This window comes from Malus domestica, chromosome 09 (assembly GCF_042453785.1).
Source record: "Malus domestica chromosome 09, GDT2T_hap1".
NCBI classification, from domain to species: domain Eukaryota; kingdom Viridiplantae; phylum Streptophyta; class Magnoliopsida; order Rosales; family Rosaceae; genus Malus; species Malus domestica.
In genome coordinates, this window is record NC_091669.1 from 5,610,061 (window position 1) to 5,663,518 (window position 53,458).

Below are 53,458 nucleotides of genomic sequence, written 5' to 3' on the forward strand. Positions count from 1 at the left end.
ACCCATTCCTTAAAAATCAGAGGGAATGGAATCAAAACCCCAGAAAACACAAGAAAACCAGTGGGAATTTGAGATCGGAAAATCCCTCCAAAAGGGGAAAATTTGGCTGGGTCTACGTTGCCCGAGAGGTAAAGTTGAATTTCTCCTCAATCGAAATAGAAAATCTTCACATTCGAAACGATCGATAAGTTTTTGTGAAAAAATTGGATCTTTAAAGTTGGGTCGTCGTCAATCGGGCTAGAATCTCCGTTGCGGCATCAGATTTCCTTCAGAAATGGCCTTCGTGGCCTCCATGAGTGACTGCTTGGAAACGTGGAGGTAGCAGCAGATTCCACGAAGGACGATGAAGACGACGACGAAGACGAGGAAATGGGCTCCTGGCTCTTACTCGGGGCCGCCGGAGAAACAAATGTGAAATGTTGGAGACAAAAGAAGAGGAGAGAGAGGGAAGAAGAAGGAAGAGGAACATGAAAGTACTTTCACAGCGTGGTGGATCTGGATTCTTGGCGAAGCAAGAGCGACAAGCCGGCCGGCCTGCGAAGAGGGCTGCTTGACGAGAAGGCAAGGCAGCCTTCAGAAATTTTCGTTTTTGGTTTTTTTTTTTGAAGTTTTAACCGTGCCTTTTCAATTAATAAAATATTATTTTCAAAATCTCTACTAATTAATAAAACACTCATTGTCAACAAAAAATTCTATAAATTTACTAATTTAACTCTCTAATTAAAACAAAACATGAATAAGAAATATGTGGTAGAAATGTAATTTCACACAACCAAATTTTGCTGTTTTTTTTTTCAAAACCTCACCTACATATAATCTTAACATATCTCTAATTATTATAAAAATAAAAAATAAAAAAAACTTCTCACTCCCGCGTTTTCTATCACTCCCTCCCTCTCTCCTTCAATTTCAAAAATAAAAAAAAAAAATTTCTCAAGAAGTGTGTGGTCATATGCTACTAACTAATTAAAATACTTGTTTACTTTTTAATTGTTAAATAAAAATTATTAATTAATTATTTTTTTATTTCAGTTGGAGAATGAGTGGCCCCACTCCTGCTACGTCATCATTTAACAGCCAAATTAACAGAAAATATAACAAAGGTCTAACATTGCAACGAATTCATAAGTTAAGATATGACATTGCAAGGTTTTAAGTTTAAAACATAAGTTGCGAGATTGTAATTCGACCAATAGATAAGGTAGTTTTATGTAATTTACCCAAGAAACAAAATAAGTCAATTCCCACTCATTGCACAAAAGTCAATACCATTTTAGGCCCAATAATTTCATCCAACTTGTCTACTTCCAACACTACTACAAAATTAGCAACCATTTCTGTTGGATTTTACATATATCCGACTAGAATTTATTTTTCCTGTCATTTTTAGGAACGCCAAGAATGGCTTGCTATGTAGTAGTGCAATATCTAGTAGTGGCTCGCTCACACAATCAATCATCTAACCTACTTCCAAGTCTAAGGCGATTTTAGTGGTAAACAAATAAATATTTTTTTTATATAACTGAAGCTTGTTAAATATAGTTAACAATGTACAATATTAATTAATCATCAAATATTTTTATATATACAAGCAATGGTGGGGAGGGAGGAATCAATCACAAGAGTCAATGATATTAACCGTTCTATTTAAACAAAAGATTTACAGGGCAATCAAAAAAATTTGACACCTAGCTACTAATCTATTTAAGCTGGGAGAATTCATCAAGTTTCTTGTAATTCCTCTAAATGAAGATAAACAAAGCAACAGTAATATGTGCATTTTCAATTTCCATATGCATGCACAGTTAAAAAATAAAAAATAAAAAAAAGTGGCAACACCAAGCGACGTAGGGAGATTGAACCGCATGGTTATACGAAAACAACATGCCGAGAATCATTTTCAGGTTCATTTGAGTGCAGGGTTTGGTAAAGGTGTCTTGTTGAAATTTGAGGATCAGGTGGGGTAAGTGTGGACGTTTGGATATTGTTATTGGAGTAGTAGTCAGAGCTAGTTATGTGTTGACCAAGGGGTGGATTCATTTTGTGAAGGAGAAGAAACTGAAAGTTGGTGATGTTGTGAGGTTTGAGAGATCGGTAGGGGAGAATAAGAACCTAGAAACCTCGACATTTCGGGGATCGGAGAGATGCATGGTAGGGTCGGTGACCCTCTAAGGACGGTTCAAGATGATGGAGTGGTGAGGCTGTTCGGAGTTAACATATCACGGAAACCTGTGCATTGTAGAGAATAGCAGGTATTGGAGGCTTTGTAGAATGTTCATTAAGTTTTAATGAAAAAGCACTTTTTTCTTTTTCTTTCTTGTTCATTTTAGGATTTTAGTTGACTAGTTACAATGTCCGATTTTTTGTAGTTACGAATTAAAACTCCGTAAACTTTTTGTGGTCAATATTAGTATTTTCGATAGAGTTCGATCACATAAATGCGTAGCCAAAGGCTATTTGTGAAACAGAGTTGTAAAAAAAGATAAATAAGCAAGCAAAGGTAAGGGCAAATTGATCTTTGGACCTTCTACATATAGCAGCTCCAGCAAAGCTGAAGCAGCCTTACCATTTCTGTAAAGGCCGACCCGCGAAGCCGACCTGACGAACCGGTTTCCTGTCTCTCGACCTGATTTTCTGCAGATTTTTCAGGTGCATTTTCCGGCGGATCCGATCTCGGCCCCACCTCCTTAGACTTGTCTTACTCTCTTGAACCAGAACCCACCAACGCTTGCCCAATTTGACCACCGTTCACGACGGGGTGAAGCTCGACTTTTTTGAGTTCCCTAATGGCGAACTTGCCGTCTCCGTTCATTCAGACATTTTGTCGAACACTTGGTGCAGCTTCAAAGGTTAGGATTCCTCACTCTTCATGGGAGTTTCTGATTACCTAAGGTGCGGCCGCACCTCCTTCCGTAGTTGTGGCTACACCACCGATATGTATGTCTAAATAGAATTATTGTATTTGTTCTCATCTCACACCACTTGCTTTCTTTTTTACTTTACAAAAATAAAAATACTAATTTGAGCAAAAACGAAAAACAACAATTCTAACTTCAGTCTTGACAAGCCACCTACTACGATCTATATAGTAATATTCTTCTCTCATTTGTTAGTGGGAGATTTTTTGTTCAACTCGTAAATGGCGAGTTCGATACCAAATTATTATATGATTGGTCTATTGTGTGGTTTAATTCAAATTATCATCCTTTACTATAAATATATTGTTTTAATCGAAAACTTTAGCTTTAACATAGGGTAATATTTTAAGGAGGCTTTTCTTTTTCAATATAGACTTGACCTCATTTTATTGTGCAAACATCATAATTTGAACCATACATTTTCTTTAGCTTACTGAAAGATCATCTCCATAAAAACTTATTAGATTTGAAGGCCATTTAATCATTTATATATGTCAAATAAATCAACAGTTATGATAACAAGTAACATCCTTAAATAAGTCGCTAATTACCATATGGATGACTAAACGTAGTACAAGAAAAAGGTGAAGATGTGACCAAATAATATGTGAGACCCACCCATAAGCACCAGATATTCCTATAATATGTGACGAATTTGTGCAGCCGCCACTTTTAACTCGACACAGAGAAAATGAAGTTTTGGGATATAGAACAATGTCGACACCTATTCTAACCCGAGAGATGTGGTTTTGTGCGAGGGTTTGTTCGTCACATATAGGTTTTGACATCGTTACATATACGAAAAGTGGGATCTCATACCAAATAAAAAAGAAAATTGTAGCAATGGTCCCTCAACTTTAACTCATGACTATCAAAATGACTTATGTTGGAAGGATCGTTGCTACAATTAGGTTGAAGTTGAGGGGCCATTGCTACAATTGGGTTAAATTTGAGGGATCATTTCTTCAATTGTGTTAAAGTTGAGGGACTACTGCTACAATTTTTTCAAAATCGCCAAAATGGTCCCTGAGATTTGCATAACTCATAACTTTGGTCCCTGAGATTCCAAATCGATAAAAGTGATCCCTGAGATTGTCCACCATCCATCATTTTGGTCATTCCATTAAAAACTCCGTTAAGTGTCCCGGAGCTCTTGGCCGAAAGTTTTGGCAATTTTCAAAGCTTCGTAACTCAATCGTTTCTTAACCAAATTCGACCCATAATATATCAAAATGAAGATAGGAAAGTGTAGAATAAGATTATACCTATTTCAAAGTCCAATGGTTGCCAGAGATGGCCGGAAAATAGCCTCAAAGTTGACTGATCTGAGTGAAAACTTGAAAACTCGAAAACTCGACGGAAATTGGGTAAACTTTAAACGTTCATAACTTCTTCAATACTCAACGAAATCAAGTGATTCAAAAACGAAAATCATACTTCTTGATGAGACGAAGAGAATGGTACCTTTGTTTACTGCTAACTCTCCTTAGTTTGGCCGAAAAATGGTTCGAAAGTGACTAACTCGAGACCAAGACAGCCACTTTTGAGCCTTTTTCTGCCAAATCACAGCGAGTTAGCCGTCATAAAAGGTACCATTCTCTTTTTCTCGTTGAGAAGTATGATTTTCATTTTTGAATCACTTGATTTCGTTGAGTATTGAAAAAGTTATGAACGTTTAAAGTTTACACAGTTTCTAGCGAGTTTTTAAGTTTTCACTCGGACCAGTCAACTTTGAGGCTATTTTTCGGCAATCTCCGGCAACCATTGAGCTTTGAAATAGGTATAATCTTATTCTACACTTTCCTATCTTCATTTTGATATATTATGGGTCGAATTTGATTAAGAAACGATTGAGTTATGAAGCTTTAAAAATTGCCCAAACTTCCGGCCAAGAGCTCCGGGACACTTAACGGAGTTTTTAACGGAATGACCAAAATGATGGATGTTGGACAATCTCAGGGACCACTTTTATCAATTTGGAATCTCAGGGACCAAAGTGACGAGTTATGCAAATCTCAGGGACCATTTTGGTGATTTAACCTTTAGTTTTCCATATTTGCCCTTTTGATTCAACCTTATGTACGTGACACGTGACTTATTTTGACAGAAGTTTTATTGGAGTTGACGAAAATGACCATAGATGCACGTTTTGATGAGTTAAAGGACCACTAGTCATGAATTTTTAGTTGAGAGACTATTGCTCCAATTGAGTTAAAATTGGCGTTTTTATCGTTTTTAGCCAAAATTTAGTCTCTACTTTCAAAAATATCAATTTTTACAATTTCTTTCAAATAACACAGAAAACCAGCTTGAACATACCTAAATACCCTTATAATAGAACCAATTTACAAAAGCTAAAACATGTTTGAACTTCTGCGTTTGTTCAAAGAAGGAGACTGGAGTTAAACAAAATGAAAATAGACGGAGACTGTAGAGGCTTTGCCTCTACAAGTTCTGCGGGTAAATACTTGAGTTAATTAGATAGCAATTAAAAGAGGATTAACGTCTGTAATTTTTTCGGTTCCATACAGCTATGAGTTCGTATATTTGGCTCAGTTTCTTGCAATTAGGTTTTAACTTTTAAGATATACTACGTCCTTTTTTGAGTAAAAATTCGTCTTTTCAATTTGATTGGTATATTTCAGCTTGGTTTCCTTAGTTTTATGTTCTAATTTCTTTTCTTTTATTACTATTTTGTTATTGAATTTCAATTTTTGGTAAGGGAATTACAGTGGTTGTTTGGCCTTAGGATCTACAGTATAATAAAGTATTATTATTTTGTAAAATCGTTTAACCCAAAAGGATGGAAGTTCCCATCAGCCTACCTGCAAATTAGGAAGAAACCGAATTAGGTTTTGGTGTGTATGTCTAAAGTTGTTGAAATAGGGCTTGGCTTGAAGACTTGGTTTATTGCACCGAGGAAGAAGATGAAGAAGGGATGGCGACGGAGGATCCCAATAACACGAGTTTTAATTTTCAGGGTATTTAGGTCAATTCAATCATATTTTTGGCTATATTTGAAATAATTTGTAAAAACTGGTATTTGTGAATTTAGAGGGTAAATTTTGGTTAGAATTGATAAATACTCTCACTATTACAATTTCTTCCAAATAAAAAAAGGAAATCACATCCAGCGGGAAGTTGCCGCTTAAACAATAAAAGAAATATTTTATTATTTTTTTTGAATTGGGAATTATGTTTCTATTATTAATTTGGATTAATATCCCCAAAACCAAGCTTCAGAGTTCTCTTCCCAAACTTCAACCCAGTCAGTTCCTGTTCGACATTGATCTGCTCTTTCCCTCTCTATCTCTTTCTCTTGCCCTCCACTACACCTCTTTCCCTCCCCAATTTCTAGACGTCATTACCACCCTCACGAGTCATGACCTCTCTCTCCGTCTCACAGGTTTCTACGTTTTATTTTCGGCTTTAATTTTACTTGACAATTTTGTTTCAGTTTTGTTGATTTACGCGAGCAGATCCCTCCTTTGTTCCTATTTAAAAAGAATTTTTGTTTATTATTTTACATGTTAACTCCATAGAACCTAATTAAATTTTTGGTTAGCAGGCCTAATGTGATATTGATTTGGAAAAATCGTGTTAATTCTTTATCTTTTTGTCCACATTTCATTATTTATCCAGGTAATATTCAGCCTGCGTTGATTTATTCATTAGGAATTCTTATTAAATCTATTGTTGTTTGTTGTCTTATCATTTAGGGTTGTTGATTGGATAGCAAGGGTTCATCCAAACTAGTCCTGAACAAGGTAAAAGTCCTTTAAAAACTGATTTGGTGCTTTGGCTTCAATTAAAATTTATTGGATTCAGTTTGAAGCTAAATTTTCTGGAGAACGTATGCAACTATTTAACCTATTTTAAAACATTATTTCATCTTATTTATAGCTCTTTTCTTGACTCTATTAATATGATTGTAAACTAGACATCCCAGCGATTAAAACCCCTATGATTTGGAGGATTCTGATTTATTATATGGGCTAGAATTTGGTTTGAAACCACATTTCGCAACTGTCAAAATAGGGGGTTGAAATTTTTAGGTTTTCAATTTCGGGACTGAGCTCAATTATATTGTAATGTAGAGTTTCATTGTTGACATAGTTTATATTATAACTTACACCTGAAGAACTTGAAAACCCATCTTAGTTTGCAAATATGGGTTGAGTTTTGAATGGCTAAATCAAGCCTGCAATTCATGAAACTGGTAAATGTGGGTTTCTGCAATATCTTTTATGTTTTTATTTTTTGTATTGGAATGACCTTGTAGTGATGGTCGCCAAGTTAAACGAAATTTTATGAAGACGATCATTAGATGGCGATAAAAAGAATAAATTATTCTCATTTGGTATAAAGTTTATGGAGCACATTAATGTTAAAAAAAATAAAAAAATCATGTTCTTTCACATAACTAAAATCATTAGTGCTTTAACGTATTATTTGTGCTTTGTTATCCTATCACTTTCTTTAGGTACGCTAGAGAATGACGTTTTTAGGGGAAGGGATTCCTATTTTTTAATAAAAATGGAAATTAGTTGTGGAGTTCACACCACATTGAACTTTAACGATTCGAACCCTTTATTTTTCAAGTTACACCTCATGGATCATCCTTGCACAATATTAGCCAAATCAGAAATATTTAAGACATCTAATTGGGTTCAAAAAAATTAACGAATACTTTGTTATATAATAAACAATAAAATTTTATCTTAATAATTAAATAGGCAAATAATTTCGGATTGATTGAATTTTTGCAAGAATGATCTATGAATCGAGACTTACAAAATAGACAGTTCATATCGTTGAAGTTCGATATAGAATGAACCCCACACATAATCCCTATTTTTAGAAAATAAAAATAAAAATCTCTTGCATGAAGGGACTGTGCTAGAGAATATTTACCATCATTGCATAAATGCTTTAAGGAACACATTACCTCGCGGAAAACAAAATCAGATTGCATCATAACCAACTTTCCTTATTCAGTGTTCTTTTAATCTCCTAGAATCTTCAAAGTTATTGTTACTTGATATGGTATTAGCTAGAGTCCAAAATTCGTTGCAAACTGCTTATAAAATGTCATCTAATAGAATTTCTTTTTGAGTTGATGGGACGCATACTTCCACTTAGTGTCGTCAATACAGAGATGGATTGTCTGCCCTTCCCTTCCCATACCCTTCATATACCCTCTTGTTTTGTACGGTCACAGTTAAATCACGTCAACATTTTATATTAATTTTTTTTATAAAAATAATAAGACAAAAAGCAAATGTTGACGTGGCTTAACCGTGACCGCATAAAACAGGAGAGTATGAGAAGGGTATTGTGGATGCAAATTTCTTCCTCCTTGATCTTGGACAATTTTGCACCTACAAAACAATGAACACCTTAGGTTAAGGCCAAGAGCCTCACGCGCCCATGATGAATGGGGGGGCTTTGGCCGAAGAACCTCCGATGCCAAAGTTAGAATTTAGAGAGAAAGAGTGTTTAGAGAATTTTGGAATTTTTGCCAAAGTGTTGGAATTGGCTTTTTTGGTGAGAATGAGAGTATATTTATAGGGATAGGAGGTGGCTAGGGTTTTTTGGGTTTAATTTAGGTTTAATTAGGAGTTACAAAATTGATTATTTGTATAAATGGGATAATAAAATGGAGAAAAGTGAAAAAGGTTAGGAAAAGGGAAGTGGATTAGGTTTTGAATGGGGATAGTCGGCCATGTGGTGTTTTTGGGTTGAATTGGATGTGTTTTGTGGTTATTTGGATATAATGGATGGTTTAATTGACAATTAATGGGTTAATTAGGCAATAAACCCATTAATTAGCCAATTAACATAATTGAAAAGGAATGTGTTTGGGAATTACCTTGTAGAAAGGATTTGATGAGATGGACTTTGAATTGTTACCTATTTTGGGCACTTCTGTCTTGGTTGAAAGAGGGTTGCCCACTGCTTGCGCGTAGGAACCTCGTTGTACTGCAAGGGTATTTTTGTCATTTTTGTCCAAAAATCCACGTGTCGCCTTGAGAATATTTTTGGCTCCACAAATGCCCCCACACCTGTTGGGCTGCTCGCAGAAAAGGACAGCAGGTGTAGAGATCTTCTTGCTTTAGGAAACTTAGGACTGCTTCCTATTTTGATGTAGATTCTCTCTTTAATAGGAAATTAGATCCTTCTAGGAAAGGGAAATAAATTTCTCTCAAAGCCTATTTAAGTCCACCTTAAGTGGGTTATTAAATTAACTTTGGAGAGCGATTTATTCTACCCTACAAGAGAGAGATAGCTTAGAGGATATTTGTTCCCCCTCCTCTAGCAATCTTTTACATCTTGCCCACGCGAAGGACCGTCTTTCGTTGCTTTCTTCGTCTTCTTCTTGCCACACTAAGGTAAAAAATTAATTTTCCTTGTCTTCTTCTTGGATGGTGCTACCGCGGGGCAGCCGTCTGGGTGGTGCGGCACGTCGGCTGGCATGGGCCAGGAGTCGGCTCGGCATGGGCCGAGGAGGTATTGTGGTACAGACCACTGCTTTAAGCTGCTTGACTTGGCTAGAACCAAGGGCAACTTGTGAGGTTGGGGCAGCGGATTGTGGCGCTGGGGCGCAGTACTAGGCGAGTCACATGGCTCATGTCCTTTAGGCTTTTGGACACGACGCGAGCTAGGCCGGTGATTGAGAGAAATGAAGAGGTTACGGGCCTCATGAGCTGCTGGAATGTTGGGTTGAACTCCCCTGCTAGGTACCACGAATGACGTTGGCTACTTTAACTCTCTTCGTCAGGAGAAACATAGGCTGCTCCCAAAAGAGGAGGTGAATAGGATCAAGGCGGATGCATTGGCTCGTCCAATAACTGTTGTGGATCCTGCTGCAAGTGAAGGTGGAAAAAAGGATATTCCCTGCCTGCTCAAGAGAAGCCAGCTGAGAAACACCAATGACTTCTTTCGCTCGCGCGGGTTCGTCGACTGCCTCCAGGCTTGTGATTGACTTGACTTTTTCCAAGGGGACGAAAAATAAGGCTGCTAGATTTGAGCATGTGGCGCCTGCCATGTCAAGAATGGCTAGTACGATTGCTAATAGGATTGTTCGGCATAAAGGTCCTGTCATGCCCCTAGTATCGAATTTTGTACCAAGACGTCTGTTGGGAGCTAAGTCTGGTTCACCTTTGGAGAGACTTGCTATTATGAAGAGCAATAAGGTGGACTCTGCTGCTAAAGTGGCGCCAAGGCCCATTCCTTATGCTGCTGAGACTGATTCGCCTGCTGGGAATGAGGAGACTGCTCGCGTAGGCAGCTGTGAGAAATCCACTAAGCCTGCTTCTGGGGAGGCTGCTGAGATTTATGTGCTTTTGAAACCAAATCTCTTGAAAACATGGACGCTTGTGCCAAGTTTGTTGATGGCGTCAGAAAGGTGTTTGCCCAAGCTCGTTTACGAAGCATACGACCCATTATAGAAGAACTGCTTTGCTTGCTATGATGCAGATATAGCAAGGCTGCTAAGGAGATGGCAAATACTATGGCAGATTTTGAGCTCATTACTTTGAAGGGGTCTAATATTTCTGCCCCCACTTCTTTGCAACTTGAGACCCCTCGCCAAGAGATCGTTGACTTGAAAACTAGGCTTGACGCGATCCAAGTTAAGCATGAAAGTGCAGAGAAGAAGATCGGATGTCACATACCTTAGATTCAAGATCTTAAGAATGTCGTTTCTGAGCTTCGTTATGCTACAAAGGATGAAGAGTTGATTGCTGCTTATAACTAAGTGATCCACTTCAAGAGAATCATCGATAGGCTTGAAGCCCAAGTGTTGGAACTTCAAGGCATACTGAAGATCAACGAAAGTCTGAAGAAGGAAGTTGATGAGCTGCAGAGCATCCATGTTGGTCTGCTCGAGGAGGATGAGCAGCTGAAAGGTGAAAAGGCTGGGCTCGGGGTTTTGAGACCTTCTTTATTTCTCTGGAAGACTTGCTTGATTTTACTTTTGAGGCTTCCATTGGTGAAGTAGTTGGATAAGTTAGTGCCCAGGCTGGGGCAGCCAGGGGTGAAGCGCCGGATGATACCGCTGGTAAGAGCGTCGTGGCTGCTAAAGGTGTGGCGACCGAGTAGTCGTGGGATGTCCAAGTTGCTATAGTCTTTTAGATAGCCTTTAGGATTTTATTTGTTTTTTCTTGTAGCTCTTGTTTTGCTTGAACTCCTTCGGCCTTTGCTAGTTGTTTATAAATATGTTTTCCTTCACTTTCCTTCATCTTCACTTCTTTTGTTCATGCCCTAACCTTTAGACTTGATAGACCAGTGGCAGACATGCTACTTTTTTATAAGCAGACAAGCCCGCGTAGCCTATGTAGCCGTAGGTGTTGGTGTAGAACTTTGCAAAGTTATTAGCCATAGGGTTGGCAGCCGGATGCCTTACTTATAGAAGCAGACAAGTCCGCGTAACCACTAGGTTGTTAACTTGACTTTCTCCAATTCCGTAGGTTGCGTAACAAGTATCACAACACTTTAGGACTTGGTGTAGGTTGTTCCGCGCTTGGCAGAGGTGAAGCTTATCGACTACGTAGCATTTCGGCAGTGGATAAAACTTCGTATATGCGTGCTAGCTTGTTTAACCTTTCACAAGAATGTGCGGTTGTAAAAGTCTAGTGCGGCTTTACTGCTTGAAGGGCAAGCCGTAGGCAGTCTTCCGGAATCCGTAGGCTACCTTAGTGCACTCGGTAGCAGCTTTAGGGTTCCAGGGCAGTCGTCTATAGGGCGTACTGCATAATGTGCCCCCTCCGTATGTAGGGCCCGGTTTCTCACGGATTAGGCCAAGAGACCCAAAATCCTTCAGTTAGCTAAGCCTTGAAAAATACCATTGTGGTTACTTCTAGGAATCCCGGCGCAAGCCATCGTGCATCTAGTTATACTAGGGCAGCCAGGCTCATCCACGTCTGGATATTCGGAGTGTAAAGTTTATCCTCCCATCTTGGAGAGCTAACCCATATGGGTGTCGGGGAATTGGTTTACCCTCTCGTATTGGAGAGCATGGTTGGTCCATCGGGGGGCGCAATTCCTGCGATGAGTCCCTAAGAAGGGCGCAGTCTTCTTTTGAAGTGCAGGGGTGATTAGTTGTTGTAAGCATGCAGCCAAGCCAAGTTGTGATTACTTCTAAATCCCTCATTTAAAAACGAGTGAAACGAACGAGAACTTTAGTTATAAGGTAGGACCTGCATAACAACTGGATAGTCCTCAGCTTGTGAGGTGGTGCCCGTCGAGCTTCTTGAGTCTTCGGGTTTTGATGTAGTGGGAGGTCACACATGGTACTTCTTCAGATTGTAGGCCATCCACTGCTTTTCGATCTTTTTGCCGTTTCATGGTGGTGAAGGTGTAATTACTCTTGCCGCCTACTCTGTTGATCTTGTACAGACCTTCCCAGATGAGATTCGTCTTTTTGGATCCTTCTCTACAAGCAGTGATGAGGGCTTTTCTGCGCCGTCGACATGTAAATGCCAGAAGTCTCCATCGGGTGGAGTAGGCACAGCTAGAGTGTGCTCGGCTACTTCTGAAGCATTGTTGGGCCGCTCTGTTGTGTCACCTAGGCTCGGCGTGAAGACGCAATAGGGAGCTGTGGAGATGGGGCCATGTCATACGCAGTAGGAGATGTTTAACTGCCGGTATTGGGCCACTCTAGAGTTGAATCATTGAGCAAGGGTCGGCTAGGGTCGTGTGGTGCGCAGCAAGAAGTGGTACTCAACTGCCGGTACATGTTGCTCCTATGTAGAATCTTTTAGGGTGACGAGGACAAAACTTGCTTCTGAGTGTGTCATTCCAGTGTTGCGTTCATCAGAAAACTTTACATCCGCCGGGGTCTATGCCTTTATCGTCGCACGTCTGGATTGGGCAGAATAGTACGTCATGAGGATGACTGCATACGTTTGAAAGTAAAACTTGTGCTTCCAAGTTGCAACAACTATCGCCAAAGTTAGCTTTTGAATTTTTAATAGCATCGATGAGAGCTTTTGAACTGTAGAATACATGTAACTGTATAATACAGGTAGTCGGGCCCCCATCTCTTCTCGCATGATAGTAGAGCTTATTGCTACTTTAGATACCGTCAAACATGTGAATAAGTCCTCCGCTGCTTTTATAGAGGTGATGTCGGGTACTTCTTCAAGTCCTTGAATGTGCATTGGCGAGCCTCATCCCAAAGTGCATGCTTCTCTGCCAAAGCAAAAGAGTCTGCCAGAGTTAGATCTTCTTTCATGATCAATTTTCCGAATAACGGGTGGTCTGCTGGAAGTCATTTTTGGAAGGCTGCTCTAGCTATCGAGTCGTTGCATTCGACTATTTTTGCCTTCTCTACTTTGAATCTCCTCACATAGTCGCGAAGCGACTCCTTTGGGTTCTTCTTGACGTCGAACAAATGGTCAGACTTCTTTTTGATCGAGCGATAGGATGAATATTCTTTGGTGAAAACCAAAGAAAGTTCGTAGAAATTCCGGATGGATTGTGGCGGCAGGGTGTAGAACCAATCTTGCGCCTCGCCTTGTAGAGTGGTGGTGAATATCTTGCATATGAGATCATCGTTGTTTTGATAAAGGATCATTGCACTTCGGTAGCGCTTTATGTGTCTCTCCAGGTCTTTATCCCCTTTGAAAGATGTGAATTGTGGCATGCTGAACTCGCGTGGAGGCTCTGCCTGCTCGATCTCATCCGTGAAGGGTGACCTGCTTATGTTGGTCATGTTCCGTCGAAGTGCCTCGTCGGTGACCTCGTTGCGTTGGAAATCATGCAATCGATTGGTCAAGAATCTCTCTACTTCTTCTTGAATTTACCTTTGTTGGGGTAGCTGAGCTCTCGGCTTCCCCCAGCCATGACTTGCTGGTCTAGGCTGCTCTTCCAAGTGTTTAGCTCGTCTATGCCGCGGATGCAGTGCATGTGGTGCGTTCCTAGCAGGCGAGCGAGTTCTTCGCAGGCTGCTGGTTAAACTTGAGCTGGATTGAGTGACTACTTCTCTTCGTCCGTCGTGTTGCCTACTCTGATGTGAGGTGGATGATGCTCCTTGTGAGCTTAGCTGCGAACGGACACTTTGCCCGGAAGGTTGCTCATGTTGACTATCAGAGTATGACCCCAACCGTGAATGTATGCTCATCCGTGGGCCTAGTCGAGAGTGCATGCTCCTCCGCGCGCTAAGACGGGAATGTACACTTCCCAAATGTTTGGCTCGTGGCTGGTCGAGTGGCCGCTTGCTGGGACGCTACTGGAAAGGTTTGTCTGCCCTTGTCCTACTTCAGGATACCTCGTCCGGGGCATGTTGGATCCCGATGCGTTGCAAAAGTTGATTCACCAAGGCTGTCTGTTGTACAAGGGCGTTCGTCAACTCTATGACTTGTCGAGACAAGTGTTGTTCGCCATTTGGATTAGAAGAGCTTGGAAGGAATGCGCCTCCTTGGGCAGTGGAAGGGTGGTAGACTCCAGGCGCAAGATTTGAGTTGGGAAATGTCAAATCCGCGAAAAAAATATGGTGAGAATGCCCCCGGCTCGATGGTAGGTCCGGATGGTTGAGATAGTCTTGGGCCGACTTGGGCTGCTTGGAAAGCCACGGAAGCAGGCTGGGCCGTGAGAGTGGGCTGCTCGACTGGAGCTGGCTGGGCCACGGGAGTGGGCTGCTTGTCGGGAGCAGGCTGCTTGTCGGGAGCAGGCTGGGTCACGAGAGCAAGCTACTCGGTAGGAACAGGTTGGGCCGTGAGAGTGGGCTGCTCGACGGGAGTGGGCTACTCGTCGGGAGCAGGCTGCTTGGTAAGAGCAGGCTGGGCCACGGGAGTGGGCTGCTCGACGGAAGCAGGCTGGGCCAAGGGAATGGGTTGCTCAACGGAAACAGGCTGGACCACGGGAGTGGGCTGCTCGTCGGGAGCAGGCTGGGTCACGAGAGCAGGCTGCTTGGCAGGAGCAGGCTGGGCCACGGGAGTGGGCTGCTCGACGGAAGCAGGCTGGACCACGGGAGTGGGCTGCTCGTCGGGAGCAGGCTGGGTCACGAGAGCATGCTGCTTGGTAGGAGCAGGCTGGGTCACGAGAGCAGGTTGCTTGGCGGGAGCAGGCTAGGCCGCGAAAGCAGGTTGCTTGGCGGGAGCAGGCTGCTTAGTATGTGATGCATGCGAATGCGAGGCTTGGGCCTGGGCCCGTGCAAACTTGGATGGCACAACTTGGATAATGGCCTTGGTGCTGTGAGCCTTAGATGGCACATCTCGAGCCGTGGTGAAGGCATCATGGACCTCGCCACCATGGTGGTTCCCATGGTGGAAACTCGTGGTGGTGGTACTGCTCCACTTATTGTCGCATTTAGCCTCACGGATCTCCGCAATCCCATTTCTTGAACATTAGAATTTTCACTTGTGGAATTTTCTAAATTTCTAGCCATTATATTTTGCTTATACGTTTTATCAAAGAACCTTTGCAAGTAAAAAAATTCTAATAATAAGAACGTATGAAAAATATTCAAATGGACTAGAAAATAAAGAAAAAACCTTTTTGTGCGAGAGTCTTCTACGAGTATGGATTTCAACTCTCAATGAAAGCACCAATTTATGGATGCAAATTTCTTCCTCCTTGATCTTGGACAATTTTGCACCTACAAAACAATTAACACCTTAGGTTAAGGCCAAGAGCCTCACGCGCCCACGATGAATGGGGGGGGCTTTGGCCGAAGAACCTCCGATGCCAAAGTTAGAATTTAGAGAGAAAGAGTGTTTAGAGAATTTTGGAATTTTTGCCAAAGTGTTGGAATTTGCTTTTTTGGTGAGAATGAGAGTATATTTATAGGGATAGGAGGTGGCTAGGGTTTTTTGGGTTTAATTTAGGTTTAATTAGGAGTTACAAAATTGATTATTTGTATAAATGGGATAATAAAATGGAGAAAAGTGAAAAAGGTTAGGAAAAGGGAAGTGGATTAGGTTTTGAATGGGGATAGCCGGCCATGTGGTGTTTTTGGGTTGAATTGGATGTGTTTTGTGGTTATTTGGATATAATGGATGGTTTAATTGACAATTAATGGGTTAATTAGGCAATAAACCAATTAATTAGCCAATTAACATAATTTAAAAGGAATGTGTTTGGGAATTACCTTTGTTTGTACCATACTTGACCAATCCCGAAACTACAGAGCACCGGCCAACGCTATACTGTCAAGGACCCAGAAGAGTTCCCCTCCGACCAGGAGGCCAATCACTACTCGACACGTGTCAAGATTAGAAGCCAATCAGAACGCAGCACGTGTCAACATCAAGAACCAATCATAACATGACACATGTCAATGTGACAAAGCTACAAGTTTTTCTATAAATAGGGGTCATTCCCCCACAATATTGCCTAATGCCATTTGTGTTAAATCATTCACAAGAACTCACTAAATTGAGAGCTTGATCCTTTGTACTTGTGTAAGCCCTTCACTACTAATAAGAACTCCTCTACTCCGTGGACGTAGCCAATCTGGGTGAACCACGTACATCCTGTGTTTGCTTCTCTATCTCTATTCATTTACGTACTTATCCTCACTAGTGACCGAAGCAACCAAGCGAAGGTCACAAAACCTGACACTTTCTGTTGTACCAAAGTCTTCGCTGATTTTGTGCATCAACATTTGGCGCCGTCTGTGGGAACGACACTTATTCCTACTCTCTTCAGCTGTGTCAAGCTGGTTTCTATCATTCGTACACTTTCTTTTGACCAGGCATCCCTCTCCAACATGGGAAGCGAAGGAAGCCACAGCACACAGAATGACACCCCCCTTGCACATAGTGCGAAGCAACGAAAGAAGGAAGGAAAACGAGTTCTTCTTCAAGCTAAAGTCGATGAGTTGGAAGCTCAGAACAACAAGATAGCAATGAGGAATGAGGTCCTCCAGGAGCAATATGAGAAGCTCTTCGAGACACTTCACGAAGCTAGGCAAGCTCAGACACGCGAGCTTGTTGCCCCCGTGGAAGTCAACCATCAACTGGGTGCCCTCCAGCATGGAGGGTCACATGCATTCGACATAGATATCCCTGATAGGGAACAAATTACCCCTCGATTTGATAATCAACATGAGGCTTCTCTTAACCCGGTTGCTTCGACCCGAACCATGAGAAGCGGAGGGAGACACCTCTTTGCTGAAGGGGCAGAAGGATCGAAAGCCGTCTTTCGCGATTGTCGGGATTTCCTGAAGCAACGTCGAGAGAATTCCATCCATATAAGCTCAAAGATCAATGACCCAAGGATTTCTGAGAGACTCGGTCCCCTGCCACGGCCCGAGCCGGCCACCAACTTGGGGAATGGGCAACAAGTCCTAGAAAGACATGAGGGTACAGGGGACTCAGAGGTGTTTCGACAGACATACCCTGGAAGCCAGTACAGCGAGTCCAGGGAAAAATCACATGCCCTTGATCAAACCTTCCTAATTCCAAGAGGAGATGGAGATTTACGAAAGAAAGCTCCAGTGGCACATAACTCCGCTCAGGACCCCCTTGTCCTACAACTTCTTGAGGAAGTAAACAAGTTGAAGGCTGAACGTCAGGCTGAAATACCTGACTGGAACCAACCCAGGCCTGGCCCTCTTACAAGGAGGATCCTCAACACCCCCCTTCAAGCAAAGACAAAGCAGAAGCTTGGCTTGCAACTTTATACTGGGAAAGAGGACCCGATTGAGCACCTTAACCTCTTTGAGTCCACCATGGCATACCGGATGCACACCGACGAAGAGCGATGTCTTCTCTTCCCCTCCACCCTCTCTGGCGGAGCTCTAAATTGGTATTGTCGTCTTACACCTGAGACGGTAGACTCATTTGAGGAATTGAGGAAACTATTTGTTTCCCAACACATTTTCCAAACCGATCGCTTGCACTCTGCAGATGACTTGTACACTATCCGCCAGAAGCCAGACGAGTCATTACGTATGTATGCTGGCCGCTTCAGCCATGAATACTCCCGGTGTGCCGAGGCAGACGACAAGACTGCCCTCAAAGCCTTCACGGCAGGCCTACGTGATTGTTTCTTTAAATACATGATCAATGCCAATACTTGGAAGACTTACTCTGAGGTGATGGCGCAGGCTTATAACCATGCCTCCGCCGAGGCAAAGACATATCAGGAGAAACCCCCTACAACCATCCTTTATCAACAAGTGGGGGGTGGAAGCCAGACTCACCTAAATGAGAAGACCTCGACTTCCCAAACAGCAGTGGCACCTCCCCATGCCTTGCATAATGCTTCACCGAATCAACAGGCATATCAATTTCAAGGCAAGAGGAAGGATTTCCATCCTCACCACTCTTCTTTCAGTAAAAAGAGTAAGGGACACTATCCCGATAACCAAGGGTATCGCCACAATAACGCTCGCCCCCAGGCAGTCAATGCAGTGGGTCAAACCCGCGTCAAGATACCCCCTACCCCAAGGTATGAGACATACACGCCCTTGAATGCCACATGCGCGGCCATTTACCCCAGCATAGCTCACCTGATACCAAAGCCAAAGCCGAGGCACCCAGATTACACGCCCCCGAATAACGCGGGCATGTTTTGTTGCTACCATGAGCATAACGGCCATGATAGCGAGAAATGTATCATCCTCCGTGATCGTATTGAAGCTTTGGCACGAGAAGGAAAAATTGATCAATTCCTTCTTCACCCTCAAAGGGATAACCGTAACCAACGCCAGGTGAATGTCATATATTCCATAAGTGGCGGCACACCCATATCTGAATCTTCCAATAGGGCCATGAAAAACAGTGAACGAAGTCTGAGGCCTGGTCACCAAGTGTTTCACGTGGAAGACATCAGGGGAGGGAAGTATCAAAAACCTAACTGGGATCCGATATGTTTCTACCCTGAGGAAGAAAGAGGCATCATCTACCCTCATAACGACCCATTGATCGTGGAGGCTCACATAGCCAACTTTGATGTTCGACGAATCCTCGTAGACACGGGGGCTTCGGTCAATATCATGTTTGCCGAAGCTTTCAGGGCACTCAGTGTAGCTGAACACTTGCTCGATCGCTCGATTTCTCCTCTGATAAGCTTCTCCGGTGATATCGTGCAACCCTTAGGGAGCATACATTTACCCTTTACTATTGGTACATGCCCTTACACGGCTACCATTACCACTAACTTCCTAGTGGTTGACTGCCCAATGGCATACAATGTCATCTTTGGGCGCACAGGCATCAATGATCTCAAGGCTATGGTATCCACGCATATGCTGTTGATGAAATTTCCAACCCCCCATGGCAACGGCTACATCAGAGGAGATCAGCTTAGTGCACGATCATGTTACAACACTTCAGTTAAGCAACAACACTTGCCCGGACCCAAGGAAACCCTGTCTGTACATGACCAAGTCACAAAGACCAGCCTAGATGAAGCGAACTTGGATCTTCCTGATAGCAACAATCAACCCGATGATCCTCGAGATGACTCTTTCACCCAGCAAGCCCAACCTGCTGAAGAGTTGGAGAAGGTACCTATCTCAAGAGATTATCCAGATCGCATGGTGAAGATTGGCACCACATTGTCATCACCCCTTCGGTTAGCATTGATATCTTTTTTGAAAGAGAACACTGAAGTCTTCGCCTGGTCATACGAGGACATGCCAGGCATCTCTCCCGATGTCATCTGTCATCGTTTGAGTATTGACCCCAAGATCAAGCCGGTGAGACAGAAGCGAAGATCTTATGACGCTGAACGATACGAGGCAATGAAAGCAGAAGTTGAAAAACTCAAAGGCATAGGCTTTGTCCGCGAAGTCAATTACCCGACATGGGTAGCAAATGTGGTCCTTGTTAAGAAAAATCCGACCAAAGAAAGTCTTTTGCTTCAAAAGGTCTTGTGGAGAATGTGTGTTGACTACACCGACCTAAACAAAGGGTGTCCGAAAGATAGCTTCCCTTTTCCTCTTATTGACAGACTTATAGACTCTACGGCCGGGTGTGAACTCCTGAGCTTCATGGATGCTTACTCAGGATACAACCAAATCCTCATGAACCCTTCGGATCAAGAACACACAGCCTTCACTACCGACAGAGGACTATACTGCTATAAAGTCATGCCTTTCGGCCTAAAGAATGCAGGAGCGACTTATCAGAGACTAGTCAACTCAATGTTCGCCGAGCAGATTGGGAAGAGCATGGAAGTTTACGTTGATGATATGTTAGTCAAGAGCAAACATGCTGACCAACACATCACCAACCTATCTGAAACTTTCACTATTTTGAAGAGGTATCGAATGAGGTTAAACCCCAACAAATGTGCCTTCGGCGTAGGCTCTGGCAAATTCTTAGGTTTCATGATTAGCCAACGAGGCATTGAAGCTAATCCCGAGAAGATCAAAGCAATCCTCGACATGAAGGAACCGGTAACTTCAAAGGACATCCAGAGCCTTACTAGCAAGGTGGCAGCCTTAACCAGGTTCATTTCTAAGGCCACAGACAAATGTGCTCCCTTTTTTAAAGCACTTAAGGGAAGTAGGAAGTACATTACATGGACTGATGAATGTGCCGAGGCATTCAAAAACCTCAAGGACTACATGAGTAAAGCCCCTCTACTCTCCAAGCCCGAGGTAGGAGACATTCTCATTATCTACCTATCGGTATCAGCTTCAGCCGTAAGTTCCGTTCTCATTCGAAAGGATGGGAATATTGAGCGACCTGTCTACTACGCTAGCAAAGCCTTACAAGATGCGGAGACACGGTACTCTAACATTGAGAAATTGGCTCTGGCATTGGTCATGTCTGCTCGAAAACTCCGCCCTTACTTCCAAGCGCACTCCATCATCGTGCTTACCAATTATCCTCTTCGACAGATACTCCAAAGTCCTGACACTTCAGGGCGAATGATCAAATGGGCAATAGCATTGGGTGAGTTTGACATCTCCTACCAACCAAAGCCAGCTGAGAAGGGCCAAGCAGTGGCAGACTTCATTGCCGACTTCACATATCCGGTTGACATTGCTTCTACACCTGAAGCAGTGGCTTCATTACCCCCGGAAGCTCAGAAGATAGAACCAACAACCCCAGCATGGAGTCTGTATGTTGATGGCTCATCCAACCAACAGGGCTGTGGAGCGGGACTAGTCTTGACTACACCCGACAAAGTAGCAATGGAGTATGCTCTTCGTTTCAAATTCAAGGCATCAAATAATGAGGCCGAGTATGAAGCCCTTCTAGCAGGATTACGTTTGGCCAAACACCTCGGGGTTAAACAAATTGATATTTTCAGTGACTCCCAATTGGTGGTCAACCAGGTTACCAACAACTTTGATGCTAAGGACAGCTCCATGGCAGCATATCTTGCGCAAACACAACTTTTGCTCAAGCACTTCCACTACCAGATCACCCAAGTTCCTCGAGCGGCAAACAGTCATGCAGACGCCCTGGTTCGCCTCGCCTCGGCTGTGGAAGACAAGATTGGAAGAAAAATTCATGTCGAACTGTTGGCAACACCAAGCACCATGGCCGCAGAAGTATGCAACTTACAACAGGGGGATAGTTGGATCACCCCGATCTATAATTTCCTTGCTCATGGCACCCTCCCAAATGATAAAGTCCAGGCTAAGCAAATTCGATACAAGTCTACCCGCTACCTGATCATCAATGATCAACTCTATAAGCGAGGTTTTAGCCTGCCATACTTAAGGTGTCTTACGCCTGCCGAGGCGGAAATCGTCCTTCGGGAAATACATGAGGGAGTCTGTGGAGATCATGCTGGATCTCGGTCCCTAGCACACAAGACTTTTCGCCAAGGATATTACTGGCCAACACTCCACCAGGATGCCATCAAAGTATCCCGCTCATGTGACAAATGTCAACGATATGCAACTATTCCTCATTCCCCTCCAGAGCCTCTTACTCCTATGATCAGCCCTTGGCCCTTCGCCCAGTGGGGACTTGATTTGATCGGCCCAATGCCGGCAGGGAAAGGCAAAGTCTGTTACGCAGTCGTTGCAGTGGACTACTTCACAAAGTGGGCCGAAGTAGAACCCTTGGCAACCATTACTGAGGCAAAGATAGAAGACTTCGTGTGGAAGAACATCCTTTGTAGATTCGGCATTCCCAATGCGATAGTCACTGACAATGGGCGACAGTTTGACAACAAGAAGTTCAGGTTGTTCTGCTCTAAGTTCAACATCAACTTATGCTTTGCCTCTCCAGCTCATCCCCAGTCTAATGGACAAGTTGAGGCCATCAACAAAATAATCAAGCGCACTTTGAAAACCAGCTTGGACAAAGCTAAAGGCTGTTGGCCAGAATTTGTACCCCAAGTTCTTTGGTCATATCGCACTTCATATCGGACTTCAACAGGAGAAACTCCATTCTCACTTGCCTTTGGCACAGAGGCGGTTGTCCCTGTTGAGCTCGAGCAAGCAACATTCCGAGTCCAGAACTACATTCAAAGTGAAAATGACAAACAACTCACCCTCAACTTGGATTTAGTCGAGGAACACAGAAACCAAGCTCACTTGAGGAATGTCGCCTACAAGCAGCGCATCTCCAACTATTATGACTCTAGGGTCAAGCCTCGTTCTTTCAAAATAGGAGACTGGGTCTTAAAGAAAAGATTACTCTGCGACAGAGTCCCGAGTGAAGGCACACTTAGTCCAAACTGGGATGGACCGTATGAAGTCATTGGCATCAGTTGCCCTGGCTCTTACACACTTAGAAGCTCCGATGGCAAGACCCTTGGCCATCCATGGAACGCTGATCACTTGAAGTACTACTACAAATAGACTCACGATGTACAAGTGTTGAGCTATAGCCGTTCGGCATCCTATGTAATGAAGGCCATTTGGCAATGAATTCAATAAAGAGGTAATTTAGCCAACTCAGCCCTCACTCTTTTACATTCTTAGCAATGGAACACTCAAGTGTTGAAACCTCAAAGCAGATATATCCAACACGAAACAAAATCTAAGTATGTGTCGACAAGACTATACAAAGAAAGGAACAACCAAACAAGGGCTTATATCCAAACAATAGATCTATTCATACATAGCCAAACATGCATTAATAATAGTGCAAACACTCATAAACACCTAAAATCCAAAACTCTCAAGCTTATAACATGGGCACATGTTATACACACATCAGACTACTACATCCAGAATACATGCAGATAGTAAAGACACTGCTATTCATTCTCATCTGAAGCCGAACCCCTGGCAGTATCACTCCGCGTCCTACCATCATCCTCTGCATCCCCAAGACCCTCTTCACCATGCTGAGTCTGTGCATCAGCACTACCTTCATTATCAGACTCATCTTCGCTGCTAGGATCAACAGCAAGGACAAATGTCTCGCCCTTTCGATGATGCTCATCTATATCTTCGTGGTATTTTCGAAGAATGCTCCCATCATCATAACGATCAAGGACGGCCATCCATTTCCTTTTTTCAAAGCGAGTTTCTTGAGCACAGTGGGGTTTAATAGCAAGATGAAAGGTCGAAGAACTTAAGTATTCTTGCACAGCAGCCTCCCTTTCAGTTGGAATGCTCTTCTCCAGTTCAGAAATCTCAACTAAGGCACCATCCAATTCTCCCCTAACCTTGGATACCTCCAAGGTAGCCACCTCTAACTGTTTTTTAGTTGCCTCAAACAATTTCTTAAGCCTTAGGTTCTCACCATTTCGCCTTTTCAAGCTCTCCATGGTTTCGTCCTTCAGTTGGAGAGCCTGAGTCAAAAGTCCCTTATTCCTTCGGGCCTCGTCCACAAGCTGCTTATTCTCCTTCAGTTTTGCCTTGTACCGCTCAACCTCTTGCAGTCTGTCGTGATACTCGGCCATGACCTGCATGGCAAGACGATCATCACTACCTAAATAATGATAATAAAGAGGAAAAAGTAAGGAAATGACAAAGTAACACTCACATATGAAGACAGCTTCAACATCCGGTCGCAATCCGATTCATCCTTAGCTAAGGGCTCTCCGAGCTCATCGAAGGCGAATCGACGCCCTGCCAAGCAATTGTTGATATCCCCAAAATCCTTTGGCCGCGTGGCAATCCTCAAGTCCTTCCACGGGACACTGCCAGCTCTTTCCTTGCCTTTCCCCTCATGGCGGGAACCGGGATCATTTTCCTGGACAGTGTGCTCCATAGTAAGAGGAGGAGGCAACAGTCGGTTCCCTTCTCCTACAACTACGGCAGCAGCATTTTCAACGGCCTCGACTCCAGTCTTCCTAAAGGCAGGCCCCTTAAGGACCCCATCTTGGGACTTAGGTCTAACGGATGGTTCCCCTCGGAACTTATGAATTTTCTTATGCGGTAGGATGTCTTCCGAAGGAACTAACACTGGTGCTCTCCTTTTATGGGTGCTAGTCCCTGTTTTCTTGCTTACCTTCTCCACTGCATAAGGAAAATCAAAATAAGAAATACAACTTTCCAAATAAAGTAAGGAATTGAGCTAAGTTTACATGAAGGATACAACTTACTCGATCGTCCCTGGCTCTCGGAAACTAAGGGTTGGAAACCGTACCGACGAAATAAGGGTCGTAGCTTGCTTAAGTGTCTATCCTCTTTGGGCACCCTCAACACCTTCTCTATGTCAGATAGCTCCTGCCCAAACAGTTGGATGGTGCCCCGCGTCACTACATGAAACAAAGTGTTAGAAGCAAGAAAAGACCACAACAAATAGCAAATAGTACGAACGGTTGATACGTTACAACCTACAGTCTGGAAGTGAGTAAGCACACGTCGCTCAGGCGTGACACCCTTATCATACTCCCAATCATTATACAGAAAGCACCAACGGTTTTTCCATGTGTAGTATGCCTTTTTCTTACCATACACAATACGCTCTCTCTCACTCCGACATGCACACTCGGCATAACCAGTGCATGATTTTGCTGGGCGCATCTTGTAACAGTAACGCCACTGATGGAAGGAAGGCTCACACAACCCACACTCCATCCAAATGATATAAAATCCAATCAAAGTATCCCAGAAACCAGGATTGAGTTGCCCAGGTGCATATCCGATCAAAGATAACATCTTTTGCAACCACGGATGTAAAGGTAGTCTCACCCCTAAAGTCAGTAATATCTGGGTGTAGAACATAACATGACCCTGGGGAGGCTCAGAAGGCCATTCTTCATCATGTACCAAGCGTATCCCTACACTACGAGGGATATTACATGACTGCCTTAGCGCCTCAACCTGCTTCTCATTATTTAACAAGTTATTCTTTAGATGGTCTGCTGTGAACTCAGAGCGAACTATGGGTATGACATCAAAAACAACCCCCTCACCCAACGCCATGGAGGAAGAACTAGCAATAGCTAAAGTTCGACGGTTGGGAAGATCATCCAATGTTTCTCTAGTACAGGACTCTAACAAAGACCCTGAAGACTCCGACATTGCAGACTCAGACTTAGAGCTAAAGCTAGAAGAGCCCTCATCACTAGAACTTCCAGGCTCTGACATCTACAATAAGAAGAAACAAATTCTATCACTACATGCATGATCAAAACATAAGGAAGTTCCTATATTACCCACATGAAGATGGTGCAAAGTGATGCCGGAACCCTTCTCAATCAGAAAGCAATCCGTCTTCCACAGTCACTACAAAACAAGCAAATGAAGACCGTGTCAAGCGCCCAAAAAAAAAAAAAAAAAAAAAAAAAACAGCTTCATCTACAAAGCTTCACCATCAAAGCTTCACCTACAAAAGCTTCACCCACAAAGCTTCACCTAAAAAGCTTCACCCACAAAGCTTCACCCAAAAAACTTCACCCGAAAAGCTTCACTTAAAAAAGCTTCACCTACACAGCTTCACCTAAAAAAGCTTCACCTAGAAAGCTCCCTCTACATACTTTCACCATCAAAGCTTCACCTAGAAAGCTTCATCTACAAAGCTTCACCATCAAAGCTTCACCTACAAAAGCTTCACCCACAAAGCTTCACCTAAAAAGCTTCACCCACAAAGCTTCACCCAAAAAACTTCACCCGAAAAGCTTCACTTAAAAAAGCTTCACCTAAAAAAGCTTCACCTAGAAAGCTCCCTCTACATACTTTCACCATCAAAGCTTCACCATCAAAGCTTCACCTAGAAAGCTTCAACACAAAACCTTGCTCCAAATAAACAAATTTTGTTCACAAAACCCAAGATGCCCTTGAACTTGTACAAAAACACTTGGGTAAACATAAACATTTTTTGTTTTACACCCACAAGGGCCCAAAATTTTCCTTCTTATTTGTTCACTTATATATGTTCCCAAACATATTATGATAGATCAAATAATAATTCAAAGTCCAAAATTTAGTTATGGACAAAAATACAAGCAATTCACCAGTACTGAAGTTGCTACAAAAACTGGAATCTTCCCCAGCCTAGAAATCCAACGAAGCTTCGCCTCCTTTTCTCTATCAAATTTTTGCAGCTGCTGCTTTTCTCCAATGGAGCTGAATTTTGGACACCCTCTAGTTCTTGAGCAGATGAACAACTTTCAAGAAGGAACCATTTCTGTTTGAGCCACGGAAATTAAAGTGTTGAAGCTCCAAGCATGACAGTCGGATTCTTGCAGATTTCGAAGCTGCTGTGATGTTTCGAAGATCTGGAAATATTTAACCATTAGTTCATTCTGAATTTTTGATATGTTATGAAAGAGACGATGAGGAACAACTTCAATGAAGAAAGCATGCTGATCTGAACAATCGAAAATGGAGTTTCGAAGCTCACAACAAATCTGACGGGTTGACAGAAAAAGAATAACCAGTCATTCATCATACCTGAATTTCTTGAGTTATACAGCTCCGAGGGATCTCAATTTTGGATATGTTGTAGTTCACAAGTTAAGGAACAACTTCGATGAAGAAAGTATGTTGATCTAAGCAAGAGAAAATGGAGTTTTTGAAGCTCACAACAGGTCTGACGTGTTGACAGACAAATGATGAACAATCACTCGTCGTACCTGAATTTCTAGAGTTGTACTGATCTGATGGCTCTCCAATTTGGATATGTTGTAGTTAAGGAATTAAAGAACAACTTTCATGAAGGCAACTTTGTGATTCGAGCTACAGATGATGGTCTTATATTGAAAACCAATTCAGGGTGTTAGGGGAAATGAAAAACAATTCCACCAAAGAAACATCATTATGATGTTTCATCATTATGGTGTTTTCATCATTATGATGCTTTCATCATTGTGATGCTTCCATCATTGTGATGCTTCCATTATGATTGTAATGCACCAACGGTTACACCCTCTATCATAGCAGTATGTGTGTGTATCTCCCTATAGTCATCCTGTGCAAGACTATCGTAGTCAGATGGCTTTCCATAAAACAGCTACCAACCGTTACACCTTCTGCAATTCCACTTATTCGGGCCTAGCAACCTTCATAAACAAAATATATGAAGAAAAATTCCGGGGCTACCACTTAGAAAACAAAAGAATGAAGTTTTGGTACTTACGACATGGACTATTAGCAAGACACCTCATTCGTCCACTCCCACGACTAGAGACTTGGGGGACTCCCACCATATGCTACTACGCCTTGGTACTCAAAAGTTCGTGACTACTCAGTGACTTGGATTTTTCAAGTCTCCAACCGAGAAGTTTTCCTCACTCGGGAAATTAAGGGAACACTACCTCAAACTACATGCTTCACTCACAAAGCTTCAACAATACAGGTTTCAACAAAAGCAAAAATTCAAAGAACTTTATGAAGAAGGCTTTGGTGTATTTAACACAATATGTTGAAATGAAGCAAAGCTTATTTATTAATATTTTCGATAAGCCACAAATATGTATATATACATGAGTCAAAATAAACAAACAAAAGGAAGCCTTCACAAAGGTTGCTTAGGGGAAGTCTCAGCAGTCGGTAGAGCCCCAGAAAGAGAAAGCACCGGAGGGTGGTTATCCGGAGCCTCAGTACTTGACAAAACCCCAGAAGGAGGAGGCATTGGAGGTTCATCATTTGAAGCTTCATTACCAGGTACAGCCCCAGAGGACGAAGGCAATAAATGCCTTTGGAACAAACCCACAAACCGCTGATGATCAAGTAAAACCTTACCATCAGATTCCTTCATCTGGTCAAGCTTCCTCTTCATGTTTGTAGCATAGTCATGGGCGAGCCGGTGCAACTGCTTATTCTCATGCTTGAGCCCTCTAATCTCCTGTTTGAGACTCATCACTTCAGCAGCCAATGATTCAACTTGGCGGGTTCTAGCAAATAGGCGTTGGGCCATATTAGACACAGAACCTGCACACTGAACACTAAGAGCCAGAGAGTCCTTAACAGCCAACTCATCAGACCGTTTGGAAAGTAGTCTGTTATCTTTGGGAGTGAGAAGGTTCCTGGCCACCACTGCAGCGGTCATATCATTCTTCATCACAGAATCCCCAACGGTAAGAGGACCAGTAGGGGATATGAAGGATGGGCGCCATATGTTGTCTGGAGAAGGCGTGGCTGTCTCTTCTCCAAGGTTCAAGTCAAAACGACGGTCGGAGGGTCCAGACATTTTCAAATGTGTTGAAGAAGGAAGAGGTCAGACAAATCAAGATCTTAGAAGTGCAAGAAATGAGCTTCTACTGGTAGAGATTCAAGTGTGCTGTGGAACTTAATGCCAGCCTCTATAAAAATCTGCACTCGACGGAGCTTCAAAAATCGAAGAGGCGTTTACTTTCTCAAAAGCTGGGCTGCTCAGAGACCACGAGGGCCGATCTTAGAAATCGAAGAGGCGTTTGCTTTCTCAAAAGCTGGGCTGCTCAGAGACCACGAGGGCCGATCTCAGAAATCGAAGAAGCACCTGCTTTTGCAGCCTCGTCAGCACCTGTCACATGCACAATCAGCTTTGCGGAAATTACGGGCAATCTGTCGAAGATTTCTGGTGAAGTAGAAAGCACGTGAATCTTACTGTTCAATCACCGCTCTCCATATGCACCATCAACTCCTCGGGTACCACATATAACTTTGTCAAAGATCTCTGACAAAGTTTAGGCACGAGAATTTCGAAGTTCCAGCTACCCTACTATTACCCATAAGGGTAAAGGAACAGCACCACTGCTTGACAACTGGAAAGTCCCTATGTGTGTCGACCTCCGTGTTTTGCGGCAAGACAAGTTGGCAAGAACGTCCAACCTTTACTCACATTCGAGAAAAGACTCTCAACATAATTACTTTCTCAAAAACCGGAGCAGCACCGCTTTCCGAATCTCGAGAGTCAGATCCTCGACGGGATTGCTTGTTCGAAAACCGAAGAGGCACAACTCTCAGAACTTCGAGAGCCAGATTTCCTTAGATAAAGCTTGTCTGTAATCTTCACACGTAATATCAGCTTTCCAGATACCACATACCACTTTTTCAAAGTGCTCTGACAAAATTAAAACACGTGAAGCTGGCAGCTCCCACTACATTGCTGTGACCAAGAAGGGTAAAGGAATAGCATTACTACTTGTTATTGGGAAATCCCTATATACATTGACCTCCCTCCTCAACGGACAGGCAAACCTGCAAAAATGCTCAACCCTTTCTCGCATTCGAAAAGGCACCCTCAACATAACCTCTCGAAATACTCAGCTTTATTTCCCCCCGATAATACCTCAGCAAATAAGCCACACCAAGAACAAGAGTATCTCATATCATCAGGGTCGAAAGCAAGAGTATCCCATATCATGCTTTCTCCCTGTCTTTGTCTTTGTCCTTGTCCACACCTGCAGGACAAGGAGAAAGAGAGCAGTCAGTCGGAACCTGAAATCAAACCTCCAATTTGGAACTGACTGCCTGGAGCCTTTGCCTGGTTGCTTACTTAGCATTGCTCTCGAGTACTCATCCTCAACTGCTGTCAAGGTCACGAATTCCACCGGCAAATACCTCATGACAGTTGATCAGATATTGGCTCTTTACACTGAAGCTGCCAAGCGTGGATGAGTCACTATGAAGGAATGTTCTGAAGGACCATTTAAATGCAAAGGTTGCACACCACTTCTGCCATGCAAAAGATTGAAGCAGAAGGTTCAACGGTGAGCTGAAACAGATCACTACAGCACGACACATTTCCATACCACATTCATTATTCCGTCAACAGCAAAAGTATCCCATATCATCAAGGTCGAACGTACTCTAGATTTGATGGACTTGTTTTGACCCTCAAATTTTTTAGTCGGCCTTATACTCTGAAGGGCACCAGAAAACCCTCCAGCACAGTTCAAGAATAAGCCTGTGGAAAGTTACTTCTTCAAAAGCAAAAGTATCTCATATCATCTCTTATTCATTTGCTTCTCCTTATCCTGGCAGTTGAATGAGAGACAAGGAGAATGAGAACAATCAACCGGAAGCCGACGTCAAACCTCTGATCCTGGGTTGCTTACTTGGAAGTTTGACTGCTTACCTTGTCTGTCACCTCTTTCGGCAGATCTCCTAGCTCGGCGACTTGGGGGACTCCTACTATAGGGTTTGTATCACACTTGACTAAGCCCGAAACTACAACTAAGCTTCAAGTGAAATTGATACATTACCTTGTGCGTCAACATCAGCTAAATACACCATTCCCGGATGGAGGAAAAGTACTTCCAGAGAAGGGCAGATGAAGATCAGACCACACTTCGGTACTTAGAAGTTTCGTGATTACTCAAGGGATTGGATCTTGCAAGTCCCCAACCGAGGAATTTCCCTCACTCGGGAACTTAGGGGAGCACTGTTTGTACCATACTTGACCAATCCCGAAACTACCGAGCACCGGCCAACGCTATACTGTCAAGGACCCAGAAGAGTTCCCCTCCGACCAGGAGGCCAATCACTACTCGACACGTGTCAAGATTAGAAGCCAATCAGAGCGCAGCACGTGTCAACATCAAGAACCAATCATAACATGACACATGTCAATGTGACAAAGCTACAAGTTTTTCTATAAATAGGGGTCATTCCCCCACAATATTGCCTAATGCCATTTGTGTTAAATCATTCACAAGAACTCACTAAATTGAGAGCTTGATCCTTTGTACTTGTGTAAGCCCTTCACTACTAATAAGAACTCCTCTACTCCGTGGACGTAGCCAATCTGGGTGAACCACGTACATCCTGTGTTTGCTTCTCTGTCTCTATTCATTTACATACTTATCCTCACTAGTGACCGAAGCAACCAAGCGAAGGTCACAAAACCTGACACTTTCTGTTGTACCAAAGTCTTCGCTGATTTTGTGCATCAACAACCTTGTAGAAAGGATTTGATGAGATGGACTTTGAATTGTTACCTATTTTGGGCACTTCTGTCTTGGTTGAAAGAGGGTTGCCCGATGCTTGCGCGTAGGAACCTCGTTGTACTGCAAGGGTATTTTTGTCCTTTTTGTCCAAAAATCCACGTGTCGCCTTGAGAATATTTTTGGCTCCACAGGTATAGAGAGAGGAGGGCAGACAATCCATCTCCCATCAATACCTAGGCAATTTCGTTCTTGTTTTCATGGATTAATACTTAGATAATAAATTGTTTCCTGAAAAGTACGTCTATCATATTTTTCATATGACGTTTGTATTATCTTTCTAATCAAGATGCGATTCATTTGTTCAAATGAGCCCTACTTTTCTTAAACAAATGGTATAAATATGATATAAAAAATGTAATAAATGTAACATTACTCGTCAAACCAATTGTCGCGTCTCCTTTACAAGAAATTGTAGCATTACTCATTATTTTAAGTTCTTTTATCGCTGAAGGCTTATAAAATAAACCAAATCGAGCTAATTTTCTACTCGATGCACAACCACTCAATTCGAAGACAATATCAATTTAGGCGCAATCTCTCATCCAGCATATCTACTACCAATACTTAGTAGTGGCCTGTTAAACAAACAATCATTTGACCTACTTCCATCCAAGGCTAAGGAGATTTTAGGGGTAAACACATATATATTTATTTTATATAACTGAAGCTTGTTAACTATAATATTATTTAATAATGCACAATATTCTGCAACAATCTTCTGTTTGTTGCAGTTTTATTAGATTAAGAATGTGATTGTGTAAATCCTAGTAGATCTAGGAATATCTCTTATATTCCTATTAGGAGTTGATTACCTATTAAGAGTTGTAATCCTAAAAGGGTAAGGATTTTACATATCCTTCTACTATAATAAAGGCACAATGGGGTGAAATAGAACACACCCACAATTACACATCTCTCTCTTCTCTCTCTATGCCGCACCCTCTCTCTTTCTAGCTTCCATAATTGTTCAATAAATTATGTCTACAACACGTTATCAGCACGCTCTTGACGCTGCGCTAAAGAGAGTTTGATTTTCAATCAGGGGAGTATTACATTTTAATCATCTTTTTATGATTAATTTATTATTTTATTGAATTGATCTATATGATATTGATTCAATTTAATTTTACTTTGTTGAACGTCACACAACGCATTAGAGATGCAATTCCGGCTTTCCGAGAAGGATCTTCTACAAATTCAAAGGCTTTTGTTGTTTTTTGCCAATCAGGTACGCTTAAAATAAAGGAAGATATTTGAAACGACCATGAAGCAAGAAAACATTCCCCATGATGCATGAACCCCTTATATTTATATTTTCCTTTACATATATATATATATATATATATATATATATATATATATATATTGTTTCATGGATTACGCAATTATATTTGCTATGTGGAATATGTGAGTCAAAGTATATTCATAAATTAGAAGCAAATCTAGGGTTTGTAAAACCCTAACAATTTCGAAGAAATAAAAGGGGGAAATTGGACACCACAACACCACCACCGTTGGCAAACTCGTTGGCTTAAAGCCCAACTGACCATCACAGTAACCATGCCTCGGCTTGGGGTCAATCTCGATAGGGCCTGAAGCCCTGCGCCCACCAAAGTCATTCTAGCTCGACTGCTAGCAAGCCTTTGTGATTGCTGGGACTTCTTGTTGCCCCGACCAGCAGCCATTCCACCAGCCTAGTTGGCTAGGTCCTTTCCCACAACCCATGCCTTAGTTAGCCAGCCCATAGGGTTGGGCTTAGTCCTCGCGTGCACAAACCTGCAGGCTAGCACTTCAATGGGCCTGACCCTGCCCTCATTCGGCCCAAACCAGAAACCCAGCTGCAATTGTGGTTTCTCTTATACCCATAGGCCTCTGGGCCTACCTCTGCTGCTGGGCTCATGTCATTTGGCCCGTGGCCTGAAGCCACTCCATGAGCTGCTATTGCAACCATACCTGTGCCCTTTGCTCACGGCACCCAGCCCAATTTTTGGGCTATGGTATTTTTGACCCAACGCTATTATTTTAGCAATATTTTGCTTCTACGATCGACCTTGTTTAGTCCCAGTCTATTGAATTAATTAAAAGTGACATCCAGTCCATTAATCTGATAATAAATCTAAAATTATTGACCTAAAATCACTTTTGGACATTAACGATTCAATAATTGAGTGCCTTTGAAACTCGAAGTTTTCATAAAACAATACATTCATGAAAACCCGACGTTTTTCATGAAAACCATGTCTTAGAACTCAAATGTTCTAACTTTGATGCTTATCGATGATTCATTCACATAGCACCAATCATAATCTTGTTCCCTCCAAATTTAATGGATTGTCGAACCGTCACAAGTTAGATTTCCCTTATTTGGACGTTTCTAATATAAACCACTTTATGTGGGGTACAAGACATTGCCTGAAGGACACCATGATTACGTCCATGAATGAGTACAATTCTGAAGTTTATAAATCCAATCGAATTTTGACTAGAGAATACTTTTCTCGTCCTTTCATGTTTCTAACTCACTCCTAAAGCAGCAGTGTAGAAAGCGGAATTCTACCAAATTCTTCAATCTGATTACTACCACAAACGTGAGAGAATGACATAGACTCAGTTCGACTGAAGTCTACCAAATGGCTCGACCCAATTCGGTCACAGCCTACTGAACAATGGTGCCCTACTTCAACGGAGGTGCACCAAACGGTGCTGCTCTACTTCGCCAGAGACTTACCAAACAGACCTTTCCAGCTTCGGCAAGAACTTACCGAATCCATTTCAGGGTCTATCTCTCTCACGATCCAATTTCGAGTTTGTTTTTACAACATATAGTAGAATCAGGGCATGCCAAGGTGTGACATCATGCTTGGAGCATGATCCTTAACACCTAAGACCTAAAAACTTCAAGAATAGGGGAAAATATTCTCGAACCTTAACCCGCATAATGTACTTTTGTCTTGATAGAATAGATCATTGGTTATGCACCTGTTCGTGCCCTTACCAATGTCGTTGATGGGTACCATTCTCGTAGCCAATCTGTGAGACTAATTTTGCTCCACCAAACATTGGTGGAAAAGCAGAATTTTGACATGGATGACCTTGGTGGCCAAATCCCTTTAGTAAACCATTTACTTTATGAACATTTTTTTCATGTTCTTAGGTTCAAGTTTGGTGTATGTTTTACTTATGGATAATCTTATTGATATTATCCTCGAATACGAGTTAATTGAATCATGTTTCTTGTATACATGTGATCAAATTCAATTTGTGATTAGGTAGGAATGTGGGAAAGTTAGTTTTTTTTATGAATGCAATACTACGCACACTAACTTTACACCAAAATCACATCTCTAACAAGAACTTCAGCTCTATCCAACCTAATTAAGAGTATTGGCACGCTCCTCGTTATACGAATGGTACCGAATTACCATTTAAGAGACCTTAAATTCTCCATGTCGTTGAATTCTAAGGATATTTGAACACTGATCATAAATGAAACCACCGAAGAAAATAGAGTGAAATATCTTTGCACCACCTCCAAAAATGAGCATGCAGCTTTAATTTGGGGCCAGTAGGTTGTCTTCCAACTGGGAACACATCACATGTGGTTAGCCTAGAGCCTAGTGATTGAGCTGTTTACTTGTTTTGGCATAACCATTTGGGACACTTAGGTCAAACAATGATGCTACAATGCATCTCCTTACCCTAAGTAAGGATCTTATGTCTACAAGCACACTTTGCCAAGCCTGCTCATTAAGGAAATTGATTTTCTATATCATTCCTAGCAAAGATACGAAATCACCCCATTTTCACCGTGGATTCAAAGGAATATATGTGGTCTAATCCAACCAAAATGCGGACCATATAAATACTTATGGTTTTGGTTCATGAATTGACAAACTGGTCACATGTTTGTCCACACACATTGCTGCTAAACCTCCAAGCCGATTAAGGGTTCACCACCCTACTTATCCCATAAAGTCTGGGAGACTGGATATGCTGGAGAGTTTATATCGACGGTTTTCAATAAAGTATAACATGTATTTTGGGTTTATAATTGAACATCAAATTCTCATATTCATCCTAAATAGCTTCGTGTAGCGATCATAAAGCGCAATTTAAATGATCGCCCGAATTTTGGTAAACGTACCAAGTTTTCGGTTTCTGCCTAGGGCTATGCAATCTTGTACACAATTATGTTGGTCCACCTTAAGGCCCATTGCCACCCAACTTATATGACGTTACAATTGGTTACTATGTATGAACTTGACGTTTTTCGTATTTATGCATTTGGGTGTGCATTCCATGTGCCAAGTTGTGTCGCTGCAACATACCAACATGGGTCCTTAAAGAAGGATGTGAATCTTTGTCAATCATGATTCTCCTTCACACAAGCTCTCTTAGAGCCCTTACACGTAATCTCTTTACTGCTCATTTGTGGGTTGTCATTTTAAGGAAACAGTATTTCCGCCATTAGGGGGAGATAAGAACGTCAACATTCTTGTATAATGGTGTGAAGTTGCATGGACGTTGCCCACTTGTCTCATTTCTATCCCTATACTGCACAAGTGTGATAAGCAAGTATGATGAATTCTAGCTTTCATAATGTTGCTTCAGACGCATTCCCCTGATCTAGCTAAAGTGACGAGATCATATACCAGCTGCAAACATGCCTGCAAAGATAGACGTACTTAATGGAAGTCGAGTCAACATTTTTGGAGGGTGTGCCGCCTCTATTGGACAGTTTAGATGCCCTTGTTGGACAGTCTGGTACACTAGCGGATAGCCAATCAATCTGTCTTAGCTTGGAGCATGACATATCACTCAGTTCGTAGGATTCACTTGCCTGGAAAAAAAAAGACACGGCATAACAATGAATCTAAAAGCAATCGCTTTCTCAAATCATTTCCATCTTATGAGATTAATTCGGATTACTCCCGAGACTTGAAGTTCTTGGTCCAGTATATTAGTTTGGATGAGCCAAATGGAATTGATCTCGTAAATGAAAAGCGATGATATTGAACCGTGTTCTGTTGATTAAGTGACAACGTAGAACTGATTAGACAACCGAAATTGCAATCTAGGTTAAATTCCTTACCAAAGTGTGTTTTGGACCTATCGTTCCTACACTGCCCAAGGTAACCCTGTTATGTTACAAGTGGGAAATGAAGCATTATGAAATGAATGAAATAATGCTATATGATGCACGCCTTACGAAACAAGGTTTCTCTCAAACATCTTGTGATTGATAGCAGCATTATGAAACGTGGTTAATGTTTTCTCCATGGGGATATAGATACAGAGATTGACATTTAAGTTCCTGAAGAATTACATGGACTGGTTCAAATAGTTCCAAAACCACAGAACACCCTATTAACTTGTTTGAGGCATTCACTTACAATCCGATGGATGTGGTATACCCGTCTAAGTGATTATTTGATCAGTCATGGATATGAATTATGCCCTTGCGAGTTAAACTATGAAGTCTTATTCCAAATTGCTAGAGTTACAGTTTATGTCGTTGACATACATCTCACTAAGACTATGGAAGAGCTTAAGAAAACTGTCTCGCACCTGAAGATGGAATTTGAGATAAAGGATATTAGGAAAACTCATTTATGCCTTAACCTGAAGTTCAAGCGTTGTTTTGACGGTACCTTAGTCTACCAGCCGAACTACACCTCGAATGTGTTACCTTTGAGTATACCTATGATCGTCCATATGTTATATGCAAATGAGACCCTTGAAGAGGTTATGGAATCCGAAATTCCATATCTAAAGGTCAACTTTGCGTTTTGTTGTACTTAGCTAATTGTATTAGACAGGATATCTCATTCGCTCTTGATCTATTGGTAATGATGCAGCACTGCGCCTACATGTAACTACTGAATTGGTATTAAAGACGTACCCTGAAGGTTCTACGAATTTGGGTAAATCAAATCCCAATGCATCTTGAGTGGATCCAACCTCCATGATCCTCATAATGATGATTGCCTTGTTTGTTATGCTGACTGGTTACTTATCAGACACGCACAAGGCAAAATCCTCGAATGGTTATATCTTTACTGTTAGGGATATCGTAATATCTTGGAGGTCCACGATATGACCTTAGTTGCGAAATCTTCGAATCGTTCCAAGACTCACCTCACTTCATTACGCCACAAGCGAGACATGGGTAGGAGTTATTGTTGAGCATATTCAAAGTACTTGTTGTTTTCATCCATCATTGAGTCCCAACGACGATCCATGAAGACTATGCCGCATGTATCCACCTGACCAACACATGATACATCAACAAAGTCAATGCCAAGACATATTGCGTCTACATCAATATCAGCAAAGCACCAAGACATTAAAGTCATGCAAGCCAATCCCAGACAAACTTGCCGACCTCTACACGACGTCACTGCCGAAGTTAATCTTTCAGAAGTTTGTCTGAAGAATTGGTATGCCTAACTATTCATATGCAATGGTTGCAGTTCTCATTTAGAAGCTATGTCAAACTCATGAGGAGTATCCAGAAGTATACTCACCTAATCTTAATGTATTTTTTTTCTTCGTACGCTTAGGTGCATTTTTTCCACTGGGTTTTTGCTACCTAACTAGGTTTTAATGAGGCACCCATCCTAAGCTGATCATACCCTTGTGAGCTCTTCTACTTGCGTCCAGAAGACATATAGTTCTGACTTAATACAACTTCTCACTTTTCTCCTTAGCTTATGAGTTTTTCTCCCACCTTGGGTTTTACCATAGCGAGGTTTTGTGAGTTTTACTTTTTATGCATTCTTCCGTTGATTTGAGGATCGCATTCGCTCATTGCTCCGACGACTTCATCAACTATACTTTCTTTATCACTGAAGACTTCATGTGCGATTTTGTTACACCACACCCCCCCCCCCCCAATTATATGTATAATTTCGTTTTTCCCCAAAAATTAATGGAATTAACTATTAAACCCTTAGCTTTTCACCCCAATCAGGATCTGAAAATGGGTTTGTCTACATCCTCAAACTGCCACATGGTAGCACCCCAACACTCCTCACTTTTCACTCTCTTTCTCTCTCCCCCACCCTGTGACCTTCTTCCAAGTCAACTTAGTCAAAGGCAGGGCAATTGCTGAGAAACCTTGAATAAATTTTCGATAATAGCCAGTCAGACCTAGAAAACTCCTCACTTCCGTAACATTGTTAGATCTCACATCGCCCAGGGGAGTGATCCTCTATGCATTAAATGTACATGCCCACCTCCAAATAGAACGAGGCCTTTTGGGAGCTCATTGGCTTCGAGTTCCGTAGGGACTCCGAAGTTAAGCGAGAATGGGCCAGAGCAATTCCCAGGATGGGTGACCCACTGGAAGTTCTGCTCGTGTGAGTTCCCAGAAAAAAATCATGAGGGTATGGTCGGGGACCCAAAGTGGACAATATCGTGCTACAATGGAAGCGAAGCATGGGAAGTGGTGGAGCCCGGGTCGAGATGTGACACGTTTACTTGAGTATTTACACACTCATGGGGTAGTGTTGCAGTCCTATTAAATTAGGAATGTGATTGTGTAAATCCTAGTAGATCTAGGAATATCTCTTATATTCCTATTAGGAGTTGATTACCTATTAAGAGTTGTAATTCTAAAAGGGTAAGGATTTTACCTATCCTACTACTATAAATAAGGGCACAATGAGGTGAAATATAACACAGCCACAATTACGCATCTCCCTCTTACCTCTCTATGCCGAACACTCTCTCTTTATGGCCTCCATAATTGTTCAGTAAATTATGTCTACAACACTTTTATACATTTACAAGTAATGATGGGAAGGTAGGAATCAAATTTGGAACCTCGAGTTTAAAAGTAAATGTTCTTAGCCTCTTATTAAAATTAAAACTTTTTTTATACACAATAATATATATTTACACAAGGAGTGAGAGAATAAATTGGATGCAAACCTGTTATTACCGAAATTCAAACAAGTGAAGATGAATACCACTAAATTGTAGTACTAAGTGGTTGCCAAAATTAAACCTTACATGCTCACCATTTGGCTTTTTCGATTTGAAGATTTTCAATTTTTTTATATGAAGATATATTTACACTAAGGGGGTAGAAGAAAATTTTGGATCAATTTATTTATGACATCCAAACCTAAAATCTGTCACTAATATCACTACACTATAATATTAACTTATGTAAAATTCACCTTTTAGGTACATATACACGTATTTGGAGACTTTGGATCTACTGGGCAATCAAAAGTATTTATTATTCCGTAGCTACTGTTGCAATCCTATTAGAATAGGACTGTGATTGTATAAATCCTAATATATCTTGAAATATCTCTTATATTCCTATTAGGAGTTGATTACCTATTAAATGTTGTAATCCTAAAGGGAAAGGTTTTTACCTATTTTACTACTATAAATAAAGGCACAATGGGGTGGAATAGAACACACCCACAATCACACATCTCTCTCTTTCTCTCTATGTGCTGCACCCCCTCTCTCTGTATGGCCTCTTTAATTGTTCAGTAAATTATGTCTACAACAACTACTAATTTATTTTAGGGGCATTTATCTCTTACATGACAGCCTGAATGGTTTTGCCAATCCAATTTAGGTCCTCCCTTAAAACTCAATGTCATGTGATATTAAGGTACTTTTACCACTATCATTATTTACCATATTTTCACCTGAAAATTTCAATTCAATCATCAATTAATCTTTAAAAATAGGAATTACACTTCCACATATTAAATGAGCAATACTCAAATCAAATTTCAAAATGATGGAGCTATAACCGTTCACAGCAAGGGTACATATAGATGATATATAGTTACACATATTTACATATACGGACATCCGGTATACAAAAATACATAGGTATAGATATATAGATAGACAGATGAATATTGAAACCATATAGGTACATATATATATAATATAAATATATATATAGGGGCATAAATATATGTCCATAAATAGGGAAAGAAATTCACATAAAAATGCACAAGTGCACAATATAAAAAATATAAGAGGAAGAAACTATTGGCATGAATTCTGGCTTTTGGTATGAATATTTGAAGAAAGATGGATTTGAATTGAACAAGTTATTCTTCTTCTCAAAATCTTAGCCACGATATCATTTGATACCTCTAACATTATAAGAGTAAAAGCTCGTATTATATGGAAACCTAGTATGTTTATTAGGACCTATATATGAACTTGTAAAATGCACACGTTAATTAAAAATCAGTTTAATAAAATGCAAAAGAAAACAAACTTAAAAAGTCAATAATAATCAGCTAATTTTTAATACATACGATATTATCTATACTAAGAGTGGGGAATAGATTAAGTCTCATATTGGGCTAGCCATAATAATTTGGTTCGAAATCGCTTTTGACGATAATCGAACTTAAAACCTCTCACTTATAAGAGAAGATGAATATCAATAGACCGTAGTACTAAGTGAAGAGCTAATTTTTACTAAAACAATCAAATTCAATATTCAATCTTATATTGTTAAGAATCAGTCCCACATTGATGGGAGTAAAGACCTTGCATGAGCTTAGAAATAGTTGGGCTACTCCTCATATTGTCAATTGATTTTATGTGGAAGCTCAACCTTCTTTATGGTATCAGAGCCAAGTTGTCCCGCATGTGAGTCAAACGGCCACAAACGCTTCATGTCACCCCCTTGTGTTGTTCAGCGTTAGACTTAAAAATTCGTCACACGTGAGGAAGCGTGTTGAGAATGAGTCTCACATTGGTGGAAGGGACCTTGCATGAGCTTATAAGTATTTGAGCTACTCATCATATTGTCAATTGGTTTTATGATGGAACCTCAAGTTTCTTCATATACACCCTATTTTAATTAGATGCACATTTTATTAAGGATCACAATCTAATTATGCACTTTATTTCAGCTGGGTTCATAGAAAACAAAGTTAACAGTAATTCCTCTAACTGAAGCTTGTAGAAAAGATGCAGACGCGATACAGCCAAGCTGGAATAACATGCCAAAGTGTTGGGCAAAGGATATGTTAGTGAATTTCACAAAGGACACATCCAGCCTTTGAAATTTCAACTACTCCTCTAACGAAAATGACTTAAATAGAATAAGTCAATTGGCGTCTGATTTAATAGTGTATGTATAGTTCTTTTTTCACATAATGACAATGCATTATTAGATCTAAATAGGACATAAACAGTGAACTCCTTCTGGTAAAATTCCCCCTTCCCACATTTAACACACACGATTATTAGAAGGAGGTGAGAAGAAGGAATTCTAATTTCTAGAAGCAGTCTTTTCCTTTTTATTTCGTTTTAGATCGTATCAGGTAAGGCATATATAACAGGAAAGTTTCAATAAAGTAATGTAAAATTCTTTGTGAAACCATCCCACTTGCTAAAGTCGGTTTTACTATTAATACATAGTCTTACGACCAATATTTTTAGAGATGTGCTATCTACACATCTCTTTTTATTTCATACTCACTTTTTTAATTTGTAGCCGTCTGATCGATTGAATTAAAGAAGATCAAAGAGCAAAAATTAATAAAAAGTGTGCTAGAAGTAAAAATGAATGTGTGAATTGCACACATCTATTTTTAACATCACCCACTTCTATAATTATATAAATTAGAACGGCGATTGGTCCTGCCTACCTTCAACCTTTTGAACCAAATTTACAGAAAAAGACTCTGGTTCTAGTTCTCCACTTCTTGCGAATCCAAATACAAACCCTAAAAACAGTGTTTCATTTTCATCTTTGTAGGTCAGTTTGCGAGAATCTCAATTCTGAAGAAATACGAACTAATCAAACTATAGAGTGTGGAAGTCCGACCAATTATTCGCATCATCTTCTTCCCACAGGTCAAATTACGCTAGAAATAGAGTTTGATTCTCGTTCTCTCTTCTTCCGGTCCCAATACCCTAGCTAGAAAACCTTCACTGCATATTCTCCACTCATTTTACTCTATTTTTTTGTGTGCATTATATAAATTCAGTAAGATTAATTAACTAATGGATTTGATGAGTTGCTGGAATAGAAGCACAAGGGACTACTCAACAGTGATTGGAGCAAAGGCTGCCAGTTCAAACAAGTTGCCTTCTTCTAGCTACAAAGGAGTAGTGCCCCAGTCAAATGGCAGATGGGGAGCTCAAATATACGAGAAGAGTCATCGTGTGTGGTTGGGAACCTTCGATGATGAAGAAGAAGCTGCTAAAACCTACAACATTGCTTCGCTAAAGTTCCGGGGTCTTGATGCCATCACAAATTTCAGTCCGAACCAAATGACACCCTACGAACGTGATGTCACTGAGGCTCTTTTCTTGGAGTCCCATTCCAAGGCTGAGATTGTTGACATGCTTCGAAAACATTCTTATGCCAACGAGCTCGAGATGTACAAGCATAAGTTGTACAATGGTGGTGCCCTAGGCCTTGATGCCGGCGGAAAGCGTATGAAGTGTCACCTTGATTTAATGGACACATGTAGTAGCGAGAGGGAGCTGCTTTTCGAGAAAGTGGCAACACCAAGCGATGTAGGGAGATTGAACCGCATGGTTATACCAAAACAACATGCCGAGAAGCATTTTCAGGTTCATCTGAGTGTAGGGTTTGGTAAGGGGGTGTTGTTGAAATTTGAGGATGAGTTGGGTAATGTGTGGAGGTTTGGGTATTGTTATTGGAGTAGTAGTCAGAGCTATGTGTTGAGCAAAGGGTGGATTCGCTTTGTGAAGGAGAAGAAGCTGAAAGCTGGTGATGTTGTGAGGTTTGAGAGATCAGTAGGGGAGGATAAGAAGCTGTTCATTGACTGTAGACCAAGAAACGTCGACGTGTCGGGGATCAGGGAGATGCATGGTAGGGTTGGTCAGCCTTTAGGGACGGCTCAAGATGATGGAATGGTGAGATTGTTCGGAGTTAACATACAACCTTCTACCTGGCCTCGGTACCAGTAGTGGAGTGTCTTGCTACTTTCAAACAGAAATGGAAAATTTGAGCAAAAGGCAAGGGAGAAAGATCGTGGAAACATGTGTAGTTGTTATATATACTTTTAAATTGTTGCAAAAATACCAAAAAGAGTCATTTGAAGTGACTTAGTGAGACATGATAAATTTAGAAAAATCCTATGAAAGAAAGTTTATTTCTGAGTCACATTTAATAAAATAAGGAAGTAATGTACTCTGCTCAAAGATGAATTCTATTAGCATTTTAGGAACTGTTGCTTCAATCAAGATTTCAAATCTTCTCTTATAAGCAATGTTTATTTTGTGCACCATAACGATGTGATTGTTTGGCCTCATTTACAATCACTTGACTAGATGGATTATTTCTTAGTCTAGTCCCGTGTTTGTTCTATGTTGGGATTACAATTAATGAGACTAAAGAGAACTTGCATGGACAAACCTCTTCGTTAGGAGATCTTAGCGAAACCCCCTAAAAACCATGGTACTGGTTAGACCTCCTCCTTTCGTTTGCTCTCTACTCTCCTGCTCTCATTGCTTGCTTTCTGTACTCAATCCAACGAAATCACACCACCAGACTACCACACTCTCTCCCTCTCTCCTCGTCCTGCTCGATTGCCATGATGCCTCTCTAGGTAAGCAAATCCAAATTGGCATTCACACAAAGCTCGACGCTGACGCCGATCTGCGCGTTCGTGCTCGACCACACCATCTACAACACCAACGCCTGCTCTGATCGGTAAATCTTTTATCTAGTTGGAGTTCATCGACTTGTACCCAGTTCCTGAATTTGAAAAGGAAAGGAAAAAGAAACGGAATGAGTAGAAACAAATGGAGAATCTTTGATCCAAAAAAAAGGAAAAAGAAAGGAACAAGAAGCATTTGGAAAGGATAAGAATGAGGGGGAGAGAAATTAAAAAATGACAAAAAAATATTTAGATTTCAAAAATAATTTAGTTCGTGACTTAATCTGACAATGTATGAAACGCTCCATTATTCTTATACTAGTTAGTCTATGTCAAGCCAATCCAACTTAGTTAATCCAATCTGAGATAGTCCGATGAAACAAATGCATCCTAAGTTTATGACTAACTATGCACATGAGTAAACTGTCATTTGACCCTCTAAACTATTGCTGATAAGCCATGATTTTTCAAATATCTCAAACAACCTTTCCAGCTCAAGTCTGTTGGAACAACTTTGTCGAATATACTCCAGGAAGAGTTGGGATTTATCTCCAACTCTTCAACTTGTAATTATTTATATTATCTCATGTATATTTCAGTTTTGTATAATAGGAGATAAGACTCCTTGTAACTAACTTATGTAAATCATCATTTATAAATACAATGCTTAATACCTTACTCAGACTTAACTGAGTTGAGCATCAGCAACTCTTTAGCCATCGAACTTTATAGTGAATACTTCTCTTTTATGGTAAATTAACCCCTTGAACTATTTTAAATCAATCAATTAACCCTTTGCCATCAGATTTGAAAAAATTCATCTACTTTTAAGTTAGTTTTGAGGGTAAGTTCGTTTTTTATCTGTTATTTCATTTATCCCTTCTCCCCTAAATCATTTCCCACCAGTTTTTCCCCAATTCACAATTTAAATATGAAAGAAAACTTGAATCTTCCTAAATACTTAATAGAACAATAACAAAGAACGATTTTATTAACTTTTAATGTGGCATTATGAAATCATCAACCAACTGCACAAAATAAATAGCCATTTACTAAAGTTCTAGGTAGTGCATACAAACACACATTTAGCGCTGCCAATTGCTAAAGTTGAAGGCATTGCTTACAAAACATAATTATCTGCCATTTTCTAAAGTTCAAGGCAGCGATCACAAAAGTCATCCAGCATTTAACATACTGTAGACAAATTATTAGTTAAATTTATGGCCTCCACATCCTTGCTCTCGGAGCAGTAAGCTTGACCGTTTGGCATATCCTTGCTATCAATGACTTGGTTTGTGACCCTTCTGAACCGCCTTCACTTGCAATAGGATTGTGAGGTCCCTGTGAAACTACTTCATTTGCAATTGCATTCAAAGTTGCTTGCCTTGTAACTTGCCCGACATGACCCCCTCTGCTTGCCAAACGTCCTGTGTGTTTAAGGTTAATTCAAATCAAGAAATCATTCCAGCCGTCTATTTCATCTTTATATAGAAAGCCAAGGCACAATGAACAGTGTTTTTTATGTCACAAGCTTCACTAAAAATAATTGAACAAAAATGCCCCTCAAACAAAAAACGTCAAAAGCAACCCAAAATAATGCATCAAATGTGGTAGGTGTATTCTCGTCATTTTAACAATGTTTTTTTAATAATTAATTTTTTTTTGTACAGTTTTTTTTATTTATTATAATTAGTACCTCACAATAGGTTAGCAATAATGTGATTCAATCAGTTGTTCATTAAATATTATTTTCTTTATTTTTAAACATGTTCAAAACATTTTAAGATGCGTGTAATGCCGGTTATAAAACAAGGTCTTTCGCACGTAGATAATAATATAATTAAATTAGTTGTCAAATGATTAATTTTTTTTTAACAAATGATATTATCTACATTAAGGAGGAGGGGGGGACTTAGCCTCACAATGAGTTAGCAATAATATAATTCAATCAATTGTTTATTATATATTATTTTCTTTATTCTTAATATAAATTCAATAAAAACCGATTTTATTATGTGGATTAAGCTGCTTTAATTGGTTTATGAGGAGTTTCTTCTAGCATGACGTAAGATTATTCATTTACTTCAAATATTTTGACTTTCCTTTTGTCAATTTACGAATAAAAATACATTTAAAACGTGTAAGTCGTGCGTAGCATGCCGTGATTCAAAAAATGGTTTCTGCACGAGCGTGAGAACGTGCTTGAAGGCTAGTATGAAATTATATGAACAAATCATGTGTATTTACAGATTGCCTAGCGTTTCTACTATGCAACACTTTATTTTGTTGGATTTTCTTCGATTTGGTCGTACAAGCTACTACTAATTTGTTTATACTTGGTAGTATTAGAATATGTTTAAACAATTTTTGTTCAGCTGGAAATGATATGGACATGTGTTCAATGTATTTGGTCTTGGAATGGTCTATTTACTTATTTTTGTTCTTCTGGGTAAAGATTATAAAGTTGTGGTCTTCTAGGCAATTATAGTTGTCATGTCCCTTTATGCAAACCTACCCACAAATAATCTAACCTTATATGTCAAAATGGTTCACCTGTTATAGTCTTTTGGCCAATTTTGTTTCTCTATTTTTAATTTGGCCAATTTAATTCTCAAGTTTATTTCCATTAGCCAAATTATTATAAATTTATTCATAAAATTTTTAAAAAAAATATTTAATCTCCTCCCAACTCCACCACCTCCCTAAAGTTCTCTCCTCTCCCAATTTTCTTCCCCAACACTCTTTTTAATGTCACAATCTTAAGAATTTTTTAGATTGGAAGTTTTATCTATTATATGTGTCTCGAGGTGGACCTAGAGACGTGTTTGTCTAGTTGCAAGCATGTGTGGCTAGGGTTGAGGTTTGGATCAAGGACAAGGCGGATGGCAAGATGGGTTTGTTTAAATTTTTTATTTTATTTTATTTTATCTTGGAATTATATTTCTTTCTATTTAATTGGAAAAAAAAAATTCTATAATGGTTGTAATATTAACAGAGATTAAATGAAATATCCTTAATTGACTAACGGAGGCAAACACCATAATTAAATTATCCAAATTGAAAACATGGAGAGTAAATTAGCCAAATAACTAACACATAGACCATTTTGACATATAAGCCAATAATCTAATGAGTTTCCAAGGGTATTATATTTTTATTTGCGCCTGGAATCGGGAGTTCACTAACGATCTACTCAATCGGCCCAAACAACCTATTTGTTATAAAAGGAACAGAGAGTGCATTAAGGGTGCGTTTGTTGCGTCGGACTATCTCGGACTGGATTAGCTTTAGGGATTAAGCTGGACTGGTTTAGACTAGACTAAGTTAGACTAACTTAGTGAAGCGTTTGGTGTAGTGTCGGACTAAAAACTAAAAACAATAACAAATTCTGATATTATATTATTTAATTCACTAATAATTATTATTTTATATTATTAATTCAAATTTATTATTATTTTATTCCTACTTTTGACTATATTTTTCCACTCTAGAAACCTCCGTCTGTAGTGCTTTCCTATTTCCTATTTCTTTGCTCCGTCCTCTCCCGCTTTTTCCTCCCCACTCCCTCTGTTTCTTCGCCCTAATCCCTCTTTTTCTTTGTCCCTCTCCCCTTTCATCTCCACATTTTTCTTCCTATTTTTCTCTGTTCATCTCCCTTGTTTCTTTTTCTAATTTTTCTAAGACGCAATTGGCAAATCAGAACCCATATCAGAGTTTGAGTCATATGGGTACTCGTCGTTCTGCTTCTCTGGCGTCAACGACGAAGGTCTGCGATTAGGCAGTCTGGAGTGCATGTGTAATTAGAACGGCTCTTGTGCATGTGTAATTACAACGGCTCTTGTGCATACGGTGCCGGGGTTCTAAACACAGACCCTACGCGACCACTGTCATGCATTGCAATCAAGGGTACTTCAGTTATTTCAACTAGCGCATTTTCACATTTTCATCTACATTTCGTTTAGATGATGAAATTTTAAATTATTAAAGAATTTTAAATTAACAAAAATTTGAAATGATTGAATTTTATTTTTTAAAACTTGTGAATATTCTTTTTTTTAGTTAACTTAAAAAAGATGAAATTTAATGTGGGTATTGAGTCGTTAATATGTAGATGAGAGATAGTAGTTAAGAAATATGCTAGTAGTGGTGGTGGAGATGACAGCAAATTAGTGATGATGGTGGGTGGTGACGACAATGGTGATGATGGTAGGTAGTGGAATCGGCACATGATGGCTATGATGGTGGGGTGGTGCTGGTCCCAAATTCTCACTCATTGAAATTAGGAAATGACAACTATTTATATTAAATTTAAACTTGGAAATTTGAGGTTTTAAATTCTAAATTTTTTTTTTCATGCGAAAATTTTAAATTCAATTTTTTTTTAATCCAGACGAGGGAATTTGTGCACGTAAATTTATAAATTCTCGCTTTTGTACAAATTTTAAGTTAATTCCCTTATCCAAATGTAGTGTGTGACATCCCGTTCCGAGATTTAATGTATTTGATTCCCTGTAGCAATGAAATTTCTAAAATGTTCCTGAGATGCCACGTAAGCCTTCCACATGAATCTCAATTTTCCTTTCACTTTTCCACTCTTATTTTACTATTTCTAAATAATACTTATTTTTACAAACACGTAGCCTCAAACAGAATTCAATTCATAATTATAACAAATATGTTACGTTCGATATTGTGTAAAAATACATGAACAAAGAATTTTCTGGTTATGCAGCGTGCACCACTGCATGTGTTCTTTTTGGAACAGGAAATCAGTCTTCGTGCAATGTAAAAACTTACATGAGTTGATTGATTTGATTAAAGAAAAACAAGTTAGTTTTAATTAATATTTTATTAGATTTGAGTGTGTGAGTGGGACCTTGTGCAGAATGAAAGCTTGCACTTATTCTGATGAAAATTCAGAGCATGCAAGTGCGATTAAAATAATAGTTTTGATAGATTAAAAAAAAAAACAAAAATTAAAAAAATTAAAAATTTTGAGTTTTATCAAAAATGATAAAATAAAAGGTAAAATGAATAATATCAAGATTAATTTTTTAATATAAAAATATAATTTTTTGTTAAAATAAATAGTATTAAAAATTTTTCGTTAAAATTTCATTTTAAAATCCTAATCCTGTCATTCAATCCATTAGAGACATCATACTTCTCATCACCTTTTTTTTCCTTTTTCCCTCACTTAGCCGCCTCTCTCTCTCTCTCTTCTCTTACTCTTTTTCTTTTTCTTTTTAGCCGATTCTCTTTTCTCTCTCTCTCTTTTCTCTTACTCTCTTTCTTTTTCTTTTTAGCCGTTTCTCTTTTCTCTGTCTCTCTTTTCTCTTACTCTCTTTTTCTTTTTAGCCATTTCTCTTTTCTCTCTCTCTCTCTTTTTAGGGCTGGGTTCAGTTCGAAATGGTTTGGTTTTTTGCCAAAACAGAAACTGAACCGAAATTTCGATTCAATTCAGTTTGGTTCAATTTTTTTCGGTTTTGATTTTTTTGGGTTCGGTTTTGATTTATTTTCGGTTTTTTCCATGATTTTTTTTAATCTAAAAGAAATCTGCAACGATTAAGCAGTGAAGATGCACAAACTTCTGCATCAAATGAATACGAACTGGGATGATCGGCCATGGATCTAACATTATTGGGTGTCGGTGCGACTTTCTTGTTGTGGATCCGAGAGCTCTCGCAGAGAAAAAGCATGCATGTGTTAAATCTTTGATTTTTCCATGAAAATAAACCCAATAAAACTAAATAGCGGCCATAAGAGATTTTTACCTTGGGGGTTTATTTTTAGTCCCAAACCTCTTGTCAGCCATGGCAACACTTATGCATCTGTTGCCAAATTGGAAGATTATAATATGCAAAACCCTAACAAAATAATTAAAAGAAAAACCCATTTTAATTCAAAAAATCACAATATAAATCATATTCATTTTGATTCCAAAATTACCTGTGCGAGATCGAAAAACCAGAATTAGAATCTCTCAATTCGGAGGGGTTCCGATTCGAAAGGGGGGGAGGGAAATCATGGTTTGGAAGAAGGAATCCGTGAGGAGGACATGAGAAGACTGGAGAGAGTGATTTAGAGGAAGAAAGGAAGGGGAGAGAGAGAGAGAGATTGAGGAAGCAAAAGCAGAGACTCATGAAGGAAACAGCGGAAGGGAGAGAGAGAGTTTGGGAAAAGCTGAAAAACTGAAATGGGAGTGTGAGTGACGGCTAAGGTTTGTAACTTAAGAAATTTTATATAGCGTTAAATATTAGAAACCTATAAATAAATTACCGGTACAACTATAATAACACAAAGCTTACAGTCAAGTTGGCTTGAAGCAACTACCCAACCTTGACGCTAACATGTTTTTTATTATTTATATATGATTTTTTTTTGGTTCAATTCAGTTTCCAGATCTCAAAAATCGAAATCGAACTGACCAGGTTCGGTTTGGTTCAATTTTGGCAGTTTCGGTTCAATTTTTTTTTTGTTCAGTTTTTTTTCGACTTCGGTGCGGTTTTCAGTTTTTTGAACACACCCCTATCTCTCTCTTTTCCAGCTCTCTCTCTCCTCACCCTCCTCTTAGCAACCCTCCAAAACACCACCACACCACTCCTAAAAAATTCACAAACTCACCCAAAAGCTTCATAATGATCTCTACAACTCATCCAAAACCTTGTGGCCGTGGTTAGCTTGGAAAAAATATACATTTTTTGTTATGTATCTCGACGGAACCGACAAATCAAACCACTTCTATCTCAGTAAGCTTTGACGATCTTCTCAAGGTTTTCTTCAAGTTCTAACAAGGTTTCATGCATGCAAGGGCGTATGTATTGAGGGCAGGGGGATCAGCTGACCCCCGAACTTCAATGAATGTTCAGGGATAATTTGAGTGCTGACCCTCCGAACTTTGACGAATGTCCATAGATGACTTGGGTGCTGCCCCTTTAAAGGTTGGAGTTGCCCATCATATATGCCCTTCAACTGCTTGATAAAATGCATTAGAGAGGTGTTGCCCCTTTACAGTATAGTCCTAATATTATTTACCTTTAACTTGTTTGTTGGTTGTGATTACAATTGTAGGCGGAAAAAAAGAACCAAGTAAAAAACTATCCAAAAATGCAAAGTAAATGAAATGGTGATCTTATAGAATAACAAAGCATCATCATTCTTGGACAAATATATTAATGGGATGCAATGATATCAAACATTGTTAGTGTGTTCAAGATAAGTGTGTTTCTTTGTTAAGCATTCATATGGGAGCAGCCTTGGAACATATTAGTTACCCACACAAATGAGGCATTAACAGGTGTGCAGTATGTAACATCTTACATCGACCAACGGAAAGGGGGTGATGTGCCTTATATGTACATGCTCACCTCCATATAGCACGAAGCCTTTTGGGAACTCACTAGCTTCGGATTCCATCGGAACTCCGAAGTTAAGCAAGTTCGGGCGAGAGCATTCCCATGATAGGTGACCCACTGGGAAGTTCTTGTATGAGTTCCCAGAAACAAAACCGTGAAGGCGTGGCCAGGGCCCAAAGCGGACAATATCGTGCTACGGCGGAGCCAGTCTGAGATGTGACAGAATGGTATCAGAGCCACTCTGCTGTGTGGTGCGAGTGTGTCGACGAGGACGTCGGGCCCCTAAGGGGTGGATTGTAACATCCCATATCGACCAACGAAGAGGGGTGATGTGCCTTATATGTACATGCCCAACTCCATATAGCACGAGGCCTTTTGGAAACTTACTGGCTTCGGATTCCATCGAAACTCCGAAGTTAAGCGAATTCAGGCTAAAGCAATCCTAGGATGCGTGACCCACTGGGAAGTTGCTCGTGAGTTCCCAGAAACCAAACCGTGAGGGAATGGTAAGCCCAAAGCAGACAATATCCTGCTACGGCGGAGCCGGTCTGGGATGTGACATAGTATGTCATCCCAAATGACTTCATGCCTACCAACACTCGATGAAATAACGATATGCAAAATATTTTTGTTTAAAAAAATTTGTATGGTGCGCACACTATTCTTACTGACCTCTCTAATATTATTTCTTGGATCCGCCACTGCATGCATGTGTTGGTGAACGCATAGACGTTTTCCTAACCCACCATGTTTTTTGGCGAGTTGTAGGTTTTTCCAAGCTAAACCCAACAAAAACTTCTTGTTGTGGTTGAGTTTGAAGGTGTACGACAACTTCCTACTACCCCTAGGCCATGGGTTTGAGCTTGCATGCCTAAATCCACTTCGAAACAGACGAAAACGGTGAACTCAAAATCGAGCCGTCACTTTCAAGCCATTTTCCGATGACCTCCGACCAACTTTTGGCCTTTCTTATGGAGTAAAACAAAAATCGTTATTTGTTCTACACATACAAATGTTATTCATACCATGTTTTTATACCATATTTTTTACCATCTTAGATGACATCTAATGTGGACAGCCACATCATTTGAAAAATTTGCAAAACCCAAGGAAATAAAGGAGAAAGACTCCTCGTATATCACAATCATAATTTCATTAACTAGTTTTTCCTAATTATTAGTTTATTAAATAATGAACTAAAATTAAAAATCTAATTAATTCAAATGATGTGGTTGTCCACATTAAATGCCACCTAAGATGGTATGAAAATGTGGTATAAAAATATTGTATGAATAACATTACTCTTCAACTTACACAATTTTTTTTCTAAAAATAATCTTTAAGGAAAAAACGATTTCAATTATGAGATTTGTAGGAATGTCAAAATTATTGAAACACAAAATTTCACAAAATAACTAAAGAAAAGAAAGCTGACAACTTGAGGATAATGTTAATTTAGGTGAAATTCCAAAACAAAACCAAACCACATAATTGGATTCTAATTAACTTTGTTTACTGCTAAAACCATGATTATAAACCCTGACACCGCAAACACCCCCCCCCCCCCCAAAACAAGCTTCGCTAGCTTCTTGGCCTCATTGCCCTCCGCCTCCCTCTGCGGCATGCTCCGCTCCTCCCTGTTGCCTGTAATCCCTCTCGATTCTCCCCACGAATGCCGCCTCATACTCTCTCAAACACCTTATCTTCGCCTCGATTTCTCCACCGCCTCTCTCCGCTTCCTTCCCTTCACCGACTCCAGCTGCTGCTTTAGCCTACTCAGCCGCCACATTGCCTCATTCTTCTACTGCATCCAGCTCTACCTCCCGTCATCCACCTCCTTACACAGCTGAATCAGAGTGCCCATTTGATGAAAACGGGTCGGGTCTGGGTCGAGATCAGAGGGAGACAACGTCAGGCTCACTGAACAGAAATTGTTTGTTCTTTTGCCTCTGAGACTACAACTTGATATGATTTTCCTTAAATACCTCCCACGACTTACCGAGGTGCTTGGGGGTGTGACCAGGGAGCTTGGCAACGATCTTTTTCAACTTGTTGCCATGCTTGGCCTGGCGGGAGACGACGAGGGTTTGCTCTTCCGAGGTCAACCTTTCTTCAGGCTCGGCTCTAGATAGTTCTTCCATCGCTCCAGGCAGGACTTTGGGTCATGGAAGAGGAACTTCCCCATCCACTGGGAGGCAAGGCTCCACTCTTTTGACCCATCGCATCAAGGCGTCTTCTTCTGGTTGCCAGCACTGTCGTTCCTTCATTTCATCGCCATTTCTTCCGCCGGAATTAAGAGCGATCGCAACCGCTGATGGATGAGAGACTGATTCCAATTCTAATCCAACGAACC

The 53,458-nt window shown here is 40.5% G+C and overlaps 4 protein-coding genes across 4 annotated transcripts; 1 reads left to right on the plus strand and 3 right to left on the minus strand.

Annotated features, from left to right (window-relative positions):
* Window positions 1–22,849: 22,849 nt before the first annotated feature.
* On the minus strand, window positions 22,850–24,023 carry LOC139188167 (uncharacterized). The gene is made up of 2 exons (XM_070805335.1): window positions 23,777–24,023; window positions 22,850–23,696 (listed from the first exon to the last, which is right to left on the minus strand). Exons 1-2 carry the CDS (start codon window positions 24,002–24,004, stop codon window positions 23,043–23,045), a joined length of 882 nt encoding a protein of 293 aa, XP_070661436.1. The 5' UTR covers window positions 24,005–24,023; the 3' UTR covers window positions 22,850–23,042.
* Window positions 24,024–26,312: 2,289 nt separating this feature from the next.
* LOC139188168 (uncharacterized) lies at window positions 26,313–30,511 on the minus strand. The gene is made up of 2 exons (XM_070805336.1): window positions 26,635–30,511; window positions 26,313–26,459 (listed from the first exon to the last, which is right to left on the minus strand). The coding sequence occupies exon 1, from the start codon at window positions 28,370–28,372 to the stop codon at window positions 27,698–27,700; it is 675 nt and encodes a 224-aa protein (XP_070661437.1). The 5' UTR covers window positions 28,373–30,511; the 3' UTR covers window positions 26,313–26,459; window positions 26,635–27,697.
* An 11,285-nt stretch (window positions 30,512–41,796) lies between these two features.
* Window positions 41,797–43,292, plus strand: LOC103442871 (AP2/ERF and B3 domain-containing transcription repressor RAV2-like). The gene has a single exon (XM_008381665.3). The coding sequence runs from the start codon at window positions 42,123–42,125 to the stop codon at window positions 43,056–43,058; it is 936 nt and encodes a 311-aa protein (XP_008379887.1). The 5' UTR covers window positions 41,797–42,122; the 3' UTR covers window positions 43,059–43,292.
* Window positions 43,293–52,700: 9,408 nt separating this feature from the next.
* Window positions 52,701–53,246, minus strand: LOC139198542 (transcription factor AS1-like). Its single transcript, XM_070827429.1, has 2 exons — window positions 53,091–53,246; window positions 52,701–52,877 (listed from the first exon to the last, which is right to left on the minus strand). The coding sequence occupies exons 1-2, from the start codon at window positions 53,244–53,246 to the stop codon at window positions 52,701–52,703; spliced, it is 333 nt and encodes a 110-aa protein (XP_070683530.1).
* Window positions 53,247–53,458: the final 212 nt, after the last annotated feature.

What these genes read in the sequence shown, in the direction of transcription:
- LOC139188167 (XM_070805335.1), bottom strand. Translation starts at nt 24,004, where the DNA reads ATGGAGCACACTGTCCAGGAAAATGATCCCGGTTCCCGCCATGAGGGG. An exon ending in TGTTGAAGCTGTCTTCATAT is followed by an intron (nt 23,697 to 23,776) that starts GTGAGTGTTACT and finishes CTTGCCATGCAG; the next exon opens with GTCATGGCCGAGTATCACGA.
- LOC139188168 (XM_070805336.1), bottom strand. Translation starts at nt 28,372, where the DNA reads ATGTCTGGACCCTCCGACCGTCGTTTTGACTTGAACCTTGGAGAAGAG.
- LOC103442871 (XM_008381665.3), top strand. Translation starts at nt 42,123, where the DNA reads ATGGATTTGATGAGTTGCTGGAATAGAAGCACAAGGGACTACTCAACA.
- LOC139198542 (XM_070827429.1), bottom strand. Translation starts at nt 53,246, where the DNA reads ATGGAAGAACTATCTAGAGCCGAGCCTGAAGAAAGGTTGACCTCGGAA. An exon ending in ACCTCGGTAAGTCGTGGGAG is followed by an intron (nt 52,878 to 53,090) that starts GTATTTAAGGAA and finishes GCGGCTGAGTAG; the next exon opens with GCTAAAGCAGCAGCTGGAGT.